General features: G+C 33.4%; 3 protein-coding genes across 7 annotated transcripts; 2 read left to right on the top strand and 1 right to left on the bottom strand.

The window, feature by feature from the left end:
* Positions 1–2,324: 2,324 nt before the first annotated feature.
* On the bottom strand, positions 2,325–25,895 carry LOC134265706 (protein NDNF-like). Of its 5 annotated transcripts, none has more exons than XM_062747945.1 (5): positions 25,646–25,895; positions 21,048–21,298; positions 11,322–11,510; positions 6,424–6,545; positions 2,325–5,157 (listed from the first exon to the last, which is right to left on the bottom strand). In XM_062747945.1, exons 3-5 carry the CDS (start codon positions 11,501–11,503, stop codon positions 3,860–3,862), a joined length of 1,602 nt encoding a protein of 533 aa, XP_062603929.1. In that variant the 5' UTR covers positions 11,504–11,510; positions 21,048–21,298; positions 25,646–25,895; the 3' UTR covers positions 2,325–3,859. The 5 variants fall into 5 exon arrangements, with proteins under 5 accessions (XP_062603929.1, XP_062603933.1, XP_062603922.1 ...); XM_062747949.1 differs by lacking the exon at positions 25,646–25,895 and adding an exon at positions 25,175–25,297; XM_062747938.1 differs by lacking the exons at positions 21,048–21,298; positions 25,646–25,895 and adding an exon at positions 19,714–20,112.
* A 20,029-nt stretch (positions 25,896–45,924) lies between these two features.
* LOC134265344 (kelch-like protein 24) lies at positions 45,925–50,744 on the top strand. The gene is made up of 2 exons (XM_062747568.1): positions 45,925–45,976; positions 48,722–50,744. The coding sequence occupies exon 2, from the start codon at positions 48,722–48,724 to the stop codon at positions 50,735–50,737; it is 2,016 nt and encodes a 671-aa protein (XP_062603552.1). The 5' UTR covers positions 45,925–45,976; the 3' UTR covers positions 50,738–50,744.
* Positions 50,745–51,406: 662 nt separating this feature from the next.
* On the top strand, positions 51,407–54,767 carry LOC134265352 (kelch-like protein 24). The gene is made up of 2 exons (XM_062747578.1): positions 51,407–51,456; positions 52,961–54,767. The coding sequence occupies exons 1-2, from the start codon at positions 51,420–51,422 to the stop codon at positions 54,682–54,684; spliced, it is 1,761 nt and encodes a 586-aa protein (XP_062603562.1). The 5' UTR covers positions 51,407–51,419; the 3' UTR covers positions 54,685–54,767.
* Positions 54,768–60,094: the final 5,327 nt, after the last annotated feature.

Here is a 60,094-nt window from a genome sequence, read left to right on the forward strand (position 1 = left end):
GATTGAGTTGTACTCCGATAAGCAAGCCTTTATGACTAAAGACGAGGAGGGTGTACCACACTTTGTACTTTCGTTAGACACTTCCTTAATTTTCAAATTAACGTACGTTATGCAAAGGCCTTGAAAGTTTGTTCACTGATGGCAAGTCAATAATTGTATAGAGAATGGCTTTAATCATATTAAACAAGGAAAAGTGCGGCATTCGACATGCATGTGTTGAAGTCAGTTAACTAAATCAAAGACTGACCTTTGGTTTTAACAAAAGTAGGCCACGGATTAAGAGTTAGACAATTTGACTTATCTTTTACTTAGACATGTCTGTGTGATAAGACTTCACCAACAGATTGCGAAACACTCTCACGAGTATCAGCATTCCGATACGTACAAAGAACAGGTAGCGGATGGGGGAGAAAAAATAGACAGAACTTGGCTTCCAAGATCTGCAGAGCACTTCGACACGTGGAAAAAAGGAACCTGAAAATTCATTCGGAACCAATCTGTCAATAGAGAGAAAATATAAGAATGAAAAGAACCTAACATTGTCTTTCTTCACCACTGTTGTAGATGGAACTGTATGGTTCCTGCTAGGAGTTACAGACCCCATGATTCACAAAGGCATACCACTTTTCTTACGTTTAATTAAAGTAATACTCCGCTCCATTACAAACTCGTATATTTTATCAGGAAATCACAACGCCCCCTGTGGGTGATAATACAAGCGTTATGTCCTCCAATTTTCTTCCTTTGTTGTGAGTTATTTTCTATTGAAGTCGAACTACCAATGTGCAAAAAAAATGCAACCAAATTTACTTTAGTTATCACCGATTATGATTGACAATGACAATATTATGTATTTTTATCTATTCTTGCGTCAGAGGCTTAATTTACTTATCCATAACCTTTCTCTCCTTGTTCGCCACAAATACACGTTGTTTGATTTTCTGTTAAATTATTTTTTTATTTTTCTAGGGTTGTTGCAATCAACACGTATAAAACAAGAGGGCATAAGGAACATGCATGTATCGAAAACGCACAACTTTGTTCTGACTATCTTTCAACTTTCCGTCTATAAAATGTTTTACTGAAAAGTTACAGAATTTTTCTTTGACGATGGGTTAATCTCTGTAACTTACTTTATATTCACAAAGAAATTAACAAATTAAAACAGGGGATTTTTTTCTGGAGCAGTATTTTAATGGAGGAAGGATAATTATGTTATGTCGATGTATGATCAAGTTCCCATGAAAGACATACAGGCGCATTCAAGGACAATCCAGGTGATTTCCTATCTATTAAAAAATACAGGAAAATTCCTACGGGATATTTAATAACGTATTTTACTCGATATCTCGATCCTTCCCTCATATGAAAAAAATTCAGAGACAAAAATATTTACTCAGAAAATTAAGAGGGTTTCTTAATTTGTAAAACTAGCTCCTACTCAAAAGTATCTGCTTCCAAGCGATTTGGTTATAACTCAAGGTTTCAATAAAATTAACTATATCCCCTTCGAATTCACTCTGAAAGTTTCAAAAAGCCAACCAGTTCAAGACCATGCACATGTATAGATTAATCGAAAGGATTTTACTGGTGGAACAAAACACTCAAACACACACACAGAGTAGGGATGACCCGTCGGAGTATTTTTTATTCATGAAATATTTTTATTGTATTTCATATCAAACCTTTTACAATTTTTTCTCTTAGATTTCAAAATAAATAAACTCTGAAATTTTTTAGATAAACTTTTGATCGTGTCAATACTCTAAAATTCAAAATTTGTATTGTGAAATTATGTTTCAATTAAACAGATTCAGAGTTATTACTTTAAACATCTAAGAAAAAATTTTACCTAAGCGATAAAAGAGCCTTTTTATCCTTTAAACATTTCCCATAAATGTATGACAACTTCTTTACAGGTGGAAAAAGAGTTGATTGATTAATGATATCGACACTGTACAGTGAGCACATGGGAAACTTTCATTATGGAAAAAGACTATTTTTCTTCCTGAACAGGTGTTCATTTCTTTAAATGCCTGTCTTTCCATTTACTTTCACATAAACATCTATCAGCTGTTTAATTCATCAATTAAAATATTATTGACTGTACACTCAATAGCAATTTCTCTGTGATAAGGAACGAAACATTCATATTAGTAAAGCAGTTTTTAAGTATCTTTGTGACATTTCTAGTGACCCTCTGATAAATTAAGCAATCAAAATATTCATTTTACACTCGTTCAACAAGAAGAAGTGTCACTTAGATGTTCACTCGAATAATTTCACTTCGTTTAATAATTATATAAAAAGAAAAAAAAACATGATAAGATTTTGATAATCTTTTATTGTCAACAACATATCTGAATGTATCAATATTAAATATAAAACAAATAGAAACATGACATCGATCGGGACCTCATTTTTAATTTTGCATAAAATGCCTATAAAAAGCGTGATTATACTTAGCTGAGCATGCGCAGAACCAAGTTACTTAAAGTAATGAAATAAAATTACAATGAAACACTTCCATTCTTTAGTCGAAATTCAAGGAAGCAAGCTTGTCGTGTAACAATGAAGAGTTTGTGTCCCACATTTATCTATTAATCAGAAAAAAAAATCATTCATTTAACAAGCTAGAGATTTCAAGGGAGAAATATAAAAAGACAGAATACTGTTTTTGTAATAAATATATAACAAAACATAACAAATACTGAAAAAAAGTCTCTCCATTACAGGCTCCTGTAGGATTTCTTGTCTTGAAACTAAATGGGGTGCATTATAGTCACATGGAGACTACCTAGGTCTTTGTCCGGGACATTTTATCATCAATCCCCTAATAATCTTCGGGCCAAATGTTAACATTCTTCGAATATCAGGATAAAGATTTCTGATAAAAATATCGTCTTTCTGAAACACATCGTTTGTTAACTGTTGAAAGATTCAGAAAGATTCCGAAAGTGCCAAATTCTAAATTCATCATATTCTTATCTTATTACACCAAACATGATTTCGTGTCAAAGATCATGCACATATTTACAAGACTTTAATAAAGATAACTAGTTCAACACCGGCAGCATCTTTCACTTAAAAATGAGATTATTATTACTGAACATTTACCCCTTTTGTCTACCTGTGGTGATAATTCATGAAAAAAAATCTGAACAAATATAGCACCAAAAATAATAGATTGACGTTCATAAAGTACATTTATCACTGCACTAACAAACTCCCATCCATTCACCCAATGTCAAAATAAAGTTTCAAAGCACTTTGTAAGTATTGTTGTACATGTGATGCTTATAGTAAGATCCTTCAGAATGCAAGTCGGCATTAGTGATTCCACTAAATGCCGAAAAATATCACATTTATATACAGAACATCACAGCCACTTTGAAGTCTCCTATTCCACATCTATGAATTTATAAATTAAATGAAATCAAATAAATAAACAAGCTCACATACAATCGCTCACCATATAGTTGTCATGTAAACATTTCTTTCTTCAAATTTTAAACAATCTGATAAACAATAATGTTACGTAATCTTTTCATTTGCTATATTTGAGACTGATTACTGATTTTTATCTTTTAGATAATAGTCTGAGCACATGTTTTCATAAAATGTTTAAAAATGTTAAAGTGAGAAAGTAGCATTGTCAAACGTTAATAATAATCTCTCACACAATGCCAGTATCAACAGATCATATTTTCAGCAATGTAACAAGATGCTACATAAAAAATCCAGTATTCACTTTTAAACAACGCCACACCTTTAAAACGAAGACCTTTTTCTATCAGCCAAGTATTGACATTCAAACACATCCTTCTTGCACACGTCATACAAAACACTTAAATTCTTCTCAACACGTCTTTTCAGTTTTTATATGTAAACTGTCATATCGTAAGAAGAACTTTGAATTTCCATTTCGTTTAACAACAACATCAATTGTGTAATTGCTATTTGCTTTAAGTCCAGTTATAGTTTCACGTAACAACTGCTGGTTGTGATTCTTAAATCGTTTACAAAACACTAATTCACTGGCTTTGTCAATTTCATTGGAACACTGGTCATGTTTTGGTCGACGATTAAGCTTTCCCTCTGATAATTCAGTCTTATATACACAGAACTTCTGTCTTTGTGTTTCACCTAACCAGGCAATTGTCACATTTTCACACGTAGCATTGCTTGTCGTCACTCTCGTGTCTTTTGGTAACCTTGGAAACCTATATTTATTTCTCTTAGTACTTAAAGTGAACCGTACGTCCCCTCCTACTTTTTTGGAACCTTTAATTCTAACTGTGTAAGTACCTTTCTCAAGGTCTTTGAGAATAAATTCCTTATGACTCTTTATTCTCCTACTAAACACTTTCTTCTTTTTATTCCGTATTTGAAATCTGATTTTCCCGCCACACACGTGAACACCTAGCAACACTTCCTTGGCGGGTTTGTTCACTTTGAATTCCATTGTCAACCGTTGTTTAGGTTTTGTAAATTTGTGCTCATTAATTTTACCATTTTTTATTCGTACTCCTTGACGCTTTCGAGATTTAGTCCTCACCACTAAACTTTTAAATGCACTGGCTTTGCCGGTTTGTTTATTATATACAAATACATTCACAAAGTACTTTCTTCCTGGTCGAGCTCCGTTAAATGTGTATTTCGTTTTCACTCCTAATACTTTGTAAGTTATTTCATTCTTTTTGGCCGCTTTGATCGGGTTGGCTTTTTTGAGGAACTCGCGCTCTCGTTGGATTTCATCTGAAAAATTAAAATTTGGCGACGGAAGGGGAGGCCGTTGGTCACCTTTGTAGTGAGACATTAGTGAACAAAATGTGTCAAAAGAATGTTTCCTGTTCACTGCTATATGATACTCGATAATATTGTCGAATGGCGTCTCCTCTGGACTAGATTGCCATTCAACAGTAAAACTTTTCCTACTGTGTTTCTTAACTTTGACTGTGTTGTCTTTTGGCAGTTTAGGATAATTTTTTATTTGAAATCTATTAGAACCATAAAGATTAACGTATGTATCACTCTCGAGGGGTCTAATGTTTATGGTATATAGTCCCGGCAAGCCCTTGTTGTATTTGAAGCTATGGAATTCTCTTCCTGTATATTTGTGAAGAACAGTTGGCTTTTGTGACGATGATGGTGAATCTGCAAGTGTAAGAAGTGACACATTTAGAAAGCTGAAGAAATATAAAAACACGAATATCTTGCAAAAGATCAAGATTTCCCACGTAGACTTAATTTGAAAAGTCAAAATTAATATGGAGCAAAAAGAAAGATGAATCCGTATCTTTTAAAAAGTAAGAGTTATATAAATAAGAAACAATTTTGATGTGTATCTGAATCTGAAAAAAGGATTGAAAATCTGAGAATTGTATCCCATGCTGACGTTAAAATTTTATTCAGAGAACTAGAGGTGACCACTGGTCCTTCTAGAGTTAAAAGCCTGTGTAATCGTTATATTGTAAACATTGTTTAAAACGCAAATGGGGCAAGTACCTATGTATACAATATAGGAACGAAAGCATTATGTGTAGCGTAAATCACACTTAGAGAAAGCCACGACTTTCCACCTGATGGGGGGTCAAAGTGGTTCTAGCATAAATATTATTCTTGTAAAGAAAGCGTATTTATTATATAAGTAAAGAAAATACACGACAGACTAAATAGTTATTACTGAATCCGTAATGAGTACATTTGGACCCATTGTAAACTAGAAAAAAGCAAATCTAAACAATAACAAGTTCACGTCTGGCTTCCAACACGGCTTGTGCAGACAACTCGGTCACGAAGCAAAAGGGTTTCTTGAAAGACGCAAATTAAAAGATGATCCTCATAATTTTCACATATGAAAATAATAATATATGCTTGGCAAACTCTCCACAATCATAACAGTGTACAATACGTGAAGAGTAAAAAGAGATTAACGATGATTTATAGCTCAACAAAGACGTAAAGAAACGGGAAGAAAAATCAAGTTCAAAACGCAAACGAGTGCAGTGGTTAAAACATTTAAGGTGAAGGTCGCTTTGCTTCAAGAAGAAAGTTTTAATGAAAATGAAAGTCATAAGGTGCTGCAGCAGACCGCCCTCCATCGTTTTATATCGTTAACACGACTACAGAGGGATGATTGTCGGTTAATAACATCAATGCCAAACTTATTTCCTTAAACGAGTGACGTCACATCTTCATAATTAGTGATGTAATAAACATGATAAAGTCTCTCAAAAGAAATATAACATTTGAACTTGTTGAAGATTATCTCATTTATGGAATCCAAAACAGATTTGTTTCACCTTCATGGATATGTTGCAAATGTGTGGTTGTTTCAATGTTCACTGTCTTTTTGCTTTTAAAAAGCGAGCTTCAGAACTAATTGAGAATTAAGATTGAGGTTGTTGCATATTGTCCTACCTGAGGATTCGCTGCTGAACTCTGATGCACTCTTGTGAGTCAGTGTCCACTCAACGGAGGAGGCACAAGGAATAACCGATAGAAAAAATGGCCTCTGATCTTCGCCCTGGACGAAAAATATTCTGAAAATAAAATTGTTTACTATTTGGTTAAATATGAAGTATGTCATTATCACAACATACAATACACAAAATAGTAGTTGGGTAAAGTCTATACTCCCATATTGTTTGAAACCTTTCCCCAGTTCCATAAGATCCAAACAAAAATGATTAATTTCTTTCACCTAATACAAAATGTTTCCTGCTAAATCACATGGTTGTTTTGTTTTCAACAATGGACACCACTTGCTTCAACATGCAGAAACTCATGGTCATAAAATATATCAAAGTGGAAATACGGGTTTAAAAATTTGTCTGTGAATAATATATTTATAGAAATATTTGATAAAGTTTGATAATTGGGTGCCATTATAGCAAAACCATTTATTTCAGATCTATAGAAGTTGAAATTTATTTTTATTTTTATTTTTATATATATAATCCTTATGGTAGCGACAAAAGGGCGGGTCGGAAATTAGAGAAAGATTTAGATTTTCCTGCGAAATAAAAGAAAATAAAATCGCGCAACTCTCTAACCATTAAACACTTGAGAGTACGACCTATCTTGTATCTACAGTCGTTTTTAACTAGCCGAACATTTCTTGGCATTGGGCTCCTAGTAATTGAAGTGTTTTTACGATACACTAAAAGCATTAGAAATTTGAACTCGTTTATTTGTAAGTTCACGATGTGCACTTTCATGGTGCAACGTATTCAATCATTAAGTTTTATACGTTAAAATTCATATATAGATAATCAAGGTTATTTAAGGCCGTTCATTTGCGAACACAATAAGGTCCAGTTATGTTTGGTTAGTTAAGTCGATGAAGTGCACTCTCTGCTTGTCAAGAAGACTAAATAAAAAGCTAAATAAAGCCACCTTTTAATGCGAAAAATAAGCTGTAAATTTCTTATATGAATTTTTAATAAAATCTTTAAAATATGTACAATAAGTATGTTTAACTTTAAGGCGAGTTTAAATGACAAATTAAGAAAAGTTAGGCTGCAGTTCGCAAGAGATGTGGATTAAATTGAAAGCACGCCTCGTATGGGACTGTGAATATCGCCCTTTCCACATAAATTGTCGATACATAGAGGCTGGGATTAAGTGTCATTCAAATTCCATAAAAAACTTTTAACGACTTCAATTATTACAAAATACAAGCAAAAAACTCATTAAAATTCGGGAACAATGGATTGGTGTAAACGTTTCATAGATTAGAGTCATTCCATTGAAGCCTAGACTAAACAAGTGGTTTGCCTTTTTTCCGACTGATGATAAATAAAACCGGTAATAACTGTTCTCTCAAAGAAAATGCTCCAGAAATAATAACAATACGTTGTCTCCCGGACTACATCTTACTCTTAAATTGACATAAATATTTGATTTATTTATTTTCAAAGATTATATTTAGAAATTTTCTGAAGTACTCGGTGACGTCTCCCCAAAGTACACATGACTGAGGGGTATTCTGCCCAACAAAGAGTATATCTATGTATATAGGAAAGGATCTAAATATACAGGCAATGATTCAATAATTAATTATCTAAAGGTTAAATGATCATGACAGGTATTTAATGAATTCCAACAGATCACGTCAAACATTTTTTCTTAATCTGTCATCTTTGTTTAATCTTTATCTCATACCCATCTTAATTGTAAAATGAACACATAACAGTACACAACGTAATGTTATGCACATATAGCATATAGAAGTGCAACATCTCCAGGCAAAAACTACCCAGGAATATTCATAAGTTTCCTATACATCGATGTATATCCGATCTACTGAGTTTTTGACTGGAAATGCGTCACTAAATATCGCGTATCCATGCAAAATTTATTTAATTACAATATAAGATTTCCTCCATACTTCAGATTTCCTAATTTGGGGGTTTCGTTTTATATGAAGATCAAATTCTTACTTCCAAGTTTTACCGGGTGATGAAGTTTCTATCAGACATCTTTATTTATTTCTTTTTACCAATAACGCACTTCAGTAGACCCTTTCATTACGACGTCAAATTTTAATTAAATTTTATTCAAAAATTAAAAAAAAAATTCTTTCCAACAGATGTTTAAAAGAAAATGAGACAATTTTGCATGCTTTTTGAACAAAGTAATTTTGGGTAATTTGAGAATGTCTAATGTACGTAAGAGTATAACGTTATTAAAGCAAAAATGTACCCCAAGCCCTTAAATCTAACAATAATTTCATATCGTCGTGGAATTCGGGTACAACGTTTTCGATTTCTATTACAAATTGTAACCATAACAGAATCCTGAAATATGAGCATGCAATTAGCAAAATTATGGGAAATAGACGAATTCTTCATGAAATAAAGTACCTTACTTGGTCAACCAGTACAGGCGATTGAAAATGAAGGCAATGGTTATATTAGATGATAATAACAAAACCCGAGAATGTGACAGGCTTTATATTGCTGGTACTTGGAATATTTAAGTACATTTTCTTATCTTTTAAAAAAAAAAGATTTTGAAATGAAAATGTTCCTATAATGTTTTGCCTTTAAACTTCAATTGTTGGTCTTATCATATACAAGGCAAAAACGACTTCCCAAAATTCATACGCTTGAATATTGAAATGGTGGTGTAAAGAAGCGGCCATGCAAAGAGCCCAGATTTTCCCAGCCACCTATTCCCACTGCAGATACCGGGGACAAAGCTGTGTAAGTCTCAAGCATATACCCACACCACGCGAGTTTACCAACCACTACCGTCAAGTTATCGTAATTGGTCTTTTGCCCAAGAAAACATTTGACTAATACTCTATCGTAACGAGAACGCATGATGTCAAGGTTATAGTATATTGTATCAGCTTCCCATGTCTGCAACATCAACTTACTTCTTGTTTTAAATAAGGGCCAACATTCACACCAAACCGTCTTATTTATTTCAATACCAAGCACAGAGCAACAAACAGTCTCCGATAACACTATTTCACCTTCATCTTCATACAATAAAATTTGGTCGACTGTATTTTGAAGAGTTAAGACTTTGTTTACTGCGGACAATTCTATTCGCTTTCTGTGGCGATAACCATTTATCTGTTATATTGTGCTTTCTCTTTGAAGATGTACCAACCACTGCGAAACATTTTACCGAGGTTTATATTTCAGAGGCATACGTTTTGTTTTAGAGCGCGGATATTTCGTTAATCATCGAAATACTTAGTTACCACATTAAGTATAATCTTCCTATTTTCACTCACTCGTTTTCGTTAAACAGACGTGGATTATATAACATTAAGTTAACATTAAGTCATGCTTTTTGGGGGAACAATTTCTTTGAAATAACTATTGATGATATTTTGATTGCTAACTAAACAAGGATTTCAGGAAGCTTTTTAGAATTGTTTCTTTTAAAAGAAGAATTCAATTTCAGAAGTCACAATTTAAAGATTATCTGTACAACATTCCATCTGGAATTCATGTCTGCTAGCATTCAACTTGTCAATCTGTAACAAGGCTGTATGTTTCACTTTTTCTTTTATTTTGGTGAATTCTCAAGTAAGAAAATGTCTGAGAAAGCATAAATCCCAACAAGTTCTCCAGAAGCTTTCGAGAAGCATTAGAGAGAATCAAGTATTGACCTAGCAAGATATGTAACAACTTATGCCCTTTACTTTGTCTTTATATAATAAAGATTAGAGCTGTATAGACCATGATTTCAGAATTTGAAACATTTACATGAATATATGGCTTTCGGTCAAATTTATGCTAACATACGTGCCATAATCCTTTTAATTCAGGAAAAAATGCTTACTCATTGGAAAGCTAGACTAGAGGCTATGTGGGTAATACATTGGTATGTTTGAAAGGAATTGAAAATAAATGTTTAATGAAACGGTTAAGAATAAATAAATCAAAATTATCTTCTACAAATGGTCGTATTACTTGCACAATGCTACAATAAGCAATGGTTTTCAAACAAAACACTTCAGTAAGGTTAAGCTGTAAATTTCAGTCGGGTTGATATGAAACTTTTACTTACAAAATATTGTTTCATCCTTGCGTTCCAAAAGAAAAAAAAACAAACATGCACGCAAATGTTTTATTAAATGAAGCGCATTAATTTACGTGGCTAACCAGTATAGTTTACATACACAAAAAGCCGAAAAATTGTTTTTTTAAGCCACCATGGAAGAAAAAGCAAAACTCCAAGTATAATAAGGTTTCATGAAAAAAAGCAGAGATGTGAATAAAGCAACTACTCTCTACCAGCAAAGGGCTAATAAAACAGACTTTAAAATTTACCTAAACGACTGTCAGTATTTCCAACCTTACATTTAATGATCTAAGGATATACTTACAACCTGAAATTAAATATAGACATCATTACTGGCGGACAAACGGGAATAACGCCAGCAGGTTTTAAAATGATTAATTTTAGAGAACATGCTATTTTTTGGATGTTTTATTCGCTATAATTAACCAAATTAATTTCGACAAGAATGCAACGTGCCTTTGTTATTTTATTATTCAAACTCAGACTTTTGTTTTACAAAGTTGTTTTCTTAACATTTTTGCCCAAAATATAAAAGAACAAGCACTTCTAATTTGTAGCAAATAATACAAAATGTCGAGTGAAAGTGAATCAAAGGTGATACAAGTTTTACTCCTTTTAAATTTTTAATCTCATGAATAAAGCACATTTGGAGACAAGGATGAAACTAAAAATCATTAGAATTCCAACTTCCAAAATGATTAGATATCTAGTATTGCGGAGAGCAGCAAAGGGCATAAGTTGGTATCTGAGCGCTTTGTGAGGGAACTTACTTTTCTGTTTTGTTGTGGAGAAGGTATGCTGTCACCTCCTTTTTCTCTGGGAGAATTTTGGAGTGATAAAAGTATCGGGTTTCTGTGTCTCCAAACTTAAACTCGTCCTCCGACTGCACACCCAGTGTTGTATACAGAAGCAACAATATTATATATCTTGCCTTATCCAGCAACCGTGGCATGGTGGACCTATAACGACAACAACATCATCTTACTATTGAATAGATATTGTATAAGTCGAAAACTGCACATCATATTACTATTCAATAGATATGCATGTATTGTTTAAGACTTAAAAACTGTTGAATATATATTGTACAAATCTAAAAAAAATGTTGAATATTTATATATAAACCTCTGGTTGAATACATATTGCAAGTCAACAACAGCACAACTTCAATATTGTATACGTACATGTATAAAACAAAACAACTGTTGAACGAGAAATGTAAAACGCAAAATGACGAGTTGCATTTTCCATATGAGAAAAAATACATACGAGTATTTTTGAAGAAAATTAATTAAACAATTAAATATCGATAAATTCAACACTTCATTAAAATATAAAATGAAGTCAGTGAAGTTGGCTTTGTTTTTTAAGTTATCAACTTGAGATAATCTTACAGTATATTTTTTTAATTCATATCTTCTGCAATCTCAATGAATTCTCAAAAAGCGGTGTATGTTACATATTTCTTCACAGCATGCAATCTCCTCTTAAGTCTGCCGGTAGCAATTGAATGAACACCGCAGACGAGGCGGTAGTAATTAGTCAATTTGTGCAATGAAAGTTAAATGAATGACAATGCTCAAAGGTAAATGGAGCAGAGAATAAATACATATAATGGTCAATGATAATGTCTCGATAGATCTGTGTACAGTTTAGATATCGGAAAACAGGTGGTCCATTCAATATCAGTGTGCTGAAAAACTAATCATCTCAATATACAAGAACTGCCTCACTTCTGAGGAGAAAAACACGAACCTCGGGAGATCAGACTCTACCATCCACAGCTAGCTAGCTATGCAACTGCAAAAAATCAGGTCTTGCATTGTCTAGGCTATTGTTTTTGTGTCTTCACCTACGTCGCTTTTGTCTTAAGTCATAAAATTTAATAGTTGTAGGAACCATGCAATAAATAAACATTCACAAAGAAACAACCATTAGCCCCCTTCGTTACAAATGAATATGAATGAAGAAATTTATAATTTATTTAAGTGTCAGACACGTGAACCAGAAGTCATTGGTTTATACTCTATTGTCGCAAGGTCTTTTTTTATTCTGATTAATTATAACAGTGTAGGTAAGAGAAAAGAAGATATACCTTAGCCAGTTATTTCAGGTCATTGTTGCGTTCTCCGCAAATACATCACAATGTGGTCATTCAAAAATTTTATGCTATTAAAGCCTGAAAAATGGACTCCACTTCCAATGGCATTTTGAAAAAGCAAACTTCCAAGCAAGAACACATATTTCATATTGAACACAAATTCAAGAAAGTCGAACGAACTGTTTTTAAACATCCTGAATTAAAACGAAGTTGAGAGCTCTCGCATTATAATGGGATGCAAAAAAAAAAAAAAAAAATTTCGGCGATCGTATGAAACGATAAAGTTTGTCACTAATCTGAACTAATTTCTTGAAGTGGAGAAAGTCGGCAGTAATCCGCCGGTCGACATCGATTCACTGCTGCTTCAGCTTCATCGTCAAGAAAAAAGAACTTCACAGATACTCAGGTGGAACAAACGTCCAATTTTTTCACAGATTTGTCTTATCACAAATTGCTTTACTCGTGCAAGTAAAAAATTTAAGGAATCAATATCGTAATTCCTTGAAAAAAGAAGTTTATTTCGCTGATAAACGATACGACCTGATAAAACTAAAATCCGTGCTGGGAAGATTATACCTGATTCAGTGTTAAGATTTAATCCAATCGGAGAAAGGACATTTTCAAAAACAATTCTTTATGTCACAAAAGCACCACCTCCTTCCGAAAAGCACATGTTTTCAAACTCCAGTTGCTCTAAAGTTTTTATATCAATGCTAACAATAAGTTCTACTTTCGAATCCCTAGCTTTGTACAGAAAAAACCGAATTTCAGGTACCAATTTTATTATTCTTTCTTTAGTGTTAACTTATGCAATCTTTAGAAGTGTTTTACCCCAGGAAAGTAATTACTGAAAAGCTCATCAAAGATAAATAATTAATAACTTACAAATTACTATAAGGAGAAGTTTCCACATGGTTGGCGTTTCATGTTCTAGATCAAGCGAGGGAATAGCGCGTGAAAGCTCCCTCGTACAGCGCCTCTGTAAAGTACGAGGCGATTGGTTGGACAGAAAGTTAGTGGGCTGTGTACATACTACGTAGCATGCATAAATGAACAAAAATATAAATCTTTTAGCTCCTATTATTTCATTTTCATTTGCCTTCCAGTTGCTGGAGACATGCAATGAGCGATTTATAGTGTATCAGAAGTTTAAGAATCAAAGATGTTGCAAAAATGTTTTTTTTTATTTCACCGATTATTGAATTAAACAATTAAACTTTTATTTGGTTGGTTTTATTATTTTTATTGTTTATATTGATATAACAACTTTAAAAATGAAAGGACCAAACAGATGAAGGCATTATATAGTAAGGAGACCTGATACTATGTGTACATCAGTGTGCGTAAAATCATAAAGAACCAATCTCTTGCATTGTTTGATATCTTCATGGGTATAACTATTGTGTTCACCTGTTTCCAAGACGACTGGCCGACGCCAGATACGTCACGACGAGATATAAACAGTCGACTTAGCTGTCTGAGTATAATTAGGGTACAATAAATTGATATGCTACCACTGTTTTGACGCTTCAGATTTGTAATATACACTTGTAATAACACTATGGAGTACTTTTTCCTGACTTCGCGCCAAAAAGACCGTGTGACCTTAGGTGGTAAGGGGGAACTCTTGACCAATGGAGAAATCCGATCTCCTGACTGAATCTGATCTCCTGACTATCAACCTGTTAAACCTTTCATTGAAATGTATCTCTTTCTGAGGCCACATTAAGTTGTTTCCACTCCGTAACATCAATTGATGGGGTACATGACACCAGGGACGAAAGTAGGAAAGTGGGAACTGTGAGCATGTAGACCTACCCTCTTTTTAAATAAAGGATAAATAAATCTACAACTGGATTACTTATTAGTAAAAATACTGTTTGAATTATTTCCATGATAGATTCTCTCTTCGCTCTTTATAACATTAACATGTCTTTAAAATAAACGCATACTAAGAATAAGTCGTAAATCAACCAAACTCGTTGATTTAATGAAATGGGTAAGAGTTTTGTCAATGTTAATAACATTCTTGACAAGAAAACAAATTAATTATACCGTCAGCACATATAGGTTCATTGTTGTTAAATTAGTTTAATTCAAACAAACTTTTAGATGTATGGCATATTTGTTTATAACGATACTTTGGTGAAGACATTTCATGTAATATTCTGCACGATTAACACTTACGTAGAAGATAACGAACCCGATCACAATACGAATGCATTTTCTCAAGGTTAAGCGGCAATAGGACCTTCACAGTCGTTATTATCAGTGAGAATATTTCACATTTTTGTTAGGACAACTGAAACACGAACTTTGTCAAACCAAGATATGTCAAATTTTGCCTTTAGATATTATTTAACGTTATGTTGATTTTATCTTTTAAAAAGTTATTGTTTTTCCGCGTGACGTGAACAAGTGCAGTTTTTGTTTGTATACAAACCACATTAAAGAAAGTGTTTTAATGCCTGTCACAAAGCTCAACTGTTTAAAATGAAATAACTAATGACTCTTATTCAAGTTTTATTTTCTTAGACGCAAAATAAAATTTAGAGGTATTCACTTATAAAACGAGCGGAGACTAATAGTCGAAGTACTTGTTATAATGGTTGGCCATTGGAGAAAACAAGATTTATGGTCAATGCAATTGTTTTATTTTTTATCAGGAAAGTCAAGATAATTTTATTAAAATTTGGTTTTAACACTTTATATGTTAAAATCAGTTTATAATATTAACATAGAACATATATACTGTCTAGAAATGTCTACAGTGTGGATAGTAATATCTCCAAATGAAGATATAGTTTACATATCTTGAGTTTTAAATATTGCAGGCATCATATGACGAGTCCGCATGATTAATGGACACTCTGTCATATCTTTGCGTCATAAAATCTGTGCAAAACTTTGCACAAATTAAGGATGTGTCAGATATTTTGAAGTAATCTTCTGCGTCTGAAGTCTGAGATTGAATCATGGAGTTGTCTCATTAGTCTCCAAACCAATATCCATTTACAAGACGGATCCATTTACAAGACAGTCTAAGACCAAGTAATCGAAGGATTTCCCTTAGAATTAGATCAATTTATAAATAAATAATTCATGCATCATTTCTGTCTATGGTCCATAATCTGCCGTCACCCTCGAGGATTCTTCGCCGAATTTGTAGCAAGCAGCTAATGCACTATAGTCCAATTCAACACGTAAGTAAGATATAAAAAAACGCCAAATGAAAAAAAAAATCTGTTCCTATAGAATTCTCCTAAAAAGTTTTTTTTTTCTTCTCCGTGATTTTCTTATATAGGATTTCGCGGAGGCAACTGTTCAAATTTGTTGTCGTGACATAGTAAAATATTTTGGTCTCTAAAGTGTAACTGATATCTTGCATGCATGAAATTGACTTGGGCATTCTTATAACAAGTTCTGGTTTCATTCAAGCTAAAAATAAATCCTCACTTTTCATATTGTACCAGATAGTCGGATGATGATACGGGTAATTTTGGTCATGAATCACTTTCTTCAGCGTCGCGATGTCTCTTGTGCAATTCTTGTTGTTAGTTCAAGGCAGTGTGTCTACTCCCCCAAAGAAGCCAAAGCTGCTTGTGTTACACAATTTAGTGTTCAAGTCCTTTTTTTTTTTTTACATGATGTGGTGGTCCCAAATAGTGTAAATTTTGGATTTTTTTCCAATATCGACTCACTTTGGTTAGAATTGCCAGTTTGAGCTGTCTCTCTAAAGAATACTTTTTTTGTTGCTCCAATGATTTATGACTTATTGTAAATAAATAATTTTCTTTTTGATTTTTTCCGCAAAAATTAATTTATGGTACTTGCATGTCTCAAAGACATTTGCTTTATCGGTTATTTCTTTTCTCGGAACATCTGTGACATTTATAAGATTTTTTGACAGGAAAGTTGAGCGGGTAATTAGTCGATTATGATAACGTTTCCTTCTGGAAATGACAAGTTCCGTAACTTTTATAGATATCAATTACTTTTTCCGCATTAGCTTTATTTTTCAAACAAAATATACCAAGCCTTGTAGCTCATGTACTTTAAACATGAAAAAGTAGGTATTTAATTTACTCTTTATTTTTCAACACCCGCCAAAGAAAATATTTTCAATAAGAGATGCTTAAAATATCTTTTAAAAATTAGAGTGAAAATTGATGTATAATTTTTAAGAATGTCAGAAATTTCATTTTTGAAAAATGTTTATGATACATCAAGAAGAAACTTGAAGTGGGACAGATGATAAATGTATTTTTCATCATTTTTACGTGGAATGTGAACAAACTTCCACAGATAAACTTGCAAACTAAGCAGCCAAATTGGGAAAATGATTAAGGAATACCAGTCCACCTAGAAAATGATGTAATTATACAAAAAAGGTAGCAACCCCCTTAAACTAAAACCTATTTGATCTTCATCTTTTATTATATTTATGTCGTGTTTCATAGTTTTTGATACATTCAGTGATTTTGTAACTTTATTGGCAATTGTGTTCTTAACTGAACAAGAGGCCCAGGGACCACAGCGCTCACCTGAGCACATCGGGCTTGAATTTATCCCCCCCCCTTCCAGGCGTTCATCATTTGAACAAATTAGAATCTACACTATCCATATAAATATCACTAATCATAGCTTTGAAGTACTTGAAAAGAAGATTTTAAAAGGTTTCCCTATATATCCCTATGTAAAACTTGGGTCGGCCATTTTGGCCCCACCCTAGAACCGGGGGTCATGATTTGAACAAACTTGAATCTACACTACCTGAGGATGCTTCCACATGAGTTTCATCTTTCCTGGCCCAGTGGTTCTCGAGAAGAAGATTTTTAAAGATCTTTCTAATATATTCCTATGTAAAACAAGGGTCGGCCATTTTGGCCCCACCCTTGCCCCGGGGGTCATGATTTGAACAAACTTGAATCTACACTACCTGAGTATGATTCCACATGAGTTTCATCTTTCCTGGCCCAGTGGTTCTGGATAAGAAGATTTTTAAAGATTTTTCCTATATATTCCTATGTAAAACTTGGGTCGGCCATTTTGGCCCCACCCTTGCCCCGGGGGTCATGATATGAACAAACTTGAATCTACACTACCTGAGGATGATTTGAGTTTCATCTTTCCTGGCCCAGTGGTTCTGGAGAAGAAGATTTTTTAAAAATGCCATTAATTTTTAACAAATTCATGATTATCTCCCCTTGGAAAAGGGCGTGGCCCTTCATTTGAACAAACTTGAATCCCCTTCACCCAAGGATACTCTGTGCCAAGTTTGGTTGAAATTGGCCCAGTGGTTCTTGAGGAGAAGATGAAAATGTGAAAAGTTTACAACAACGATGACAACGACGACAACGACAACAACGACGACAACGACAGACGACGGACAAATTTTGATCAGAAAAGCTCACTTGAGCCTTCGGCTCAGGTGAGCTAAAAAAGCAGTCTTTGATATTGGTGAATATGAAAGAGAAAAGTTTTACATTTACAAGGCAGGGTTTGAGGTCAAGGTCATATTTTGAAATTGGGTTCTAGGAGGGAAGAGTTTTCTATTTCGGCAAACGCCAATTTGGTCTAAAAGGAAGATTGGTTATTATTTTAAACATCAAGTACATATATTAATGTGTATTAATCATGGAGAAAAAAATGCTTATGTAATCATCTAGGAAAGAGCTATTGAAATCATGTTCACATTTCTTGGTCACCATTTTCGGATTCGCATAAAGACGGTAACAAGTACTGACAGTTATCTTTTATTTCAAAGTAATTAATAATAATAGAGAGTATATTTTATTTTTTCAACTTTTTAAATTTTAAGGAAGTAACATTTTTTTCTTTATTCTAAAATAACATATTTTTACTGTTTATATATAATACGGTTACTGTTTTCTACTGAAAAGCAATACTAGTATAGTGGAAGCATCTTCCTTAGTCCTACTAAAATGTGAACCCAACCCAGATATACTAAATTGAAATGACAATTTTAATCTTCCAGGAATACTTATCGTATTGACTACAGTGTTGAAATGATGATTATAATCAGAATTTTACGTCCGTAAATTCGATACTGAAATACATTGTATGTGATGGGAGAAGGTGAATGAATTTTAAACGACATACTCAGAGAAAAGCAAGTATCAACTTAAATTGTATGCTTGATTCCAAGTCGAAACACCTAACGTATAATCAAATTTCAAAAGTTTAGTCTCAAAATTCTCATTCAATACAAGATGATGAAAGACACCGTTGCTCATATCAGAAGGCTCCTATCTTGGTTCCCGGCCCGCAGAATCTATCATTATAATTGCCGTTTTTACTCTTCATGCTTTTTTACACGCTGCGATGCCACACGAAACATTTTTGTTCCTATTGAATACATTTCATTAGTTCAGATTTTGTATTGGATTTGAGATTTCCAGATTCCCCCATTTTCACACCGCTTGTTTTCAATCAACCGTAGCGACTACATGAAAATACAACTCCTCTGAAAGACAAGGGGCATATTGGAACTCCAAGGAGGCTAGCTTAAGGATGCTCCTTATCCTTAAATATCACTGAATTGTTGAGGTTACGGTGGTTTTCTTTATAAAAAATATAGCCTCGATAGCCGTAAAACAGTGGGGGCTTAATAAATATGAACATTGTTAATATTTGTGTAAAGATCATATTTCTCAACAGCATTGGTACTTAGAAATTGAAAGTAGAAAATACTGATACAACGACTGCTCTTAGAAGGTTCTCATGGTCTCTGCAGTTTTAAGAAGTCGTGATGAGTGAATTAAGATTAATGAAGTAGGAGAGGAAAAATTTTAATACCTTTGCAAAAGAAGCAAATTGGGTTCAAAGCATAAAATTGAAATTATGAAAACAACGCATCAGAGAAAAAAAAACTGTGGTAGGTCAAGTTAAAGGACACATGTTCGAACTGACTTTTCTGTCCTAAAATCAATATACGATCGAGTCACATTCTTTGTTTCTCTCTTTCTCTTTTTTTTTACCCATACATCTTGTCTATAAGTAATCACTTCAGTATTTCAATAAACATTAAAAACACTTACTTGAACTAGTGAGCCAGTTTTGCTCGGAAAGGCAATACATTGTATTCAATATATCCTTCCATGAAAATAGATAACGCAAATGCATAAGTCCTTTTTATGAGTATAAAAAAGCAACCATGTGCAAATACCGATAGGTCTGACATCAGAAACCTACCGGCATCAGTTGCGCCTGCGTTAAATGGGCACCAAATCTCACGTGATCAACATTGGTACGTAAAAATTTGTAGTTGAAGTTATCAATTCGCACAGTATCCATTTGAGTCCTCAATTTCTCTCAGATTATGAACAAAATATTAAGATGGTAATCGATATCTGTCTGACCAGTCTTAGAAGGCTGGCATCTGACCATTGATCGCCGACCAGCCGCTGTTCTCCTTGATGCTCACTGCAGACCCTTTGTAAAAGATCGTCTTAATAGGGGGTACTTGTATTTTTGGACTGGTGTTATTAAAGGGCGTCATTTATGTTTACAAGAATTTGAACACTCTCAAGCATGTTGAATCGAGAGCAAAAGTGCCTTTTGTAGCTTATTTCAAACATGACTTGCGAGATCAAAAGGTATTTAATGTAAGCATTTGATTTAAAGTTTATCAGCCAGTACCGTCTTAAGTGTACACCGGGTAATGTCATCTAGCACAGTATATAAACAGTTATGTCACGGGTAGTCTTTCGCGATCGATACATTAGTGGAATTCCATACCAAAGGATTACTATTCAATGTAAAAACCGATTTCTGCAATTGATATGCTGCACTGACAAAGATCGCGATTCAGATCCAATATCTAAATATTTTAAAGGACTTGTGAACATTCAAGTATATTTAGGGCTTTTAAATTTTGCTATTTAAAATTAAAATTTTATTTATTTTATGATATGTCTATGGGCTAGCATTAAAATTTGCAGCTGTTTTAATGGGACTGTTACTGTTTATTTATTACATGCAGTTGATACCAGCTGTTCTTTTACATGTTTACTCTAGACGTTTACGCCAGCGCTATGTATATCTCTAGCTTTGTCGAAGTCTTGACATTTTGATATTTGATAAGCGGAGAGGAGGTGACCGAATCAAGCCATTTAGTTAAAGTAATTAGAACGGATTAACAATATTATCGCGTTAAATCTGTCATTCCATATGATAGCAGTCTCCCAATTGACACAATCGGGAATTCCAAAGTCAGGTATAGACGAAAAACACCCAATGCCAATATCTGTATTTGACAACACTTAAATCTTACAAAAGGCATGCAAATGATCTTGCACATTTCAGGAATTTCAAACGTGTAAAGAGGTTCTTTTTTGGTAGTGTTTACTTAGATTACATAATGTTCTCCTACCTTAAGTTGCGTCATCTAAAATTTCTTGTGGCTGCCACCAAGACGTCCAGAAGAAAAAGAGGAAGATATCCTTGAATTAAAATCATCAGTACTAATAATTGCCGATCATATGGTCTCTAGAAACAATTGATAAGATAGTTTCACTTTTCCTATCTGCCATAACTTGTGTAGGCTGAGGCTCTTTCGGTAAACATTACGACATTGTCCATTGTAGAAATTCCATCTTCCTTTGGCGACTTTGGGGGTTGGCTCTATGAAAAAAGAGGAGGATTCAGTGAAGACATATTGTATCAGGTCGCACTGTCAACATGAGATAAAGGCGGGAAAACAATGACTAATGTAAATATTTTTTTCTGTGATACGATTTTATCAATACGATTCATGTAATGCCTATAATTATTTTTATGACCTCACGCACATGGAAAAAAGTGATTTACACTTTACATCGACCTAGTTATAATCGCACGTCTTTGCAATTTGAAGAACAAAGAATTAAACATAACTAAAATATATTTTTAAGTAAATCTAAAACCAGATTATCATTTTCATTATGCCAAATTTAGAATATATATTTCACGATGAACTGCTATGCAGATAGACACAGGAGACCATACAAACGGAAGATCTTCAGAGGGTTTCTGAGTAACCTCTTTTTAGAGATTCATTGCAACTAACGTAAGGGCGAGATGCTGCGTATCAGAACGTCCTATTTATGTAAAAAAAAATATCGAAGGCCAGTCTCTGCATCCCAAAGTCCTTAACCTTTCGTGTGGTTTAGGGTCAAAACACTTTAACATCAGTGATATGGATGTTTGTTTGTTTTACATCCCTTCGAGAATTTTTACTCCTATTGAGGCGCTACTATACTTGCCATTGGAGGGCTGCAGATTTAGACCCGCACTCAGCACTTACATGATTTATTATGCAGTGACCAAAACCTACTGCGACACGATACCTCGGTTTACACTTCTCATTGAGCGATGTCGGCGACCTGCAGTGGGATTCGAACCAGCGACGGAATTTAAGGATCAACTACTTACTTTGCAGTTCTTACTCTAGAACAAGCGCTCTGGCCACTGCGCCAAACGAGTCACCGTCAACGATTTGAAAACTTTGTCTGCTGTATGTATGTAAATAACGAGCAAAACCAATTGGTTTCAAAGCCATGTCAGTGAACTGGCGAGGGCGTGAAGTATTGTAAACCATACAACCAGAGCCTTAGTAATGAAGCCAAAATAGCACTTGTTGGATAACAGGACAGTAAGTCGTAAAGCCGGGGTTTCCATCCTTACCAATGACGTCACGATATTAATGTTTCTAATTTTATGTTTCCGGGCAAACAAAAGGTCAGAAATTGTGGGTCCCATGTTTAAAGAACCGCCATCCCTTTAATTAAGGATTGATTGATTATCCATGACTTCACAGATTGTCATTCATTGATATTCAGCATAATAGATCAGATTCTGGTCCAATGTTCGGATTTCATTTCGTCTGAAACAAGATAAATTCCCTTTCCTATCTATCGATAAAACAACATATAACAATGCCTTCAGAGCAAAGAAGTTAGAGACTTTAAAATTTGACATAAATTGGATTATAAATTAAATGATATTTTGACAAGATCTATTTAAATGCATATAATGTGCACGGTTTCTAACTCCTAATTCATTTTACCATGGAATAAATCCTTATATTTATCTTGAAGAGAATACATATAATAAACGACAGAAGCAAGAATGTTGCACATCAGCTTGCATGACAAAAAGAGCTGTAGTGTAAATATTCAGTTTTTACGAGGAAATGACACTATGAAAAAAAAAGAGTCCGGATATTTGCGGCAAATAAAAAAAAAAAGAATTCAGGTCAATCAACATTAGAAATTCAATTTGTAAGGAAGTAATAACGAAATGCCTAAGTTATTAATTAACGGCATTATAAATCAAGGAAGAAGCAATTCAATCGTGTTCAACATGCCTTTTGTTCATAATTCGAAGCCTTTGGTATAAGTTAACTAGGCATTCATGACCCTTAGATTCACAATACATGTTAGAGACGTCTTGTATAGTCATCACTCAAACACTATTGATTCACGCGTTTAGACTTTGTATTTGTGACATAAAAACAAACGCAAGGAATTTCATTTATTGTTCAAAACATGATATGTGAACCTTTCAAGAGTTTATCTATATTAGGTTATGATTAGTAAGGGTTGTCTCATTCTCATAGTAGAGGCTTCTCCATAAGACACCCTCAAAATCCAGGATCAGAAAGATGGAAACTATCAAAGGTTCCCAACATTCTTAAGGTTAGCGGGATTATTCGAGGAGGTGGGTATCAGGAGACCCATGATTAATATCAGATTGTGAACGATACATCACTAAGAGCACAAAAAAGCAAAACTGTAGATGTTTCTAATATCCCCACAAATAATTGGTCCGATATCCTCGGCATGGGGTAGAAATGTGACATTTTTACGCATCTTCTTATCAAGGTGGAGATATAGAAATATAATATAAGTGTATTTTGTAACAATATCGGGTATTATTTGGATAATAATGATGTATTCAGGGAGATCGTTACGTAGGCCGGGTAGGATGACATACGGCATTATAGGCGTCTTTTCTCCTCCCTCCAAATCACCTTGAATTACAATGTACAATTTTAAGGAATCCCGCCTATTGCATGCTATGTAGAGGGGGTTAAATTCCTAAATAGGGACAAGGATAGGGTGACGGATAAACGCCAAAATTACCGGTTACGCTTTAAAACCGAATGGGAAAGACCACGCTTCATTTAGAAATGTTACTAAAATTACTGAAGATACGCGTTCCCCAAGACAAAAATAGGGACAATTTTTTTAACTCATTTTCATGGTTGTCAGCTGATGAAAGGGAGTATGTTATTTTAATAATCAATTATGCTATAGAGTACAATTTTCTCTCGAAAGTCGAGACACCTATTCCCATACACACGGGATGAGAGATGTTCTGACTGCTGAAAGCACGCAGTCATATCGTCAGGTTATCAAAATATGAATCTGCCACTCATTTCTTTAAGCTTCTCTGTCAGTCGGAGAACAGTCGAGCTCTGGTTGCTAAAGACAGTTTTTTTTTTTCTTGTAGAATTTATTTGATGTCAACTAACAATATTAAGTGTCATCCCAGTGTTTAACACGGAATACAAAATAACATTTAATAAATGTACCGTGAAAAGATATCCCCGTTAAAATATTGCAACAAGTGTATAATTGTATCTTGTGAACTGTGCCATAAGGGAAGTTGAAATATAGGTGCATACCTTACGACAATGACTAGCAAAATACAATTTAAAAAATGTATCGTTTTCTCAAGTTATATGCATTATATTTTCTTACGTGTGAAATTTAAAGAATTTGACTTAACTTTTCATTTTGACATGTGTTGTTAAATAGATAGACGTAAATCATTTTAATATGTGACAATGTCGTTTTAAGAGTTCAGAAAAAGAAACATTTAACAACACGGATAATGAATTTAAATATGAAAATTCTCACTATTAAATAAAACTAACAAAATTATTTTGTTAAAATCTGTGCTTAATTAAACAAAAATATTACAGACATTTAAAAAATAATAATAAAATATGTATTTAACCCACTTCATGAAGCATTGCCTGAATTAAACAGATGTTGGACCGCTATGAATACACATGGCTAGTCGTAAAATGTGGGTAATCTTCGATCGCTGGTTCCGGTTGAGTGCCTTATTCTACTCCCCGCGACAGCTAACCGGGGTATAAATTACATAAATTTTTACAAACATTCGGACAATTATAATCTGCCTCGATATTTGTAATCCTATTTGGAAGAAGTCATCCCGATTTTAACAAGTAGTTCATGTTTTTACTACGGATATTGATTCTTGCTATGTCACGATAAGGAGTCATACGGTTCTAAAATAGCAATATTCTGCTGACTCTCATATTAAGTCAAACTCCTGTTTTCTTTAAATATAAATTATATTGAAAAAAAAGTCACTCAACAAATTTCCTTAAGTGAATTAAATTTTAAAAAAATTCATATTTAAAAATTAAAAGAGGAAGCGTATAATAACATAACATCGTTAAACGTTATGTACAGGTAAACTTACCTGCAGTGTTGCACTATCATTAAAATTTCTCACATACTAGTATGTTCACTAAAAATATTCCTCCATCAATTTCAGAAGAATGGCAATTTAACTTTAGTATTCCCCACTAAGCTGTATTTTGTGCACAAAATTAAATATTTTTAAAGAACCCATCACACTAAAAAATTTATCGTAAATTGACATTTTTCATTTGTGCCATTTATGTATTTTACTCCCACCGAAAGGCGGGGCTTTTGTTTTCGATGAAAAAAATCGCGCCAATCTCTGAATCTCCGTATTCCGCTTAAATTTAATTATATTTACTTCAAGGTTTGCGTATTGCATGGCGAGGAAAAGGCCCACAAAATTACTTTTCATTGTATAAAAATAAGCAAACAATGTTGTATTTAAAATTTTTAAAAAATGAAACAAGTTTGAATCATTTTCTTTCTGTATATACAAATAACGCATGCAACGTATGACCGCACTAACCTGTACGGGATCTCCGAGGGCGGATTGTCCGTTTTATTCCTTAACCACATACAAGGGCGAACTGGGGACCCTCACAGCGAATAAAACACACTGGGAATTGAAATATTACTCCACAATTAAACCAAGGAACTAATTTGTATATGATTCATAAATATAATTTGTAAGACTCCGTCAATCTAGTTACGGAGAATCCTAGACTTTCCATGGAGCAATCAGTACAGATTCATCAACCCGGCTCGTTAGATGTCGAAAGGCTAGACTGCCAGCTTGGACTCCTCTCTCAATAAATATCGACTTTTAAAGTTTGTTGCTTTTTAATTTCAATATTTATTTATTGTTATTTAAATCATGAAAACATTGCACACCCTTACACGAGATATCCAACAGTGGCGAGGAATGTCTTATTTTCACGAAAAGAGTTCAATACAGACAAAATCAAAATATCGGCACAGTATTATCAATTAATAAACACAAGGACCCATGACAAATGATGTTTTGATTTTGTGATCGACCTTATAACCGCCATGTATTTAATTAAAGATCATCAAATACTCATGTTTAACATTTGATTAAACAGAATTCCCCGTGCTCTTCTTAAGACAGAAAGAATGTCAAGAAATATCAAACGAATGTATATGAGCTAATTTGGTGACAGCGGACAATTTTATAAACTAATTGCTTATTTATTAAAGACACCATTTCTTATCAGAGCGTACTTTTGCATTGACAATCATTAGCGAAACAAGAATGCTAAAGCCCCTCCCTCGCAGTTAATGTTAGTATGGAAAGAGACAAAAGATGTTGAAGACTAATCAAGGGCGCATTCCAAATCGCTTCAAATGTACACCCTAGTAAACGTCAAAAAGAAAAGCGTCAAACAAGGGAAGTAATTCAAAACCAGAACCACACAAGGTCATTTGCAAAATACCTGAAATACCAAACCGGCATAAAATATGGTCCCTGTGAAGGAAAGACCGCACAATTTGATATCAAAGTAAATATTGTCATATCTACACACATGTTGGTTGTCACTTGAACGTTTTATATCAATTCTGATTTATTATTGACACAAGTAATCCATCTAAACACTCTGTGATACCTTTAATTCATTTTCAATACCGATCATCTAATGCTTTTACTGAAGGGGCCCTTCATTTCAAGACGTTTATTATAAATATTTAATCCTCTGGTATGTTTTTAAAAATGCTAACAATTTGGATAATATTGGCTTCCTGGAATGGAATAAGACTGCATATCTCAAACGTATTTATAAAAATAGATTTTGGCATATATACAGAGTATTTGAAAATAAAGCTAGAAAAAGTGGGTGTTGCTACTCAAAAACAAAGACAAGAATAATAAGAATTAAAATGGATATAGTACAAAGTCTTGTTTTTTAACATCATGTTTTCACTGTTACTCGTTTTACCTGAATTACTTTTACGACAAAAGCTTAATCCATCTTTACAATAAATATATGGTTTACGCCTTCTTCTTTTCTTCTTAATTTTGTTTGTCACAATCACAATTTTTACGGCAAAACAGTTCATTTAGCATTTAGTAAACCATTCTGACAGATTAAAACTGCTGAAATTTCTCAAAATTATTGTTGAAATGTTCAGTCTCAGATTTGCTTAAAGCTATGAGTTGTAATAATCGCGAAACCTACGACACAGCGGAAGGAAAAGAAAAAAAAAGTAGAAGTAAAATCAAAGAAAATATAACAAACGTTTTGTAGTTGGATATGGAAACCATTGTACTCATGAGAAAGATTTTTTTTTATTCTTTTTCAACCGTGTTTCGCATCCGTGAAAAAAAAACAACCTAACCACTCGTGAAATAATCCATATCAAGATATATTTTAAATATTCTCTATTATAGCTTTTTTTTCTATTAATCAAAATAGTAAAATACTTTCAAGTGATCTCTAGGCATGCAAAGTCTTTTGTTAATACAAATACTATATGAACTATTTAATTTTCAATTCAACGTCTGCTTTATGAATATGGGATAATGAACAGTTCTAAGCGTAAATGTCCATTCAGACATTACAAATTAGGGGCATAGTAAAGACAGATCTCTAAAAACATACGAAGTGGGATCGGATGCTACGCAGGAGTAAACAACCCCTATCGACCGGTCACATCTGTCGTGTGTTCCTTGTCATGATCGGGAAATAACGGGAAAATTCTGTAGACGATTCAGTGTGTAAATAATGGTCTAACAATTGGTATAATAATTATTTCTTTGATTTCATGTGATTTTAACATGAAATAGTATAAAACAGGTTCCAAAGAAATTTCGCTGCTTAAAGATGATATTCGACTGAGATCGTATTCGAGAACTATTATCCAACAAAGCATTTACATCAAGTTCACGATTTATAAATTAATTCATTGTACTTTCTTTATCAAAAAATATTTGTTATCTACATTTTTCCCCTTTATCATAACAAATGGGAGTTATTCATATCACGTACACAATAAAAGTGTTTTACACAATGACAATCACATGTATCGTCTCTTTTGATTCTCGGGTTTCTGCGTGTTCTTAAAAAAAGTTCCGATGCTAGAAATACGTAAAATCAAAAAATCAAATCAACGAATCTGAATGATTTTTAATTACAAAGATAAAAACCTTTATTTACAGAATTAATAAACTGCAAAAACACAAAAAGCAAATATTCCTCAGGATTTACCAGACATAAATATCATTTTACTTTGAAATCAATATTTTCGCAGGAATTAAATTTTGTTCTTTTTGGGGTATGAAGCGACCCAGGAAATCATCTTCAAAAGTACAAAAAAGAACCCATCAAAAATAAGATTTTTTATGAGATAAAATATTGTTCACTTGTCAAAATTGCTTTTACAAACTCTATAATTTCCCAATTTATCGTCATTACATATAAACAAGATTCATGAATACTCCAGTATATCTATTTTGAATACTAGTATATTGATCATTTCATCCTTGTTTGACCGTTAGTTTTCCATTGTAAAAATTTGGTCATATTACGCAAAATTTATGTTTGTTTTACAAAAGTACAAGGGAAACTCAAGGATTTGCCGCTTTACGTTTATCATATCATATTATCTACGTGGTACGATCGAATATAAAGCTTGTTTAAGTTTCTATTCCAGGTTTTGTCCAGTATTTTGTAACTTTGAAGTATATATTAAAGTAAAATGGAAACTGTCTGATTTCCTTGAAGACATTATAACTTAAATGAGTTTTTAAGTCAAGATATTTATTCAAATAATGGAATTGCATTCTTTCAAATGTACCAGGATTTCGAATCCCCATATATTACAGACATAAAAATGCAAGATTATATAGTAACATTACGTTATTAAACAAATCCAAGTGACATTCGAAGGACAGATTAGATTAACTGATTTAACCTATCTTACACACACATTGTGTTTTGTGTTTGTTCAATTATATTTTTTTCTGGCTTTATATAATGGGCCTTAAAAAACTCGAAAAACACATGATAATTTCTAACGTGTTGCCATTTTATATATATGAAAAAGTGGTATTTTAGACGGTCTTCCCTTTGAGTAAAAATAAATATCATTGTCTTTTAATATTTAAAATTGGTTTTCAATTTTTACATAAAAGATAAACTGTTTCCGAGTATTCAAAAGAACTCATCTTCTACACAAAGTAATTTTATGCGGTCAGACAATATTCCTTTCAATCAGTCTTCTATTATCATTAAATAAATGTAAAATGAAAATAGGACTGATGATAAATGTTCTCCCTGTCGTACACCAGCATTGAAATTGAAAAAGTAGAATGACAGACTATTCCTATGCATTCATAATTCTCAGGATAAGCCGGACAACCCTTATTTTTCCGATTAATGAAACACATGGAGATAACGAACAATATTCAAGATCAAAAGTCCATAAAACAATACAAAATAGGAGCAGAGCAAACACAGACCTACAAAACATCCGAGGTGGGATCAGGTGTCATGGAGGAGTGAGCAACCTGCCGACCGGTCACACGCCGTGTGCTCCTTGTCATGATCGGGAAATGACGGAAAAATTCGTCGTCAATTCAGAGTATAAATAATGAACTAACAAATAGTATGAAAAACGTCAGTCAGCATTTGACTCAATGATAAATTGTATTTGTTGACAAGGTCATTGTATAGACCATAGAACTTACGAAATGATGACTTTAAACGAGACTGCTGAAATTCTTGTTTGTCAATAATTTACCTCGTGAAATTGTTCATACGTAGAGCATGCTCTTGCGTATCGAATCAACTGACATATATACACTCCGTATGCAGGTGATGAAGGTATATCGCTGCATAAGAAGGGGAAGTTGACGATAGAAAAGTCACCACGCTTATCATAGAGCTTGGTTGTTAGATTACATGAGCGTCCTTTTCAAGTAAAATATCCAAATGTGAAACAGAATGTGTCAGACTCTGTGGTATCTTTTTTCTCAAACTCACCAGGATATATCGTATCGACAAAAGAATGGAAATTATATGTTCACAAATCCAAATATGTAAATGTATGGGTTTTTTTTTTAAACTAATTTTGAACTGATTTGAAAATAAAGACATGTAAATGGAACATTTTCATAGATAAAAACGTGTTCTTAAATTTTCATTTGGAAATAAAAATAAAATCGAAAAGATATACTCTTTTGAGGATTATAAATTAATGTCTTGTTATTTGGTTGTGAGCGCAAAATGTTGTAACAGGTAATATGCTCTTTCACTTTTCAGAAAACTAAAGTTTCTTTCTGGGGCGTTTCGAGCAGGTGAGTAATGAAGAAATGCGCCAATTCTAAAACAAATTGCGTGAATGAAGAATATGTCCTCTGGGAAGAAAGATACTTTTTCATTGATGTTTGGTAGGAAATGGTTGTAGCTATAATTTTATGAAGACAATAGTTCCCGCGGAAAGCTATTTTCTCTCATTTAAACTGGAAAGAGAATACGTCAATGAACACTTGCGTGTCATGAGTTTTTCCTAAGGAGAGCAGAAAATTAATGCATTTGTGGACTATTTAACTTTTCATTTCATGGTACAGCAAACTGAACTTCCAACCGATAGGCAATAGGGATACCGCAAAGTACAACGTATTTGAAACAATAAAATGTAAAACACTTGGAAGGGATGGGCAAACACAATAGGTCAATGAAGAAGGGCTAATTCCAGATTTTACCAGACAAAATTTTCATTGCAAAAAATTTTACGTTTTTTCACATGATTACATTCTCCTTCTATAAAACAGGAGAATATAATATAAGACACACTACATGTACTTAGTAATTCCAACATTATTGGTGTACCGCAATATCTATTTCGCGCTTTATTAAACGATGACGTGACGTTGTTACTTTACACACCAGTGACGGAAATATAGGCGATGTAATAATACTGCTATTTGGTGCACTAATGACAGTATTCATGGGCGATGTAATAATATTGTTATTTGGTGCGTTTACCGACTTGCTATTCGGTAATATTACAGGCAATTTGAAGACATTATTTTTACTTACTGTAAAATGACGGTGTGATTTGACGGAGTACTCGTTAATATTAAATGCGATGTGAAGACAATATTATTAGGGACTGTAAAATGACGGTATGGTTTGACGGAGTACTCGGTAATATTAAAGGCGATGTGAAGACAATATTATAAGGGACTGTAAAATGACGATATGATAAGGCGGAGTACTCGGTAATATTAAAAGGGGATGTGTACACAATCTATTAGAGACTGCAAAATGACAGTATGATTTGGCGCTGTACTCGGTAATATTAAAGGGGAAGGGAAGACATTATTGTTAGGGACTGTAAAATGACGATATGATTTGGCGGAGTACTCGGTAATAATAAAGGCGATGTGAAGAATTATTATTAGGGACTGTAAAATGACAGTATGAGTAGGCGCTGTACTCGGTAATATTATAGGCGATTTGAAGACATTATTGTTAGGGACTGTGAAATGACGGTATGATTTGACGGAGTACTCGTTAATATTAAAGGCGATGTGAAGACATTATTATTAGGGACTGTAAAATGATAGTATGAGTAGGCGCTGTACTCGGTAATATTATAGGCGATTTGAAGACATTATTGTTAGGGACTGTAAAATGACGGTATGATTTGACGAAGTAGTCGTTAATATTAAAGGCGATGTGTACACAATCGATTAGGGACTGCAAAATGACAATATGATTTGGCGCTGTACTCGGTAATATTATAGGAGAAGGGAAGACATTATTATTAGGGACTGTAAAATGACGGTATGATTAGGCGCTGTACTCGGTAATATTATAGGCGATGTGAAGACATTATTATTAGGGATTGTAAAATGACGGTATGGTTAGGCGCTGTACTCGGTAATATTATAGGCGACGTGAAGACAATATTATTAGGGATTGTAAAATGACGGTATGATTAGGCGCTGTACTCGGTAATATTAAAGGTGATGTGAAGACAATATTATTAGGGACTGTAAAATGACGGTATGATTTGACGGAGTACTCGTTAATATTAAAGGCGATGTGAAGACAATTTTATAAGGGACTGTAAAATGACGATATGATAAGGCGGAGTACTCGGTTATATTAAAAGGGGATGTGTACACAATTTAATAAGGACTGCAAAATGACAGTATGATTTGGCGGAATACTCTGTAATATTAAAGGCGATATGAAGACAATATTATTACGGACTGTAAAATGACAGTATGATTAGGCGCTGTACTCGATAATATCATAGGCGAAGGGAAGACATTATTATTAGAGACTGTAAAATGATGATATGATTTGGTGGAGTACTCGATAATATTAAAGGCGATGTGAAGACATTATTATATATTAGGGACTGTAAAATGACAGTATAATTAGACGCTGTACTCGGTAATATTATAGGCGACATGAGACAACATTATTAGGGACTGTAAAATGTTGGTATGATTAGGCGGAGTACTCGGTTAATATTAGGTGACGTAAAGACGATATTATTAGGGGCTGTACAATGACTTTATGATTAGGCGGAGAACTCGATGATATTAGGCGACGTGAAGACTAGGGACTGTAAGTTTTAACATTTTAACTTAGTTTTAACATCTTTAAATTCTAAAACATTAATGTAACAAACACTTTGACTGACATATAGATGTACTATGGATATAAACACTGAAAACACTAATCGTTAATGTTTAAAAGAAGGAAATTGGCTAAGAAGAAACAAAGCATAAAGTAAAAATTCAAATTATTAAAACCACAACGATTTAACATAAGCATTAACCTGGCAGAAAATTTCGGATGTGTGACATTTTAAATAAAATCAATTTTTGGGGGTCAAGGCTAAATGCTGATTTGCCATTTTTATCCAGCCAGTAGTACAACAAATATTGCCAAGTAGGACTCAACCACAAAATGTTTTAAAATATTCTAAAAATTACAATATCAATGTAAATTTGTGACATCTCAGATACTTAACAAGAAGTCAGGAGTCATTTTCCATTCATCTTTCAGATTCATCTGGCAGATTACGTTTCTTCAAAGCTTTTTAAGAGAATTTTAAAACAGCTTAAGCGTATATTTAGTTATTTAAATAAAAATCTAAAAAAAAAAATAGAGAATACATTCTATTTATGTCATGGCGTCAATAAAAACAAAAGTCAGTTGTTTTCTCTCTCGCAATTTGTTAAAGGTTTTGTCAGAAAGATACGAAAGAATAGCAACGTGCAATTTCTTGAGCTTGATAGAGACTTCGTGTTATCTAGCCCACTCATTTTCCAATCTACAAATTTGAACACTGCTTTGTCCCACACAACACGGAAAAGTTTGATTTGTATTTGTTCTTCCGGATATTGTCACAAGAATTTGACTTCCGGAAGTAGTACCGCAATTTTAGTCACCACGATTATGAAAAATTTATATATTCATCATATTGCACGAGATAAGAAAGAGAGATTTGGCAGATATGTCACCGTATATCACAATAATTTCGAAGAATAACTGAAATTTAGTTCATTAAATATTTCTTTGCAATTTTTTTGTCAGTTTTTATTTAAAATTTGAAAGGTCCGAGCTCATTATTGCTTCATTATAATGGTATAATAAAGAGGTATAGGTGCAAATTTTTCGTATGGAAATGATGTGTCATACTAATAAAGGTAAATTAGGAACTTAATTTAAATAAGTCTTACCTATACTTGAAATTCCAGACAACATTCAAGATTTACAACAAATCATTGGAGTAAAATTACTTAAACCTACATTCTTTGGTCTAACTTAGACTGAAATAGATTTAGCATTATTTAGGAATTTATATTGATAAACAAAAATGCTTCCCAAAGTATGTGTTAACATTTCGTTAAAAAACTCTTAGTTCTAAGATGTGAATAAGCTGAATTTAAAATGTCATCAACTGTATATCTCTCAAAACAATCAACATTTTCCGAAGACTGAAGATTGATTCCTTAAAAGAACCAAAAATCATCAGAATTAATTTAATCATCTATTAGCCCATGGTCCTCTGTAATGCAGACTGATTGTTTTTTAAACGGGCCGTTGAAACTTCGGTATCAAATTTAAATGCACTGTTCTCCTTATCGCGAATGTTCTTCAGCCATTGATGGCGAGATATATAAATATATATAAATTTGTGTGTCCATAAAAGGTCCGCTAAACGTTGGTATTATGAGAGGATAATTTTTATTTACGATGTGTCACGCCGTGTAAGTTGACAAACCCGTACGAAACCCAGTGCCTGTACCTCGGTGGTATGCAATATTTACTTAAATTCAACAACTTAACACCCAAAGTTACAAAGCTTCTAATTGAAAATGAAGCCAAACAGTATCCAAAGAACAGTTTAGTAAGAAAAAAAATGGCCTAAATATTTGCGAAAACACGTTCTTGTTTGAATTGCGGTATTTTCATTTGTTCATTAAATGTGATAAAAATATGTCTAGTATTTTCTTTGGATGAAGTCCGAGTGTTTGTGTTTAGTTTATCATATGAATTAAATAGTACAAGGGTAACTGCGGTTGACAGACAAAATAGACATTATCGTTCTAAATAAAGAGGCAGCGCTTGAAAATTTCTAGAATTACGTGCATAAAATTGATATTTGATTTAATTTTTATTCACCATTCAAAGCTGATTCGATTAAATTATGTTCAAAATAATTCAATTCCACCAAGTCCTTTCTTCAATTCATATACTAGATCCTTAAATGTTTGTAGAAATAAAAAAAAAATCATAAGGCAAGTAATCATAATTTAAAATGTATAATGAGACAATATATATAAAATCAGATTGCTAGGTGGGGATAATTACTAATTTTGTATTCTATGTTTACATTTTATAAATTATTATAAAATTATTTATTTATTATTGGTCTATTTGCTTATCTATTTGACACTCGATTGCTAAAATCAAAAGTAAGAACAGTTTATAAAATTCACCGTGCAAGTTCAGAAACCAGTTTTGTTTTGCGAAATTAAATGATACCAATACATGCGCCAAGGAAACTTTTTATATTAAAGAATTCTTATAAATTAATATATGTTTTATAAAAATGCTGCGTCACAGTGGCATCTATATATTTCATTCAGCTTTATTTTCCATACTAGGAATTTGTCCCGGAGACAACCATCAAGCGAGGAACGAAATCGATTTCCGGCAATTAACACGACTTCAAAGATAGAATATCACTCCGAGTGTCAAAAATAGAAGACAAATAGACGGAGGCGATTGCTGAGGTTGCATTTTTCTCTTCTTAGAACATAATAAAAAAACCCGCCCTGCCTCTGAAGCTCCCAGAATTCCCATTCATAAATGCCATCTAGAAAGGCGTAATTTCATTTGACTAACGAATTGGTGACAAGAAAAATTTCAATCAATCAATCAATCGATTTTTTTTATCCTAGAGTTAAGTGTGGGTGTTAAGGTAAGGGCGAACGGTTGCCGATGTACAAACATTAGTGCTCCCGATGTTTGACTGTCCTAGAGATATAATCACGTGATAGCAATTGATGGAGAAGTTCAGTCGTTAAATAAATAGGCAGTGATGTTTTATGGCCAATAAAGTCTATAAATTGCATGTTCTACTTTGTGAAATCAATATAGAAACCCACATTTTTGAAAAATTACAAAATTGCGAGAATATCTATATATAATACTATATAAATTTAAGTAGAATATTTCTTTGTTACAGTATTATAAGGAGCCGACTTCCATCTATTTAGAAAGTATAAGGGTTATTTTTTCTCGCCAAATGTCAAGATATTTGACAGATATTACAATTAAAAAAACGAGTACTGTGCATATCTTTCCATTACTGAATTCAAGAAAGTCAGCTTTTTTTATTTGAGAAAAAATATGAACAAAATTTATTATATGTCATCATTCTCGTAACAGAAAATAAATGAGCGACTGTTGAGTCACTTGAAGAAACCCCCTAACTGGTCAAATTGTCAAGGTTGCTGTATTTAAGAGTACATTACATCGCAAGTCAAATTCTAGGTTAAAAATTCTAGAGTCGAGTTTTTAAAATTTTCAATTTAACAACTCTTAACGAACAAAGGACTCTGTAAATGTCCAAATCATTTTTTATCTTCTACTAGCTTAAAAATAGGGTAATCTATTTGAATTGACAGTTTATGGTTTAAATCTCCTAAATGATTTGTAACCCCTTTTTAAAATACTATAAATACCAAGGTTCGAATCCCTTTCATGACTTGATTTCCTTTTATATAAATGGCTCGAATATCTTTATGTATGATTTGGTAAACTGTTAAGTTGTTAAGTACTAATTACACGCATACGAGTGACTACAATTAATATATTCCTACAATGATTTCATGAGAATGTTTTTGATTAGGATTTCATATAATAGAGAGGGTTGTTTGAAATTATTAAACATCGTATTTAAATTTGTTGATCAGGGCAATAGCTTTTTCTTAGAGCTTTTGATTACTGGTATATTCAGTCTTTTCATGAATTTATTTACGTTCTGTATTTTCAGTTCCTCTCACTGTACTTATCTTCTTTCCTTTTATTTGAGGTGATATTTTTATTTTTACAAGGTTTAGACACCAGACAACATCTGCCTACATTGTTTCTGTTCGTATAGTTCAATCGCAGAATACTCTTACTGCACTTGTCATTAGTAATCGCCCTTGTTGTATCATATTCGCGGGAAAGGCGTACTATATTTCTATCAATTCGGCAATAGGGCAATAGCAGTAACTCGGAACTCTAGTAGTAACTTACAGGTCACAAACAATGTCACCAGTACTACGAAGTTCTTCTAAAGTCTCAAAGATGTCGAAGATCTTTTCCGAATTTGTGTAATTAAAGCGTCGCAGGATAATAAGTATGGTGTCTGCAAGGTGTCCCTTTTGTATTGTTTGCTTAAAAAACAATTAAAAAATATGCTATTTTTTTAAGAAGTACTCTGACATGCTATAAATAAAGGAATATGAAAATGTTGTCTGTGCGCAAACACACATATTATAGAGCAACACAGTTACAAAGTTTTAAAATTGTGGCAACCGGAAGTGTGATGAACAGGCTCTCTGCTAAAACACTAAGTACCTACAAGGCAACATGTAAGAAATTTTGTTAGATATCAGTTAAGATGCAGTCACCCCCTCTGTTCTAACCCCTACCATCAGTAAACGCCAATATTATATTAGCGCACAAAAGGCACGCAATCGGATCCGGAAACGACTTTGCGCGCAAGATGACATGGTAAACGCGCTACAGTTTCTATTCCCATTGACGATATTTTAACCTATTGTGGCGCTTGATTCCACATCTGATTTTTTTTTTTTAGGTCTGTGTTTGTTCTGCTCTGATTTTGTATTGTTTAAGGACATACGCAAGGTAATTTACCTACTGATAATTTTTCAAGATATTCAAAATTTAAACTTATAATACAATTATATGCTTTTAGACAAAAAATCAGGATACATTACCAGGGGCTTTGAAAAGATATCAAATTTTGAAATTTTTTGCATTATTCAAAGAAAAATGTACAAAAATTTCAAAACATAAATTCCAGATTTTTTTTCATCAAAAATTGTTTTAGAAGAGGTGAACAAATCCATATATACACATTAAAAGTATTGCACAATGTAGTGGAACTCTTCAACCCCAGGGAAGAATCCAATTAAGTTCAAACTACGTTGCGTATGACCTTAATGGACTTTGAGCTTGAATAGTGTTCGTTATCTCCAAACAATTCATTGAAGAGTTCAAGTTCTTTAACTATATTTAAATTTCATAAGTTTGGATGGTTTAGAGTTCAAATTTAAATCGGGTCTTATTAGTTAAGTAAACGACCATATAATTTATATATATGACTACATAATCAAGTTAAATAGTACTAGTAATACTTTTAATTACTACGAAGAAATGCTTTGAGTTCAACTTTTCGAAAACGCTGCATGTTATACACGTAAAGAATTTCCAAAAAGTCGAAAAAGAGGTTGATAATGATGCTGGACTATGGCATACACAAAAAGAGACAACAAGAGGAAGAGGGCTAAAATAGGCTTGCTTGCTGCCCAATCCTTGTGAATAAAATTTTGTATAAATCACACAACACGAATCTCTGTATATAGTTATACGACTTGGAAAGGACAATTCAAAAGTACATCATAAAATAGTTTTAAGGCAGGTAGAAAGCCATAGAAAAATGATTGTTACACTCGTCGGCGCCATTATTAATGCAAAATATTTTGACATGTGTTAACTAGAACTAAATGTAATTTCTGAAAGAATATTTTATGGTTGTTGCCGTTCTTCATCAATCTTATGATTAGTCATCAACTGCTTAAAAGGCCTAAAATTCTCCAAAGATTAATTGTGCATATTTTCATGGGTCATTTTGTAAATATCCGTATATTTTAGGTTGAACTCTAGGATTCTTTTAGAATAATTGCCATTCAAATTCAAACTCCTTTTGTTTTGAATGGTGAAGCATCGGATTTGCCGAAAGGATTCACCAAAATGCTTACATTTGCACTACCTGGTCAAATGGCTTTCTAACAATACTCAAGAAAACCAAAGCAGAATATTAAGAGAGAGAATTTATGTTGCTAATATACTAAAAATAAATCTCCATTAATGTGATTCACTAGACAGAGACACAGACAAATATTTTCCCAAAAGTTTTAAACAGCAAGTTTTAAAAATGAACTCTATTTTGTACCTGAATGGCGTCCCAGAATATAGTTGACATTCCTGCAGCCAGAGTTTATATAAGCGGAAGCCGGGACACTCCATAAAAAGTATCGCCAACATATCTACCAGGCCATATTTATCATAACTATTCGGAAATGTATAGACAGTGTTATAAATACTATACCTTGAGGATAATTTTTGAAAAATTCCTGAATTATCATAAATGACCTTAGGATTCTAGAGAACTTGAAGAAAGTCTAGCGATATAGTCAGTGGTACCTATTGACAGATTTGTATATGGACATAAAGATGGTAAAAATATTGAGATAAATGCTACATCAAGACGACACCCTGACGGGTACATGATCAGTCACTGGATGACGTAGTCACTGCGTCAGAGGTCTACTTCCATTTATCTCTATCCATATAGTACAATCCGGGTGTACTTTATGAATGGAACACACAAAAGGTCTCGTAATAACTTTATCGTAACATTGACACAATTGAGTACTCTGGCCTCATGTTGGGTTATCTTCAGAAGAGTCGGGAGGGTTTCGTTATGTTTCAAACAGCCTATACATGTACATGTATATTAATGTGGACTCTTTAGATGCCATCATTAATTAGAAGCAGAAATAGAAATAAAAAGTAAATTTTATTCTGACCAGACTAAGAAGAAATATAAAAGTTATGTATAACATTTGATTGTTAACAATCTACAGTTTCTGTTGCAGAGCTGAATGTAATCGAATCAATCATATTTCACACAATATCCCGCTGATTGGCGAGCAAAGACTGCAAAAACTTCCTGTTGTTAACATTATTGCTAAATTAGAGAAAAGGGATTACCAAATTCCAAATAAGAGTTCAAATATGGCTTTCTCTGGAACGATTTTCTAAAATCCAACATTCTACAAGGTCAGTGACCCAGTTTTTGCTACCTTTGCTGAAGTTGGACCAGCAGGTACACCAAAACCCCATGAGTGCACTGGAGTAATTTCTAAAATAGACGGAGGTTGTCATAATTGTTGTCTCAACCTTGTTGAATGGATTTTGATTATGTTATTCACTGGAAAGAAATGTTCTAGTATCACTGAGAGCACTTTCATATGACTTTAATTTAGCATTTCCGTCATAAAACAAGACCAACTTTTTGTTTTCCGTTTAGAACTTACCGAAATCCCAGGTTTAAAGTGCACATTTGTATGAAATAAGAATCATATAGTCAGACTTTCCTTTGACGTAATTTTGTTATGATGAATCTGTATAACGTGCCTATTTTCATTTTGAGTTCTGGAAATCAGTGGGGAATTCAAAAACCAAACCAGACAGGGAGGGAACCAGTCAATGATCTCGTGGGTGTTTCATTCATTGAAATTACGATTTTTTACACTAACTGCAATATTAACCCTTATGAAAGTTTTTAAACACAAAAACGATGTTCTTTTCTTGATGCTTTTTTTTCCTAAAAACTCCTGCAGAGCTTATGAGTTTTTAAAGTTATCTTCCTGCGCAAAGACTGCGTACAGAATTCAATTAGATTCGCTAAACCCTCTTCCTTTTTCCGAACCATTATTTCGGGGGCGATACATCTTCTTATTCAATATTGTTTATTAGCTAGTTTGCACGGCGAAGAAAGCCACAAAAACGGTTTGTTACGAAAGGGGAGAACAAGTAATAAAAATATAATAGAGAAAACCTCAGAGTCGGTAACTGTTCAGATAATTAGCAGAGTTCATTGTCTGTTAGAAGTTATATAAATTAGTCTAGAACATTATTGCCGTCTGGTAACAGTGAGCCCGATCAGCAACCTGTCGCATTCAATAACAGAACTAGACAGGTCGAGGCCGGGAATCAGATAGACTCATAGTATTTTAGTGTGAGTCGATAATACTACCAATCATACTTTAAAGAATATTTCTAATTTTTGTCGCACGTCTTCCTTTACGTGACGTTATGTTTGTTTTTATCCTTACTCTCAATGATGATAAACAAAAACTTTTTCTTTTAATTTACAATAGATCTATAGACCTCTATATGGCAGAAAAAATTCAAAATGTTGATGTATGTTTTTTTTTCTTTCAACATCCTGCTTTTTTTTTTACTTTGTATATGAAACTAATGACAGGTTATAGACTTAATTTGTGTTGGTTTTTGCAGGTGGAAACAGAAACTTAAAGCAGAGGTCTACTTTAGGTCTATGGTGAAAACAAGTTTGATTTACACAATTTCAAAGGGTTATCTATTATTACAAGTAGAGCTTTTTAAAAAAGCTTACAGTCTTCAGCAACAAAAATTAAATAGTAAACTGGCCTACACCTGCCATATCATATATTAATTATTTTTGAGAGTATCTTGGCTTTGTATTTCTTCATTAGTTTTTACTGGCATAAGCCCTACAAACTGATAGGTTAAACAGAGGCTCGACTGCCCTCCTTAAACAGTTGTTAAACTGTTAAACTTCGACTCTGCTGACGAAAGCATTCGACAAACCTCGACTGATTCCGTCAACTTTTCAAACAATTAAGGGAAAAAAGAATATATACAAGCTGTAAAGCTTGCATGTACATGTATAAAGATCAATTCTGTTTACAATGAAAATATAGAAACTTTTTGTAGTTGTTGCTATAAAAATATAGCCTGTTATTTAGAATTAATGACTGCCAATTTCCACTGTTCGTTTTGTCATATTTTTTACGATTGAAAATCTTCCAAATTTGTTCAGTGGTACGGAAATTAGATCATCAGAAATTATCTTCCTTGTCTTCAACGGTATTTCAACCAATGAAATACCCTGTAATTGAAACTTTCTCATCATGCAATGTCTACCAGTCACAACAGAAAGGAAGAGTATAGTCCGAAGGCTGTTAAAAACTTAAACTCTGAATACCGTCTTGGTGAAAAAAAACATTCGAGGATTTTATTTAAGTAATGTGAACTGTAAAGTGTTGAATTGATGTTACAGTGTATATACAGAGAACTCTATGAAAAAAAAATTACGAATTCATAAAAAGACCTTCGCTCGCCAAGGGTTTTTGGTCCAGTTCGCTTCCCCTTGGCTCACGAAGATGCATCCTCAAAAGTGCTACCAGTAGTTGAAGAATATCATCCCTTTTAAATTTGCATCGATTAATAGTATGATATCGAGAATATAATTTGTCATGCACGCCGATTATATCGGTACACCGCATACTTCATCGCCTATTATATAAGGTTTTGGAATTCTCGTCCAATTAGCGATAAAACCTTATTTAGCGAAATTAAGTTAATAAATTATTGGTCTGTTATCTACGGATTCATAGATTCCTTATCAAAGGTTTTGCAGGCAGTGTAGAACTTAAAGACCTGCGCTAGTTCCTTCTAATGTATATTTTATCACAGAGATTCAGATCGTGAGGTTATCCCAGTATAATAAAATTTTAGGCTCATCGACAGACGGACCACAACAAATATATCTATCCTACATCATATTGTGACTTTTTATAGTCAAGGGTGCGGTATAGGTGATGAAAAGAAACTCTGACATTAAATCTTAATGGTATCAAATACGTATACCCATAGGCCACCGTATAGATTACAATTAAGTACTTTGGTCAAGTATACATTTCTCTTAGACAGTAAAGGTCTGAAACTTTTATACGTTGATTTTTGATTTCCAAGTATAAAATAGCCAAACTACATCAATTTTGGCACCAAAAACTCTTATTTTGAAATATCACAAGCGGATGTACTTTATAGACTGCTTCTTTCTTTTATTATGTTGAATATTACGTCTAGTGGGGGGCTAAATATTGTTGTAAATATTATGACTCTCTTGTTTAAATCTGTCAGAATTGACGTAAAAAATCACTCTGGGGGTGATAATATCATTCAAAGCTTCTCAAATATATATTAAATCATTATTACATAGCAAAATTATGCAGCTGGTCACAATTATCCGAAAATATTATATTAATTATTTCGAGGGGATATTAAATTGCAATCTAGACAGACTTTGGATTGTTTCAATTGTTCTAAGGTATTTGATTGTCTCAAAAATCCTTGAATACAAAAGGGACACAAACTAAGTTTAATATCAATACATTGTTACTATTCCTACAATGTATACTCTTCATAGATCAAGGCAATAAAATTTCGTGTGAAAGGGCCTCGATATTAAAACTTCACAAAATTTATTGAGCTTTGCTTCTCTGTAATTAAGTTATCCCGGCTGAAAAGAATATTTCGCCATATAAAAGATTGCTTAATTATATTTGTCAAACATTGATAAAGAGTAGCAATTCCTGGGCGATTTATCAGCCCGCATTGTCCTCGAGGTGGCACAAGTCCCCCGCAAAGTTCACCGTGGTGGAGAAGTCTAGGCGGACGAGAAGATCCTAATATAAGCGACTGGGGTAAAGTCATTTCACTTGCCGGGAAGGTTCGTGTGGACTTTCTGTTGAAAAAATGAGAGAATCTGATGAAGATTTATTGTTAGGTGAAGGGGACCTATGCTTTCCTTTTGTCTGCTGTAATACGTGTGTGGTAAAACAGCTTTAAACACAATTATTTACAATGTTACAAATCTTATAATGTTGTGAACATTATAGAAAGACACTGGAAAATGTGTAATTAAATGTTCAAATATTCAGTAATTAATCTAGTATTTGTGTGTGGTTCAAAGCAGGAGGTAGTCATAATGTTCAACGATTATAACGGACGCCGTCTGTCGATATGTATACGAAACTATGTCATGAGAGATAATCCAAACTCTGAATTCGTGGAGGGGCTTTATCTCCCTTAAAACAACTTTAATAAACATTTCAATATTTTTACTGGAATTCTCATTGAATTCTAATGCAAAGCGCAATTCGATTTCATTTGGTCTCATTCGAGATATCGCCAAATCACTATTTTCTTTGACCATTTTGACCCGCAAGACCAGCATAAGCATTTTTTGGAAAAAGATTCACCGTTTTTTTTTTTCACTTTTGTGATAAACATGTATATTGTTTAAGTTCTAGTGATCATAATTTATTTAGTTTCAGATATTTAGAATTACCTGTTTAGAGCACCGATATGTAACATTTTCATTTTTGGAGCGTTGGTTCTTTCGGTACTTTGAAACCACAATTCACATCAATGCCTAATTAGTGTATGACCTAATAATGATTCCTATACCTTGAATTTTAAGGATACCGTTATTTCAATTATACCCATGAAATATTTGTATTCAGAACCTTTACATTTATATTTAGGAGTACCAAATGACAATCGCAACTTTAAGTCCTTTTTGATGGGTTACGTAGGCGTCTATGGATGCCGGTTCAGAAACGTGAAGAAGTGAAAGAAATCTCTCAAGTTATTTGTAGAGTTTAGAGTTAATTGAAACATTTAGCTAAAATATACTTCTGAAGGGACAATCAACACTTTCTACCAAAAACTTTAATTAATAGGAAGTGACGCCATCTTATGTTAAATAACATCCGGTAACAATGGGTAATGTTGAGCTTTTGGAGCTTACAGGAAAGGCCCGAGAAGATGCAATTTCGAGGAGTACATTTGAAAATTGCACTGAATCCTATACATGTATGTAAAGCGTATATACAAACTTCCGTATCATGAATCTTAATGAGGAAAGCTTACTAAAAGTAATTAAGATAACTAATTTTTAAAAAAAATGTGTTTGAGAAGTATATATGTCGGCTATAGTACTTGTTTGTGAAATACTGGTGCCCCATATGGTAGCTTATGTCGAATTTTGAAGTTTCTCAAATGCATGTCAAATCCCAAGGTCATTGTCAAAAGGTCAAAATTGTTAGTACCCAAAGGTAGATCTTAATTATCCTAAAGAATACACTCGTGAAACATGAAAATCCTAGTATTAATTGTTCAAATGTTATGGCCAAGTTTAAAGTTTTTTATTAAAAGTGGGTCAAAATCTAAAATCAAAGTAAAAAAAAAATAAAATATATATATATATATATATAGTGTAACGGTGGATGATTTTAATGTCTATATATGTGTTATTAAATCATTGTTATTTATTACAATGTATCTAGTCATGTACATGTATTAATATGAACTGTAATATCGTGTTGTGAACTATTATGCTATTATTATTGTAATACATTTAACGTCGGGTTCGTTGCCACTTTGCGCGTGTGCCAGGCCGTTCTGGACAACGCCCGTACGTCTGTTGACGGCCTGACCACCGTGACGTTGGTAACGACCAGAGTACAGTACTAGACTGACATTACAGCGAGTAGGTATCCACCATAGACTTATAATATTGTAGTAAAGTCTTCACTGTGACTTATTTATTTACCCTATTTAATAAACCTTTGTTAAACTTTATACACTTGAGTGTTTCTCTCTGTAAATCACTGAATCTGGATTTATGGAAACGTATAGGTTTCCCGTTACAATATATATACCTATTGAAAGTTCTTGCCACAATGTATACACATGTGAAGAATGAGAGCACCAAAAGTTATGACCAAGGTTAAAGAAGTTTGTTTTTTGGGGGGGTTGGGGTAAAAGTGGGTCAAACTCTAAGGTTAAGGTCATGAGGTCAAATTTGGTGATACCCGTAGAAAGGTTTCATCACAAGAAATAAACCTGCGATGTAGGAAAGCAATAGCCTCAACCAATCAGAAGTTTTGGGGAAGGATAAAGTTTTTGCAGACAAACATACGGACAGGACAAGAACTATATATACCCCCGAATTATTTCACACCAAATGTTAGTAAATTTGTGCAGATGTCGTTTTCCTTTCAATATAGGGTCAGGATGATTGTGAAAAGTTGATAAAATTGACGAACCCTGGTAAGTTTCGTTTATTCACTAAGAAACTTTCTAAATATCGTTAACATCTCTGTTATATTTGCAATAATAACAACTTTGGGAGTGGGATAATATATATATATATATATATATATATATATATATATATATATATATATATATATATATATATAGGTATATTTATATATAATAGCTGTTGTTTTTGAATTTTGTTTCTGAAACAAAGATTTTGTTTTTGAATTTCCCGCCACAATTTACTCAAGTATGACCATGACACTGACCTGAAAAGTGAAAACATGTTTACCGGGTATAGACGTCTCCCGTTACAAATGATCTAGATCGAATTTTTTTCAAAGGTAGGTGGATATTTTTTGTTCTAGAAATTGTAGAGAATTAAGCAGTGAAGGTAAATCAGCTTTTTGATATTTTACACAATCGCTATCAGATAAATATAAAGAATAACAATAAGGGTTGGGAAGCCAACCGTTTTAATTAACTCGTACGTATGAAGGGACAGAAGATACTAAGGTCTATTCAATGAAGCCGAAGATAATATTAAATAGTCAAATCTTATAATGGTCTAAATTTCTATAATATATGTTTAAAATTTTAAGAAGATAAAAGCCTTACATTTTTGTTCTTGATTAGACAAAATGCAATTTAGAATACGGATTTAGAGGAAAAAGATATGTTGTCACTGGTTTAAGAGCAATGAATAAAGGGTCAGAACAAATAAAGTATGTACGAGGGTTGATCCAAAAGTAATGTCACAGTGTCCATAAAACCTGCGAAGTAGGAAAGTAATAGCCCCAACCAATCAGAAGTTTTGGGGAAGGATAAAGTTTTTGCAGACAGACATACGGACAGGATAAGAACTATATATACCCCCGAATTATTTCACACTAAATATTAGTAAATTTGTGCAGATGTCGTTTTCCTTTCAATATAGGGTCAGGATGATTGTGTAAAGTTGATAAAATTGATGACGAACCCTGGTAAGTTTCGTTTATACAATAAAAAACTTTCTATATATCGTTAACATCTCTCTTATACTTGCAATAATAACAACTTTGGGAGTGGGATTCCCCTAGAATTTATTAAGGAGCATGCTGAGGCATTTAACGAATACCAGGTATTAGATATAATAGCTGTTGTTTTTTAATGTTGTTTCTGAAACAAAGATTTTGTTTTTGAATTTCCCGCCAGAATTTACTCAAGTATGACCATGACACTGATCTGAAAAGTGAAATCATGTTTACCAGGTATCGACGTCTCCCGTTACAAATGATCTAAATCGAATTTTTTTCAAAGGTAGGTGGATATTTTTTGTTCTAAAAATTGTAGAGAATTATGCAGTGAAGGTAAATCAGCTTTTTGATATTTTACACAATCGCTATCAGATAAATATAAAGAATAACAATAAGGGTTGGGAAGCCAACCGTTTTAATTAACTCGTACGTATGAAGGGACAGAAGATACTAAGGTCTATTCAATGAAGCCGAAGATAATATTAAATAGTCAAATCTTATAATGGTCTAAATTTCTATAATCTTAATGTTTAAAATTTTAAGAAGATAAAAGCCTTACATTTTTGTTCTTGATTAGACAAAATGCACTTTAGAATACGGATTTAGAGGAAAAAGATATGTTGTCACTGGTTTAAGAGCAATGAATAAAGGGTCAGAACAAATAAAGTATGTACGAGGGTTGATCCAAAAGTAATGTCACAGTGTCCATATCTTTTATATTTGGGGTCATATTATCAAATAGAATATACCAAATGATGCACAAATATAAATCTAATTAACACTAAAATTTTAATTTAACAATGTTTACTAGGATTTATTTTATAGATGTGTAAAACAGAGAGTATAGGGGGTGTCGCCGCGTCGTGCAACGGAACGTCACGTTTTGAAGTGCACTTTTTCTTAGCATGAAAAAGACAAACACATTAAAAGATTCAGATTCAGAAAAATGCACCTAACCTCCCATTTTCTTAAAAACACAATTTTTGTCATTTTCTAGTCTGTACTTGAAAATTAAATGACGGTATCGGTATTGATCATAAACATTGTTGTTTTACTCTGTTGAATTGATCAAAGGGATTGTCGAAATGGAAAAAAAAAACGTCTCAAGGAGTTGTAATGCACTTTTGCTTCAAAATATGGGAATCATCACAAGAGACAGTTACGTTAATTAATCAGACTTACAGAATAAAGAATGTAAATAAGAGACATCTTAATAGATGGTTTCAGCAATTTTGGGCTGGTGATTGGTCACTGTTTGATCAGCAGAGGACAAGAATACCGAAATATACATGTAGGAGATCGGACGGAAACCTTCAATGGTGTCTGACGTTGTCAAAAAAGACAGACGTATAGAGTGACATGTGAATTTTTAAGTTTGTCTTATGCTCCTTTGTCAGGGGGCTTCATTATGAAAAGAGTGAGTGTATAATGGTACCAAAAATTCTGAAAGAAAGTGGAATTGGTGAAAGTGTGAATCACAAATATTTTTTAATGAAACGAAGGGGGAAACGCTTAAAAGTATGACGGTGCATATCCGTCATATGACGTTATATTTAGGTGCGGCGACTACCATAAACGCACACTGTTTTAAATCCGATATTTTTGAAAGTATACATCATATTCCTTTGAATTTTTCAGGTCTGATTTGAAATAAATAAAGCTTCCATCATGTAAAATTTCGTTGCTTTACGTCAATTTATAGCAATTTTATCAAAGCTGTGACATTACTTTTGGATCAACCCTCGTATATGTATGATTTTTGTTTTCCATAGTGTAGTGGAGTTTTATTAACAAAATAAGTGGTTGATGGGGATGGGACTACAGCTGAGTTTGTAGTATACAGCCCTGAAATGTAAAAGTATTATTCGAATACTGCATGCTTTCTTATAAATATCCTCCGATTTTGAGCTAAAACATACATTGTATACTAGTACTGTCGCCTGGCGTCATGTTCACTTTAGACAGGTATCTACATCTTGCGATAAGTTTCGCCGGACCTGAAGACAGGTCTTAAATTTGTGGAACTGGTCCCTGAATTGTAGGAATTTAACTTTTATAAACAATATCTTGTAGATGAATGCACAACACAGCCAGCTTCTAATCAAAGAATTGTCCCGTCTCAGAGAGGAGGAAAGACACGTAGATTTCTCACTGATCTGCGCGGAGATCAAGACCAATTGTCATAAAGTCGTTCTGGCCATCTTTTCGCAAAGGGTGTATGACGTTTGTTTGGGATCGCATTGTACTGAACTGAACACCAAGGCAAATGCAGATAATCTAATTGAGAAGCTCTATAAACCGTCATATGACGACACAAAAGTCGATGTCATTGAATTTTTACTGAAAATAGCAAAACCTGCAGAAGAACTTGGCATAGAAATTCTTATTAAATCCAAAAAAGTGACAACTTGGAAAGATATTCAGCGGGAAAGGCTACAAGTATTTTCAAAACAAATGATAGAATTTTGGCATAAAGAAAAATTTACAGATGTAGTCTTGCATGTTAGTGGAAAGGAATTCAGATGTCATAAAGCCGTTTTGGCGGCCATGTCTCCGTACTTTGATGCCATGTTTATGTCTGGCATGAAAGAAACTGGAAAAAATGCCATTGAATTGCATGGATTTGATAAGAAAACTGTTGGAAAGGTAATAGGGTATATTTACACAGGAGACTGCGCTATTGACAATAATAACGCGGATTTGATACTCACAGCATCCGTTTACTTCCAAGTAAAACCACTACAGAGATTATGTGAGCGATTTCTCGCTTCTCATATAGATCCAGATAATTGCATTGATCTACTAAGCTTGGCAAAGTCATGCAGTTGTGAAATTCTTATAAACGATGTCATTAACTTCATGAAGAAAACCATCATGAAATTATTTCGAAATTCATCTTTTACAAAACTTAACTACGAAACACTGGTGGTATTAGTATCGAGCGACGACTTACTAGTTTCTGAGGAAAGTTCTGTTTTAGATATAATTCTTCAGTGGTTTGATGGTCAGGAGAGTAAAGATGAAGAGGCGCTTCTAACTCTATTGGAGCACATTGAATGTCCTCAAATTAAACTCGAAAATCTCCAGCACATCTGTGAAACAAATAAATACTTGCAACAGTATCCCTTGTGCAAACAGAAGCTACTGGATGCAGAAAGAGGTAATGCGAAGTCGGGTAAATTCAGAAATGATGAAGTATTACTTGTTGTGAGACCTAATACTTTTTCAGATGATGTTGACATTGTGTGTTACAGTTTTGGGCAAAATAGTTGGTTTTCCTTGAACAAGATAATCAAATACAAAGCAGGATCAAGCCCAGGAGTGTGTTTTCACGAGAAGAATGTATTTATATCAGGGGGGTCTGGAAATCTCAAAAATTTTATCAGGTACGATTGCTACAAAAATGAATGGCATAAATTACCAGGAATGAAACGGGGGCGGTTTGGTCATTGTATGTGTGGAACTGAAATGGGCATATTTGTAATTGGTGGGAAAAGAATGTCTCATGATAGTTTTAACTCCATTGAGAAATACCGTTTAGATGAAAATATATGGTCAGAAGAGGGGACCCTACTCACTCCAGTTTCAGATGCTTCTTGTGCTTGTGTGGAGTCGAGGATTTTTGTTTTCGGGGGTTCACAGAGTGCTTTTAGTTTTACCCATGCCATTCAGTACTACGATATAAAAACCAAAAATTGCACCCAGGTTAGCACATTTCCAAAAGGAGTTCTTACTGGGATAATGAGGATTTGTTGGTGTGAGGACTACTTTTATCACGTGACTGCGGAAGGAAAAGTTTTACAGTCTGATAGAACATATCCTTGTGCCCCGGAGCCTAGATACTTAGGAACTATTCAGAAGCGGCTGATGATGACTGGATATTCTGTTGTCTACTATAAAGACAGCATCTTACTGGTCAGTGATACAAAGACTGCTCAAGGAGAAAGTAAGGTCATTCAGTATGGAATCTCAGAAAACAAACGTTTACTTTGTGACATTAAGCAGATCCCATTTCCACCTGATTCAAACCAATATTTTGCGGTCATTACAAATATTAGCAAGAAATTTTTAATATCAGTGCTTAAGTAAACATGTAAACGGTTTGTTTTAGAATAAAGGTTCTGAAAATTTTATGAAGATATTTTGTATTTATTTTATCAACTTATAGATTGTATGTAGGTGGAAGTATTAAATTTAATTGTTAAAAAAAACTTAAAACATAGCCACCCTCAGACTAATGTTGCTTTGCCATTCAGGGTAAAAAGAGAGGGTCTTTAGGTAGTTTGGAATTTTCCTCCTAGAAATTTGCAAAGTCAAAGTTGAATTTTCAAAATTAAATTAATAAAGTTGAAGGTATTATTAAAATAATTATCGACGTGATGGGAAATTCTAGAATGAATGAAAAAAATTGTTTCCTAGAAATTTTGAAAGAGTTTTAGTTGTGCAATTTTGAACTAGTCGATCGGGAGAGGGCAAACAAACAAATTTTTAAGATGGAGTTTATCATGGTTTAACCTTTGCTGATTCTCTACATGGAGGTAGGAGGTAAATTTTTTTACCATAATTTTTATGATGCATAATGGTTAAATACCTATTATTTTAAAACTATTATTTTAAAATTATGATTTTTTTTCTTTGTAGGACTAAGTAAAACATCACTTTTAAAAGTCTTCGTAAAGATAATTTTTCTTATTAAAGCTGCTCCGTATATAGGGTTTGTATGAACGTGGTTAGTATAATGGGGTTATCTTTCTTTGAATCCTGACCAAACATGTTGAAAAAGTTAAATGTATATTGCACGGAGAAAGGTAAGTAAGATAAAATGTTGTAGTCAAGATATCAATTTACCTTTTATGTTACCGATTGTTTACATTGAATGCTAATCAGTGTGTTGTACGTATATACATTAAACAGTGATTTATAAGAAACACGAGGGCACTTCCTATGATGATTTCATCGATTATCGTAGCATAAATATAACGCATGTTCATTTAACATGTGTTTAACTCGGCATTTCTGATATTTGCTTTTTAAATGTGTATACTGAATATTTTTAAATCAAATTGTACTACTGAATGTAAACAAAATCGATGAATGGACTTGTAGCTACTCTTGGTTTTGAGGATGAGACAAGTAATCTATGATAGCATATTTCTGCCCCTACATGCATGTTTAAGTATGTCAACATGCAAGATAATTATGTCTATATGCATACTAGATAATCATGTCACCTTATATTAATATATAAGCTACGAATAATTTTAGAGAATCTGCATGCATGATTTGATTGTTGGTACATTTACTTAGTACTATATGGCATTGAAGATCTATGCTACATGAGTCGACATCATCTACATGTACATTGAAAATTTAGCAACATGTTGGTATCCGAATTATTTATGTCATCATTTAAAATAATAATAATACTGTAGAAATGCGCCTTATTTATGTCAAAATGCGAGATTGTTATGGTTATAACGTATTCTAAAGTCATACATAACAATGATGATTATCTTGATATGCGATTTAATTATGTCATGATTTCTATGTCAAATGTTGACATAGTTAACTCACATGCCTTTATAATAATATTGCATGTTGACATAAATCATATTTCTACATAATATTGTTGCATGGTGACACAAATATCCAAGTACCCCTGTCAAAATATTTAAATTGAACTTTGGGGTTTGATGTCACATACTAGCAAAAGTAAGTATGTAACTCATATTGAGTTAAGATTTTCAAAAAATGGTATATCTAGCATTTTAGTAGATTTATTTGGCATGTCGACACACTTTTCTTGTATGTTGACATACTTTTTTGACATAATCTATCTTGCGAGAATGGGCATAAAAGATTGAAAATTTGCATGTCAATACAAGAACCTTGCATATAGACATATTTATTTTGCATGTTGAATACTTTTCTGGCATGTAGACATAATATTTTGCATGATAACATAGTTTCATTTCATTTAGCATAATTTGCATGCTGGAGGCAGAAATATGCCACTATAGTACGCAAACAGTAATTATTCTTAAACCAATTATAACCAATAGCTTGGTAATTCCGTTGACTTTGTTCAAACAAATTCTTGATAAATACGCTAGAAAGCCAATTAACTTAATGAAATAAATCTAAAGTAAAGATCCAAATGTTAAGTTATATATAATGGTACCTGGCCATTAGTTATTGTTTAGTTGTAGGTGTACAGAGATAACTAACCCCACAAAGAGATGAAGCATGTATATCTAAATTTTAGTTGTAATTTAAATTCTAATCTCAGAAGAGCACTTTTTTTCATTTCAGACATCATGGGAAAGACAGAATCAGAAGACCTTCAGGCTGACTACACCACAGCAATGATTTCTGGTCTGCAGCAGTTGTACGAGTCCTCTCAGTACACTGATGTAGAGATCGAAGTTGAAAACAGGACTTTCCACTGTCATCGACTTGTCTTGGCCGCCATGTCGCCCTACTTCGATGCCATGTTTTCATCGGGGATGATAGAATCCCAAAATCATAAAGTCAATATTAAGAATGTTCCAAGCTCTACATTTGATATAATACTTCAGTTTATTTACAGTGGAACACTCGCCTTAAACGAAGAGAATGTAGGCGATGTGTTGCAAACTTCCGTTATGATGCAGATAAAATGTCTTAAAGAACGTTGTGAAGAGTTTATGATATCGAAAGTTGACACAGAGAACTGTATTGGCACGTGGAAGCTTGCTCAAGGTCACGGGTGCCATTACTTGACTCAGAAATCCTTTCGATTCATTCTGCATTACTTCACTGAGGTCTGCCAGACTGAGGATTTTAGAGCTCTGGATGTGTTTGAAGTTATCAGTATTATAAGTGACAATGATCTTAATGTGAAAGATGAGGAGATCGTGATTGAAACAGTATTTGACTGGATACATGCTGACATTGATAATCGAAAACAGCACATCAAAACCTTGTTCGAACATCTGAGACTTCCGCTTTTGCAACCAGAATACCTACTTGAAGTTGTTGAACAAAACCCTTTAATTCAAAATGAGACAGAATGCAGAGAAATTTTGGATGAAGCAAAGCGATATCATCTTCTGCCTGCAAGGAGGCAAGAGTTTATATCTCCAAGGCTGGTTTATAGAAATTTAGGGGATTTTGAGGAGGTCGTCGTCTGCATTGGCGGAAGTAATGAAAGAGAGCAGACGAGGAGAACAGTGATGTGTTGCCGAAATAACAAGAACTGGAACTATCTAGAACCATTACCTTACGATCCGGGTGTTGAATATGCGACTTGTTCTTATGGAAATGCGATATTTGCGTCTGGTGGAAGCTCAAATCTTAAAGGAATGCTATGCTATCACAGTAATCAAAACATGTGGACACGGTGCCAGTCGATGTTGCTAGGAAGAAGACGTCATTCCATGGAAGCTGTTGGGGATTCTGTTTACGTTTTGGGAGGTTTTGATGATACAAATGAAGAAGAGTTTCAAACGATATTAGCTATAGAGAAATTTAAGCTTTCTACCGGTGAATGGGAAGATTGTGGATATCTCAGTACACCAGTTCGATCGGCTTCTTCTGCTGTAGACCGTGAAAAAATATTCTTATTCGGTGGAGTAACAGGAGAAAACTTTGACACGAAGATCGTCCAATGCTTCGATACTCGCAGAAATACGTGCAGTGTCGTTTCCCAACTCCCAGTTTTTTGTCGTTTATCGTCTGCTTTTGGATATCAAAGAAAAGTTGTCATAATATGTCCTGATGGGAAAATATTGTCATTCGATGATGGAGCAGTTGAGGATGTCGGATGCATTCCAGGATTTGAGCGATACAGTTTTGGATCAGTACTCCAGGGTGATTCAGTTAATATATATGGAGGTATCAAGTCGTCTGAAGTATTTAATGACGTGATTTGCTTCAATTTATCAAGCAAAACAGCTTCCTTAACTGGAACGTATATGCCAGAAAGACTGTTTGGATTTGGTTGTGCAAAATGTGTTATTCATAAAAAATATTTAAATAAACCGGTGTGCAAATAGAAACGTGTCTCTGGGTATATTGTTTTATGTATAAAACCTTATGAAGCATGCACATTTACAATTATATTAGACCGTCTAGTCTCTCTTCCCCAGAGGTCCACAGTGTACTTTTTGTCTAAGAGTTCCGTTCACATGCGCCCATAAACTCATAGAGATAAATTTTGCTCGTTTTCTTCATAAATGTAAAAATACATTTATTCTTGTTGACCAAACGTTATATTGTGATGAACAAGAAAAGTATGCTCTATGATAAACTGGAAAATTCCAATCCTTCTGTAGATTCTAGTATACTTGTTTTGAGATTTTCCAATTTTTCTTTAACTAAATAAGTAAGTAATTTATGTTTCTCCGTCTTTTCTCGCAGTTTCCCTTAGTCTCACCCACTGTATACAAACAGGTAACGCGGGGTCGTTTTCATCGTATGAGGGGGTACTAGATTTTCACCGCTTCGGAGTCAGAAGCGATATGTAGGTCACGACTTTTTCGGTATTTTTAGGTCACCTGAGTCACTCAGGTGACCTATTGCTATCTGTTTTCGTCCGTCGTCGTGCGTCGTGTGTTAACATTTGAACATTTTCAGCTTCTTCTCTGCAACCACTGAACCAATTTCAACCAAATTTGGCGTAAAGCATCTATGGGTGAAGGGGAACAAAAATTGTGAATTTCATGATCCCTGTCCCCCTGGGGCCTGAGGGGTGAGGCCAAAACCCTTAAAATCAATTCAATCTTTAAAAATCTTCTTCTTTACTCCTGGACATCAAGCAGGCAAATTGTTTGCATGATTGTAATCAGCAATGAGTCTTCTACCAAAATTGTGAAATTCATGGCCCTGGGGTCAGGGGTTCTAGTGCTAGGGCGGGGCTAAATAAGTAGGTAGTGAAAATGCATTATTTCTCTGAAAATCTTCTTCTCTGCTCCTGGGTATTAAATAAACCAACTAAGTACATAGTTATGATGAGCAAGAGTGCCTCTACCAAAATTGTGAATTTTATGACCCCAGGGTCAGGGGTTCTGGTGTTAGGGCGGGGCTCTATTGATTAATATATAGTAAAAATACATGAATTCTTTGAAAATCTTCTTCTCTGCTCCTGGGTATTAAATAAACTAACTAAGTACATAGTTATGATGAGCAAGAAAGCCTCTACCAAAATTGTGAATTTTATGGCCCCAGGGTCAGGGGTTCTTGTTTTAGGGTGGGGCTCTAATGATTATATAGTGAAATGCATGAATTCTTTGAACATCTTATCCTTTGCTCCTGGTAAATATGCTAATGATCTAATTACATATTTAAGGCCAGGATTTATTTTTTTTTTCAGTTTTACAAACCCTCCGCTCAAGGTTTTGAATTTTCAGAAAAAATAAAATAATTTTTTTCTTTCCGATGTCAAATTTGAGTCGGGATCGAGATTTCAAATTTACGAACTCACACTTCCGGTTTTAAGATGAAACGGCGGGTAAATAAAGCTAGATCTGAGAAGATAGCTTGGTTTAGTGTAAAATTCATCGATACGAGTGCCATTTAAAACGTTTCACCCGTTCAAAGGACAAATAAAATGCTGACGACTTTGTTGCACAATGACATACTGGTGAGATAATTATGTATTCGTTTCAAAAGTATCTGTCTGTAAATTATTTTCCTCCCCCAGGTTTTAAACTGCCCGTGGTAGCTATTGCATATTGCCAGCGACATTGTTTAGGTCTCTGTTATAGCTTACAGTCTAAGCATCATTCTTCAGAAAAGGGTTGCTTATGCATCAGATGTAATGAATAAAACTATGGGAGAAGTTAAGTCCATTTGAGGAAGAAATAAACAATAACCTGAAGAAATAAAAAAAAAATTCAACTATTAAAAGGCAAGAATATACAGATATATACAGGCATGTAGTATCATTTGTATCAGCCAGAAAAATTATTTTACACTTAATTGAAAAAATGTTCACCCTACTCCCCAATACTCCCTGTCTGTTTTATGATAGGAATTATAATTTTAGGTATCAAAATTTTAGAACAATGTCTACACATTCACCTAACACATATTTAAAAAATGAAGATATATTAAAAGACTTTTAAAGAATTGATTTTTTAAAATATATTTTGACCAACATCACAAAATTTATATAACTGGCCTAAACTGGCAGATGATGAAATAAGCAATTAAATGTTCTACTTTCCTATTCGTAAGCGTTATGTGTCCAGTGGTAAGGAGCCTATTAGAATAGCATAAAAAAAAGAATGTACAAATGTTAATAATTGATTTATCAAATTTTTTTTTATTTCCTTCTCCTTCGGGACTTTTTTATTCTCATGTTCATAACTAAACCTAAACATAAAAAAAAATGCTGGCCTTATAATGAAGAAAGGGGCCTCTTTCAAAATAGATAATTTCAGGGCCGCACGGTCAGTGGTACCAGGGGGGTACTTTGACTAAAAATAAATTAATGCTTTGAAATCTGCCCTTTGATAAACAATGGTGCCTCTTTCAAAATTTGTGAATTTCATGGCTTTTGGATTAAAACACGAACCAAATACAATCGCTGGAAAGTTGTTACATGATACTCAGGTGACCTATAAGGCCCGTGGGCCTCTTGTTAAGAAGTATTTTCAAAAAACAAATATCCCATGGCCACGGAAGATAGCAATAATTACTCCCCCATACTTTTTAGCAACTCCCTCGCGTTACCCGTTGTATACGGTGTCATCGGTTGTTGAATAGTAACATAAAAAATATGTGAGTGTATTGAAGCAGAAGTCACTACTATTAATAAGTTTTACGGAAAGAATGCAACGTGTTTATCGAGAATTTCGTGTGAAATTTTTGGCAGAAAAAAAGGTTAGGCTTTTTTGCACTTTGATTTGACATGAAGATATATTTTGTACACGGATCAAAAATAATAATCATGCGTACCCATCCCACTTTCCTGGTGTTAAAATGCCCCGAAATTTATCCGGGTGGAAAATAAATTTTAAAAATCGCGTGTATGTTCTTTGGCGTACATGTATATCAGGGATAAAGATGGAATTTCCTCAGTCAGATAGGACTTTCACCTGTTTTTAGCATTCTTATTTGATGTATATCTATCCCTGTGACGAACAATTTGAAATACTTAAAGGAAATGAAAATAAAAATACCAGGCAAGTGCTTGTCCTTCTATTTATATATTGATTAAATGTTTTCCCCCGAAATTTATAATTTCCTGGTTTATATGAAGAGTTATGTCATCGTTATGTGTTAATTTACAAGAGATTGAAAACCATCATGTTAATGTGAACTGAAGAATGGATGATCGAATATTTATTCCTGTTTTCATTACCTTTTGTACAGCTATAATCTTATCTGAGGTAAGAAAAAAGTTTAGAAAATGTTAACATTTAAAAATAAAGTCATTTTCAGTTAAAATTAAAACTCTTATCAGACACGGAAAAAATTGTTTCAGTTTTGTTTGGATAAGATACAATTTATTGGCTTGTTTTAAAAGTTCTGAAAATTATTCTGAAAATAATCATGAGCTTAATATAATCAGCGTATTTAAAATACAAATAAACTTTAAGATTCTTTTTTAAAAGATATGTTTTTAAGAGTAATAAATTCGAAAATAGGAAATTTTATTTATTCATATACATGTATTTCTTTTTTAAAAGAATTATGAAGGTTTAAGTCAAATAACGATTTTTTTTTTTTTTTTTTTTTTTTTTGAAAACGTCGACTGATCCTCATTAAATTGTGTACAATACATATGTCTTACAGGAATTCGCATTCATCTCTTTTTCGTTTTTTCTCTGTACAAACTTTGAAAAAAAGAAGACATTTGACTTATACACCTTTGTTGAGAGTGATTTTTACTACAGTGTATATGTTTTATAACCTGTTTTACCTCATTCTGAAACATTTGTAGGGAAACAACAAGTGTAAGCATGTAGTCTGTCCCGAGGGTGAGTATTGTGATTCAAATTTCTCTAAAGGGACTTGTTATATTAACCTCTCCCCACGCTTGAAAAGTGGGGGGGTTATTTTAGTGATCGGGATGTCTGATTTCTAGAGGTTATGTGAACACTGAGCACACTAAAAGTCCCCTCCCCGCCTCCAGTATGATTATAGTGGCAAAGTCCATGTTTTGCTCTGGGAGACCTGAAATAAGTGTCAGATCAAAAAGCAATATAAGGGGTGCATAGAGGCATCAGTGTGATAAAGAATCTGTGAAAGTATCATTAAATTTTATTCAGTGGTGTAGGAGGAGTTAAGGGTAAGAGATGGGTACCCTTCAATAAGAATGAAATTAAATGAGACTTTCACAGAGACTTTCACAGAATCTTTGTTTCATACTGTCATTATGCACCTATTTTTGTGTACTTTTTGATGGGACACATATATCGTTATCTATTTACAGTGCTAAATATGTCTGTCCTCTGTTCAGAGAAATTATAATTTTATTTTTCAGATTTTTACTGCTGTGATTATGGAAGAGGGTGCTGCAAGCAATATTCTTCTTACCGTACATATGAACAGTGGTGTGAGTATAAACACGTGGTTTAAAACCCATTGTTGAAGGTTTATTTTAGTAACAGTTTTATAACAAAAAAGGACATCAATGAAGACGTAAGATACATCTAGGAAAAATCGGTACAATGGGACAGAAACCATGGATCTAAATTTAACAGAAAGCAGTTATTGCTAAACATCTGTATATATTACCATAAAAAGAATTAATCTAAATCATTATGCACATTGGTTAATAAATAATTATTCACCAAACTTCAAAAAATATTCATGCAAACTAAATGTGAAAATACTTTAGCAATTACAGGTTCATATGTGTATTTCTTAGTTTCTGCAGTTATATTTTTCATTACCATGACTATATTTTTTTCCCAGGGTTTTGGGCGATAATACTAGTTGGATGCTTGATGTTTGGAGCTGGACTTTATGGCATCATAAAGTGTAAAAGATTGTATTTTTACAGAATTTCTTATAGACAGATCTAGAATCTGCAGAACTCGGCAACTATTTATTATTAAGTTCAATAATGGCTTAAATAATTTATAAATTAATTTGGTCAATGCATTTTTGTGAATAAAACTATCACTTTATATGATACTTGTGTAAATGGTAAAGCGGTGACAGATATATACATGTATCAAATTCAACAGGGTTAAAAGTTATTAAAACCAAGACTTTAAAATCAAATTTTTATTTTTATAAGAATACATGTGAATTCCTCATACTTTTATTATATGTTTCATTTCACAGTTTAATGTTTTGAGTGCTTTATTCCAGTCACTGTTTTTAAATCATTTTCAAATTAATGCGCATGTTCACCAAAATAAGATTCATGTTCACCGATTTGTATTCTTTATAGATATACAGTATATTTTTATACAATGTAGATATTTTTACAGATCGATCACTGTTTAT

This window comes from Saccostrea cucullata, unplaced genomic scaffold, assembly GCF_032062105.1.
Source record: "Saccostrea cucullata isolate Sc308-1 unplaced genomic scaffold, CSIRO_AGI_Scuc_v1 ctg157, whole genome shotgun sequence".
Classification (NCBI taxonomy): domain Eukaryota; kingdom Metazoa; phylum Mollusca; class Bivalvia; order Ostreida; family Ostreidae; genus Saccostrea; species Saccostrea cuccullata.

What these genes read in the sequence shown, in the direction of transcription:
- LOC134265344 (XM_062747568.1), top strand. Translation starts at nt 48,722, where the DNA reads ATGAATGCACAACACAGCCAGCTTCTAATCAAAGAATTGTCCCGTCTC.
- LOC134265706 (XM_062747945.1), bottom strand. Translation starts at nt 11,503, where the DNA reads ATGCCACGGTTGCTGGATAAGGCAAGATATATAATATTGTTGCTTCTG. An exon ending in CTCCACAACAAAACAGAAAA is followed by an intron (nt 6,546 to 11,321) that starts GTAAGTTCCCTC and finishes TTTTATTTTCAG; the next exon opens with AATATTTTTCGTCCAGGGCG. An exon ending in GTTCAGCAGCGAATCCTCAG is followed by an intron (nt 5,158 to 6,423) that starts GTAGGACAATAT and finishes TTACACTTGCAG; the next exon opens with ATTCACCATCATCGTCACAA.
- LOC134265352 (XM_062747578.1), top strand. Translation starts at nt 51,420, where the DNA reads ATGTTGAAAAAGTTAAATGTATATTGCACGGAGAAAG. An exon ending in TGTATATTGCACGGAGAAAG is followed by an intron (nt 51,457 to 52,960) that starts GTAAGTAAGATA and finishes TTTTCATTTCAG; the next exon opens with ACATCATGGGAAAGACAGAA.